General features: G+C 40.6%; 1 protein-coding gene and 2 long non-coding RNA genes across 6 annotated transcripts; 1 reads left to right on the top strand and 2 right to left on the bottom strand.

Annotated features, from left to right (window-relative positions):
- Positions 1–831: 831 nt before the first annotated feature.
- On the bottom strand, positions 832–59,397 carry LOC134207147 (fragile X messenger ribonucleoprotein 1 homolog). Of its 4 annotated transcripts, none has more exons than XM_062682866.1 (14): positions 59,242–59,397; positions 36,044–36,096; positions 35,825–35,972; positions 35,590–35,753; positions 35,343–35,523; positions 35,212–35,282; positions 34,830–34,886; positions 19,556–19,703; positions 19,328–19,477; positions 19,131–19,262; positions 18,853–19,066; positions 18,427–18,786; positions 4,824–4,898; positions 832–4,755 (listed from the first exon to the last, which is right to left on the bottom strand). In XM_062682866.1, exons 1-14 carry the CDS (start codon positions 59,290–59,292, stop codon positions 4,313–4,315), a joined length of 2,247 nt encoding a protein of 748 aa, XP_062538850.1. In that variant the 5' UTR covers positions 59,293–59,397; the 3' UTR covers positions 832–4,312. The 4 variants fall into 4 exon arrangements, with proteins under 4 accessions (XP_062538850.1, XP_062538849.1, XP_062538852.1 ...); XM_062682865.1 differs by having other exon boundaries at positions 19,131–19,277; XM_062682868.1 differs by lacking the exon at positions 34,830–34,886.
- On the top strand, positions 30,307–31,474 carry LOC134213361 (uncharacterized). Its single transcript, XR_009979443.1, has 2 exons — positions 30,307–31,002; positions 31,069–31,474. It is a non-coding gene; the product is annotated as an uncharacterized LOC134213361 (long non-coding RNA).
- A 3,480-nt stretch (positions 59,398–62,877) lies between the features above and the next one.
- Positions 62,878–63,704, bottom strand: LOC134213362 (uncharacterized). The gene is made up of 3 exons (XR_009979444.1): positions 63,388–63,704; positions 63,178–63,321; positions 62,878–63,006 (listed from the first exon to the last, which is right to left on the bottom strand). It is a non-coding gene; the product is annotated as an uncharacterized LOC134213362 (long non-coding RNA).
- Between the last annotated feature and the right edge of the window lie 8,385 nt (positions 63,705–72,089).

The following is a 72,089-nucleotide window of genomic DNA, read 5'->3' on the forward strand; positions in this document are numbered from 1 at the left end:
AGCATGACGACTGACAGGGAATAGGACACACAACCTCTACTTGATCAGTGCATTTGCTGATGAAGAATGTGTTTAGCCACCAGACAATATAAATACTTACGCTCACTCTATGGTGGATGTGTACTACACAGACACACGTGGAAGCGTTGGTGTGGAAACTAGATTGAGAGTGCTTCGATTATGCGTCCGATTTGGGAATCTCGGGCTCATTCAGTAGCCGCTAAGTTGCGAAGGCCGACGGAGATCCTTCGTAGTTTAGTTGGATCAAAGCACCAGTCTAGCATTCTGAGGATCATGTGTTCGAGTCCCATCGGAGGAAAGTGGTTATTTCCAAAACATTTTTTCAAATGAAAATCTTCCATGTGCATATTCACATCGGAGTTTTTCAGAACATTGCAGTAAATAAAAAGTTGCATTACAGAGTAATAAGGGGCCGTACACTAATTACGTAAGCAATTTTTCTAGGGTTTTCAAAGCATCCTCTCCCCCACCCCCCAGGCAAAAATTTTCCCATACAAAATCATTTTTCACTTATATGGAACGTAAGAAAATGTCAAACCCCCCTCCTCTAAGTGCTTACGTAATTAGTGTACGACCCCTAAGAAGAATTCAACGAGGAGGACTAGCACTCTTTGCCGTGTACCTGTTATCATTATTCTAGCAAGACTTCGAAATGATTGTGAAACTAAATCCTTCAAATAAATGGGTTCATGTTGGCATACATACAAACTATAAAATAAGTAAACAACAAGGCTAGGTTAAGAATAAGAAGGATAAATAAACAAGAAATTTCTTTTAAGTTCGCAACAAAAAGGAAAACTCAATGATAAATTACGCTTTTTCAACTAAAGTACAATATACTCACAGAAATAGGTTGACCTATATTAATAATAAATAAAAAATATCAGTGAAAAGCCTAAAAACGATAATTGTTTGGCAGAAATAACTCAAGGGGTGTTTCAAACTGACAAAAGAAAAACAGTTATCTCCGTTTTCCGTTATTGTGTAGAATTCATTTTGATCGTATTTACGTTTGTTTCAGCTAATTCCAGTAATGTCTGCTCAACTTCGCTGGCAACAACGTTTGATTTGATTTGTAATTGTTTCACCATCGATTCAATGGATTGCTTTCTCGTTTCTTTATGTTTTGCTTTTAACGTGCAGGAAGAAAAATAGATTAGAGGGGCTCTAGATGTAAGATTTTAGCGGTAGAAATTCAACACGATGCGAGTAAAATTTTAACATAACAATGAAGGGCTACACGGGTTGGTTTTGATCAAACACAAATAAGAGCTTCGTAATTGAAAACCAGACTAAATAAAATATACATTGAGTGTAATTTGTTTATATTCCAGTCCTAGTAAAGTATACCTGTTCGTACAGCAATCTCTTTGATTAGTAACCCTTTTCTCTGCATTTAGTTTTATTCGTTTATCCTACTTCTTGTGTGTTTTCCAACTTCTACTTTTACGCACGTTCTAAAACTACAACTTGAATTCAGCATATTTACGACGACACGGATTTCTGCGCTCTAGAATACAGTTTGTATCTTTTTATTGTTTGTTGCTTCTTTTTTTATATTCAATTGCAAAATGATGATGACTCACATTAAGCTTCAATAGTTTCTGTTGATTCACATTGTTGCGTGTGGCGACACAAGTTGTTTGATAAGTGTCCGTGAGTGTACTAATTACGATAGACGTTTGAAAGTCGAGCTTTGAGAAAAGAGAGGGAACGAATTTTAACAAAAAATAATCGCCAGATTACAATACGTTAATTGGTTTAAAAAAACAAATAGAAAGGATGCGAGCAAAAAACTAAAATCTATTTATCGATCCTCACTGCGTGAATTTTTATTAAAGTTTTTGTATGTTCCAAAATCGGATAAATTAACGTTTGGTTATGGTGCTACCCATGAAGGCTAATTTTATCGGCTGTGAAAATCACGAGAAAAGAATAAAAAAATACTCAGTTCAGTGTGTCAGTCACATTTGGCGCCCAACACTGTTGAACCTGTGAGCTAAGGTTCTCGGAATTTCTGTTCGCTGGTCAGATCATTATGTTTTGTTGGTTTGACCAAAAACTAGATCTTTTATTGTAAATGCCGCCGATTTGATATGGTAGATCACTAATGTTGATCATGAGCTCAATCTTGTCTTTCCTTACAGACAATAGATTTGGGGATGTTCCAGCCAGAATCCCCTTTGTATTCTATTCAGAATCGTTGGAAGTCCAACAAAAAAACCCTCATTGACTTCCAGCAGAAATTCTTAGAAGTCCAGTCGAAATCCTTCTGGAGTACCCTTGAAGTTTAGTTGAAATCCATTTGGAATCACCTTAGAGTCATCTCAAAATCCCCTCTGTATTGCATTTCTGAGTCTCCTGTGGATGACAGTTGGAAATTCCTTTCCGTAATCTTTCTGTAAAATCGAAATCACCGTTTATCCTGGAGTTCTCTCTTTTGGATTTTTTTTTATGGCCAGTTTATATCCATCTGAGCTCTCATCGGAATCTCCTTGGGAGTCAAGTCAAAGTCTCCTCACTAGATTCTAGTTGGAATTCTCTTGAAAATCAGCTTTTGTTTTCAGATATGAATATCAGTTGAAAACCCTTTCGAATCACCGAAGCGCCTAAGCAGAATTGTCTCTGGATTCCAGTCGAAAGGAAAAACCATGGAATCCCAATCAGAATCTCCTCCTTATTTCAGTCGGAATCTTCTATGGATTTGAGTTGGAATCCACCGGAAGTTTAGTCAAAATCCATCTGGAATCCTGTTGGATGATTTTTCTAATCAAATCCAAATCCATATTGATCCTCTTATGATTCGGAAACCCCTCTAGATTCTTCTTGAAATGCGTACGGAATCCCTCTGGATTACAGTCGAAATCCTCTCTGGATCGAGAATCCGCTCTAGGATCACTCGTTGGACCCCATATGAATTTCAATCGGATTATTTTTTCCGGGTTCCATTTGGATCGCATTGCAATCTGGTCGATACCCACCTGGAATCCCCTCCCCTCAGATGGAAGGTTGTTGGACACCTTTTCCGCAGAAGCTCTGAGATCAACAATATCGCATCATCAACAGCAATTTCCACTGTTTTCGTCTTCAATCTTATACTTCGTGCTCTTTCGATTTGATCATCTTTAACGGTTATTCTTCTACAAATTAGTTTTACCCTCGATCATTTGCAACATCGAGGATAGCGGCGTAACTTTTCGCCACAAACCACTAGTGATTGCCTGAAACGTGAGCATATTGTTTCAATTCACAATCATATTTTTATTGAAAAATAACTTAAGAAATACGACGAAACATGAAAGCCAACTAAGAAACGGAGTCCGCCGCACGATTAAGAATGATCAATTTCCCAGTCCTACCACTCCCAAATGTATTTCGAAAAATAAGAACAATTCAATACTCAGGAAAAAACAAAACATCTGGCGACAAAAATGTAAAGCTTTTTACAAAGTTTATTCAAACGAGATGAAATGAAGGAACATAGGGGGGGAAACGACAAAAAATACTGCCTTCTAATATATGTAGTAGTAGTAGTAGCTCAACAAACGCCATTCGTTATAAATTATTCCTACTCAGTGCTCTCGTTTTCGTATCATTCCAGATTGTTATTTGTGTTCGCATTCATCGTCACTCGGTTCCATGATACCATGCTCTCGTTCCTGCCGCGTTTGTGCGCGTAGGAGGAAGAAGAGGTTATTGTTTGATGAGCAAACCTCCGATCCGATAGTAGTTAATGTCTGCTGTTTGCTGCTGCTTTCTGCGGCACCTCCTACCAGTACAACACTGCGCGTGTGTAGTAATTGCGTTGCCTAAATATTTCGCATTTCTGCTCCCTTCTCTTTCTTCTATTGTTTCTTTGTTTTTTCCTAGTTCTTGGTTTGCCTGTTGATTTAGTATTGTAATTCGTACTGTGTTTTGTGTGTTGCAATTATTTTCATATTTTTGAACACACGCAAAAATATTCGTAGTAGCAATGGAGATAGTACTTTACTCAGTCCGCGGGAAAACATCCACCCGGCTTCGAGCGGTGTAGTAAGTTGCGAATTTTGTTTGTGTGTGATTTTTTTTTGTTTGTGTATTGTTTTATGCATTTCTCATTATTTAGGTAATTAACTTGATAGTTTTGAATAGATTTCATGTTATGTTTTGTAGTGGGTTTTGAGTGTGTTCTACTCCAGATGTTTTACACTCCCACTAACAGGTGCGACAAAGCCTCTGAGGCAGCCCGGACCACCTGTTGTTGCTGACGCGGCTGCTGCTGGTGCTGCAATTGTAATTCATTCTGCTTCTTCTAAGAGGAGCCATTGACCAGCGTTTCCTTGCCACTGGCAACACTGCCACCGTGGTGGAGATGGTTATCAGCGGTGTTGTTCAGAACAGTGGCGCCGCCAGCGGCTACCGCCTGGTTCTGATTTTGCTGCTGATTTTGCTTATGCTTACCACCTCCTCCTCCACCGGCTCCACCGCCTCGGCCGCCCCGGTTCCGAATGTTCTCCCGCTGACCCTTTGGAGGCGGTGCCTGATGCTGTTGCTGGCTATTGCTGTTACTGTTCGGCACAACGCCTACGCTGCTGGTGCTGTTGACTCCAGCGGAAATGTGATTCTGTTGCGGTTTACTGTTCGGTACACTGCTGCCGTTGTTGTCATGATGGTCTGTCGTACTGGTTGTGGCGCTGTTGGCGGTTGCAATGCTTCCGGACGACTTGACGTTCATCGAATGGATATTTCCGTTTGCTGTTGATGAGGGATTGCGAAAACGGTTAGCAAAGTTGTGTTTTACGGGTTTTGGCGGAAATATTTACATTTGTTCGAGTGGCCCGGATTCTTCGATCTTCGGCGACTTCGGGCCGGAATTCCTTCATTCGATGAGTGACTATCTGTTGTCAAGGAGAAATAAAAAACAATGAAGCATATTAGAGAAAAAAGTTTCGTGTAGAGTTTTTAATGTACATAGGAAACACAAACCTTAGAACGTAATCTATTGGATGGCACGAGCAGTGGCTTTTGTGCCTCACACGAGAAAGATGAGTGATCATAAGCGGTTATCCTTAATAAGGAACTGAGATGTTTGCAAACGAGCGTTGTAATTGGGGCATGTCAAAATGATCAGCTATTCCTTAGCTGATTGATCGCCGTTATAAACGCTGATTTAATAATTAGGCCGGAATAGATATCGTAAGGTACCGTCGAGGGTGACAACGGTTTTGGGGGTGAGAATGGGTCAGCGTCAGTCTGAATGTCGAATAACAAAATCGTTCAAAAAGGTCTCTTATAATTCAGTTTTCTTGCCCTCCGAAACTTTATATTTATTCGGTTACATACCAAATCCATGAGCTTGCGGACCAAGTCCACGGCAAATTGTGGACTAATACCACGATAACTTGTAAACTAAGTCCCCATGGGACATACAGCTAAATTCCACGGAGACTTACGAACCAAGCCCAGAAGTATTTGCAGACCTTGCAAACCAAGTCCACAGGGGCTTGCAATGCATTATCACGGGGACTTGAGGACCATGTACATGGAGATTTGCGGATCTATTCTACGAAAACGTACGAATTAGGTTCACTAGTGCTCAGGACAAGCCTAGGTAGACTTGCGGATCAAGTCCACAGGATATACAAGCTAAGTGCACTGACACTCGTGATCCAAGTCCACACAGACTTGCGGGCCAAGTTCACATAAATTTACAGACTAACTTCACGGTGACTTGTCTTGTGGAACAAATCCACGGGGACTTTCGGAATAAGTTTAAGGGAACTTGCGGGAACGGCCAATCCCATAAGATTTGTAACCCAAATCAACGGGGATTTGTAGACAACGTTCAAAGGAAATTGCAAACCTACACTGGTTTTTGCTTAACAAATCAAGTGACCTGCGGATTAAGTGTCCACGGCAACTTGCAGAACAAGTTACGAAGACTTGCAGACAGCTACAGAGCAAGTCCACTCAGACTTGCACTGCCCCCACTCGCATAACAGTCCCATTTGAATTTTCGTCACTTTTGAGTTAAACCACTGAATAGGGTTCATTTATAATGTACTTCCATAAATCATAATAAAAATTGCGATTTTGTATGCCCATCAGTGAAAAAAATACCAAGTCATATGCGTCCCATATTGAAAGTACCCGCATAACAGTCCCACCAAGAATTTACATGACCTGATTGCACAAAACTAAACCATGTTTCGATCAAACTAAATCGCTTTACGGTAATCTATCGAATGATGAACAACTCTGCAAAATTTGAGCAAGATACGATGATGTTTCAATTTATTAGATTTTTGTGAAGTTTCATATGGAAGATGCGATTTGGAACTTCAATGGCTATTATCTCAGAATGCGAATAAACGGTATGGGACAGATAAGTGAGTGGGGGCAGTGCAGTCCAAGGATATGCGAACGAAGTCTCCGGGAACTTGTGAACCAAAACCACGTAAAATTGGGGACTAGTTTTACGACAACTTGTGTACTGAATCCATGGAGACTTATGGACCAAATCCAGGAATAGGAACCTCGTGGCGCTCCTGTTTCAGGCGCTGGCATTCAATCTTGGGTTGCTTGGTCACTCCTCAAGCGGCAACAATTCAAAAAGCCAAGCAAAATGGATACGATTGCGTGCGTTTTGATCCTTTTTTCGGCAGTGGGGCAGTAGAGGATCTTGATGTTTGTTCTGACCCAAACAGGGTGGGCCAACAATGCAGTGGACTGTATGGAGAAAAATTGTCGCACTTCGGAAAACACTTGGTGGAACACTCTGTCTTTTGGTTCTTTCAAGGAGGTAAACTTTCTTCGTCTTTCGTGTAGGGAAAGAGATATATACACTACAAACTATTTATTCTCTTCTTCGACACTAAATTATAATACTGCTTTTGCTGCTGCTTGCGCGAACTTGTCGGGGATAAACTTCGACGTGTCTTGTCGCGGGCGTGGTTAGGTTGACTCTCCTCTGCTCTTGTCGTTGCTGAAAGCTGCGACTTGAAGAGGTGACAACCACATTTTTATCTGTACCATGACCTTAAAAATCTTTTTTATCTGTGCCAAAATCTTCGAAAATCTGTAATAAAATCTGTATCAGACAGTATGATAAATTACCCATAAGTAACCAACAATTATCACCCCCCTGAAATGAGATGTAGTTCTTGAAGCCGTCTACCGATTGGGTGGCGCTAGTGTTGCTTTTCCTATTTTAAGCTCCGTTCATACCGCCGTGAGAGCATTGGCGATTGGCGCTTTGATATTGCATGAGAAAGAAGAAGCAGAAAGATGATAATCAAACATATTCGCACGGGAAAACATACGAAGAAATTTTTGAAACTCTTCTTTAAAATTCTAGAAGCAATTTAATTAAAAACGGTAAGTAGTACGGGGTAAGACTTGTTTTCTACTGCACAATAAACACAATATTCCAATCTCAATTTTTATTCTATGATATCATACTTAATATATACTGGGTATTAAGTAAGAAAAGTCCAACCCCGTACTGTTTACCGTTTTTAATTAAATTGCCTCCAGAATTTAAGAGAAGAGTGTCAAAATTATTCTCGTATGTTTTCCCGTGCGAAATTTTTTAAATATCATCTTTCTGCTTCTTCTTCTTCTTCATGCAACATCAAAGCGCCAATTAATAACGTCGAAAATCACGCAACAATGCAATACATCTCATCTCGTTGAATATAATTTAACAATGCAACACATGCCGCTTACGCCGCTTGCGTATCCGACTGTTCTGACTTCGTGTGTTTATTGCTTAACCGGTAATGTTTACATCCAGCACCATGTTGCAGCACCATGTTTTTGGCTTCAGGCGAGTTTTTCGTGGATGACAGCCGTTTCATGGGGGTGACAATTTTAAGTCAATTAAGCGATTTTTCATGAAAACATATCGCAATAAGTTATAATTAACATATTTTTTGATTACCTTTAAAGTAGTAACTCTCAGTACATTTATTTCATATTTTCAACATTAGATACTATTTCACATGTCGTTTGATCTTCATTATTTTTTCCGGCATCCTAAGTAACAATTATGGTTCATAACGCTCTTGGAGACAAGCACTTTTTACTAACGAATGTTTTATACGACGGTAAAACTAAATAGTGTACAAACTCCTCGTTTTGACTTGCCTTTTTAAACATTTGTTTTATAACAGAGCTGAGATGGAAAAAAATGTTTTTTTTATATCTCGAGGCTGTTGAACACTCACACGCGATGTTAGTTTTGAGTTATCAATTATTGAAAACTCGCCAGCGATTAAGAATCGTTCAAGAGTCCTATTTTAGTTTAAAGCAGAGCCATATCGCCAAACAATATTTAACAGTACTGTTGAAATTTAGTTGGTATTAGTAAGGTTTATATTCGATGACAATTTTGCGTTTATTATCGTTTGATGAGAAGTTTTCGCTGGAGGTGCTAGCCTACTGTTCTCATCAGAAAAAAATCTCGACTGAAAATTGAAATATTTATCGTTGGGGAAAAATTATCAGAAGCAAATTTACTTTTATAAGGCTTGGTTTGTTAAAAATCTGCACCAATCTGTACTTTTTGGTAAAAATCTGTAATCTGTATCGTACAGAATCTGTACCAAAATTCGTCAAAAAATCTGTACCTTTCCAGATAAATCTGTACTTGTGGCAACACTGGTGACAACAGAAATAAGGTGAGCGTGGCGCTCGCTGGTTGGCGCGCTTCTTATGGAACGTACACACGGTCAAGCAGATTGACCAACATTGACTCCACCTCCCGTTTATTCAAACATCCATCAAGTTTTGCCAATAGCGGCACGAACAATCAGTTTATTCGACCAACAATATCACACACGAACGACCGAAGCGCCAACTTGAGCACCAACCATCAAAAAATATATGGAGGTTTGTGCAACTTCACTACAAATGCTCAAACATGTTCGGCGAACCTTGACTCCACCCCCGAACACTTAAACCAAAATCAAACCGTTTTAATTTTTTCCAACCGAGCCGCCAACTGGCAAATGGTTGTTCGAACAACTTCACACACGTGCAAACAAAGCAGCAACCGAAGCGTTTTCTTGGGGGCGGAGTCAATGTTCGTCAAACTGCTTGACTGGTGTGTACGTCGCATTATTCTTTGTGGGCTCGCTTCCAACGGGAGACGGAAGGTGGGTCTTTGCGGACTTGACTGCGGCCTCCCAAAGGCCGCCGAATTCCGGTGCATCCGCTGGAATGAAATGCCACTCAATCTCACGGGTGCGGCAAAATTCTTCAATGGCGTCTACATTTTGTTGATCATGGAATTGTTGAAATAGCCTGTTTAGTTCGTGATGTGCTCCTCGGAAATTGGTAGCGTTATCCGAGTGTAGTTGCTGAACCAAACCTCGTCGACCAATAAACCGTTTCAGGGACGCTAGGAAGGCATCAGTACTTAAGTCAGAAACAGCTTCCAGGTGAACGGCTTTAGTTGTCATACACACGTATACGGAGACATATGCTTTAATCAATGCTGGACGCCGTACTCCTTGCTTGATAAGGAATGGACCGGCGTAATCCACACCGGTGACGGAAAATGGAGCGGAAGGTACCACTCTTGCCGCTGGAAGATTGCCCATTAGCTGGCTGGTGTTGGTTGGGTTTGTGCGAAAACATGTCACACACTTCCGAGTGATTAGTCGAACGGTGGATCGAGCATTGAGCAGCCAGTAACGTTGTCGCAAGGCATTTATTAGACCGGTCTGGCCGACGTGTAGTAGTTCGACATGCATCTGCTGAATCAATAATCGCACGACGGGATCTTTATCGGGCAAAATTATGGGATGACGTCCTTCAAATGGTAGTAGGGATTTAGGGAATGATCTAAACGACATCCCACACGAAGTAGTCCAGTAGTAAATAGGACGAAGGTTTGCGTGCCTCTTACATGGTTTGTTGGCAATCACTCGCTTTATTTCATCCGCCAAATGACTGAGTTGGATTACATGTATGATTACTTCAGTTGATCGACGTAACTCGGCGACTGTCAGATGCCGGCTTGTTTCGCATTGGATCGGTGGTTTTCCACAGTTTTTTACAAATCGCAGTATATAGCCCATTATGCGTTGAATCGTCCGAAAGCTACTGTATTTCGAAAAAAATGAAAATGGTTCGATATTTATGGCTGGACTTGCTATGGCTATGTTTCCCTTGAGCTCTGGTAGTTGATCTTCTAGAACGGGTTCCGGCGAATCGGTTTCGTAATCGACCCTATGAAGAAATTCAGGGCCGTCCCACCAGAGACTGTTGTGCTCCAGTGCTTCGGGTAGTTGACCTCGGGAAACGATGTCCGCTGGGTTTCGTTGAGACCGGACATATTTCCATGTGTAGTCACCAGTAAGCTCAGTAAGGATTACAGCGATTCGGTTTCGCACGAATAACTGTAGCTGGTTCAGTGGTTTCCTTATCCAGGCCAGGACAATCGTACTATCGCACCACAGGACAGTCTGCCGGAACTTCATATCTAGGGCTGGTAACACCTTCTCTACTAATCGAGTGAGCAGAAGAGCGGCGCACAACTCTTTCCGAGGAATGGAAAGATCATGCAGAGGAGCCAGCTTCGATTTGCTCGTGAGGAGTCGTAATTTCACCGAACCATCGGCAAACAGGCTTCTCAAGTAGATGCAAGCCCCGTACGCCACGGTTGAAGCATCAGAGAAACCGTGCAGATTATACGCAATCGCTTCGTCGATTATCGCGCATCTTGGAATACCAATGTGGTGCAAATGTAACAGGGATGTTTGGAGTTCTTGCCACTCTTGCGACACCAACCCGAGGGAGTCAAAGAATTTGGCGATCTCCGAATACATCACTCTCTTTGTCACACGTTGCTGGTTGCCTGCTGTTGGGGTCTGGAATGGTTGGCGATAAACAGTGCATCAGCACTCGGATCCCAAAGTAAGCCGAGTACCTTTATGGCTTCGTTCACTCCTCGCTCTTCTATTGGTGCTGTTTTCTCACGATCTTCTTCCGGAATGTGCTCGAGAAATTCTCGAGAATTCGAGCACCACTTATGAATGGGAAATCCTCCTCGCTCTAGGAGTTGCTTCATTTGTCGTTGAGCTTCGATGGCATCCTCCACCGAATCCGCACCGGAAAGTATGTCGTCCATGTATGTTTCTTCCTTTACGATGCGCGAAGCGATTGGGAAAGCTTTGCCGTCTTCTTCAACTAGTTGCACCAAACACCGTGTGGCCAGAAACGTTGCCGATGCTGTACCGTATGTAACGGTACACAATTCCAAGACCCGCAGCGGTTGCGACGGGTGAGGTCTCCAAAAGATGCGTAGGAATCGTTGATCTTTCTTCGCATGTAGTACCTGGCGGTACATTTTAGATATGTCTCCGGAAAATGCTATTTTAAACTTTCGAAAACGTAGAACGATGAAGTGTAGCTCATTCTGTACCACAGGTCCGACTTGCAGCACATCATTCAGGGATAGCTCCGCTAAAGTCGATTTGGCACTACACACACACAACACAACTCGGCATTTCATTGTGGCACTTGATGGTCGCAGGACAGCATGGTGCGGCATGTAGTACGCTAGTTGGTTTGATGGATCGTCGTCTTCATTTACTTCATGGCAGTGTCCAAGAGCTTCGTACTCCCGGAGAAATTCCACATACTGCGATTGTAGATCGGGGTTGCGAATCTCCAACATTAAAAACCGCTTCAGTGCGACAATCGTCTAGCTGGTCAGAATTTTCTTTGAATGGAAATCTCACGATAAACCTTCCACTCTCATCTCGTTGATATGAGGACAGAAAGTGGGCTTCGCATGCCAATTCTTCGATAGAGAGCTTGGGAACGTCCGGAACTTTCTCTATTTGCCAGAACTGCTGCATCTTTCGCTCGATGTCGTCCACTGTGGCGTGATGGGATTGTTGGACGGAAACGTTGATCTTTTGGGGATCGATGATAACACCCGCTACGATCCACCCAAAGTGAGTGTCTCGCAGCATCGGTAGGTTGTCTGATAGATTCAGTTGGCTGGGCTTCAAAATTTCGAAGAATAACTCCGCTCCTATCAGCATGTCCACTTTATCTGGCGTGTGGAACTCGGGGTCAGCTAGCACCACGCCATCGGTAATGTCCCAATGAGAGACATTTATTTTGGATGATGGGATTGTGCCTGTCACTTTCGGTGTAACTAGACACTCGAGGCTTGCGTGGAAACTGGATACGCGGGATTGAATTTTTAGCGTCACCTTAACACGGGCAAGGGTACGCAAGGCGTTGATACCAGTGATCGGTACGTTCGCTGGTTTCTTCGGCAGACCCAGGCGATTGATCAACTCCTCCGTCACGAAATTTACCTGCGAGCCACTGTCCAATAGGACGCGGCATGAACACGGCTGGCTCTTCTTATCAAACACCTGTACAACCGCGGTAAGCAGCAGTACTGTCTTGGTAGACTGCGCGAAATTCGATGAACAGGTGGTAGACACAGGCGGGTCCGCCGGGAGCGGCTTCTTCTGCACCGTCATACTGGGTTGGGACGGATCTAATGGGCTTGGTGGTGGACTTGTCAAGTGCTGTAATGATCAGATACACAATAATATGCTCCGAAACACCAGTCATTTCTTGTTCGAGGTAGCGAAGACTTTCTACGTGGCGAGTAGCTTCGTTGAGCAGGGCTCGTAGCTCTTTGTGGGACTCCGACGTCATCTTTTTGAGGGACAACAACCCACGGATGTGAGTTTCTACGATGACACGGTTGTTCTCGAAGCGGTCCGTCAGAAGTTCCCATGCATGATCATAATCACCTTCACTAAGAACTTTCGTGTCGAGCACACCAGCAGCCTCACCGATGAGCGCCTTATCGAGGTGATAGAGCTTGATGGCATCGCTATCTCCCGAATTGGCCATCAAATCCAGAAAAATTGCCTTAAACTTGGGCCAGGCTGCGTAGCTTCCGTCGAATGTTGGAATCGGAACTTTTAACGGCTGTTGCTGAACCACTATTTGAGGCGCTGTTGGACTTTGCGTTCGAGGAAGCGGAACGGCGGCGGCAGCTTTTGCTGCTAGTGACAGTTCTTCGACCATACTAGCAACTTCGAAGTAGAGGTCTTCAAACGATTCATACTCTGCTTCTTGCTCCGGAAGAGCTTCGTTGGGAATGATGGCTACTACCTTGCTATGAAACTGGAAATAGGCGTTGTAGGCAGTTGAAAGGGTTTGAGAAAGCACATTAAGTTGTGCCAGCCCAAGCGATTGATTATTGATCAACGTGCGTTGGAATCGCACTACTTTCAGTTTTGTTTGCGACCGCTGACGGATGACATTCTCCAAATCCTTTCGTGAAGCGTCATCCATTGCAGTTTCCCACTCGTCAAATCCGTGGAATGATTCTGGAGTACTCGCACTGGATAACACAGCTGCTTCTTCTTGCTGAGGCAGTTTTTTCTTCGCGCTTTTCTTAATCGACATTTTGCACGAAATTACTTTCGGAAGTGTTCTATGACTAAGTTCAACTTTCTTTTTTCGAATTCGCACAAACTTTTTCGATTCACTCGCAATAATGTTCACACAATGTACCAAACTTTCGAAGTTTTTGCTCGAGCACACACAGCAGCGGGGGAAGTTTTCTCGCTTAACTTTTCAAAAGGTCCTAAGTAACATTTTTTTCATGATTTAATTTGAATATTGCATTCAACAAATTAACATGAAATATGTTGATTGCAATATTTAAATTAAATCATGAAAAAAATGTTACTTAGGACCTTTTGAAAAGTTAAGCGAGTTTTCAATTTTTTTTTGTTTCACTTTCCGATTCGTTCAACGCTTCTTGTTTGTTCAGCGCTCGGTCGTCGTACGGCCGGCGGTCGTCGTTCGACAGAAACAGAATCGTGGATTGAAAATTCACTTTTCCGGATGCACCAGGTGGTGGCTCGATCTAAGGCAGATCGTCAAGGGAAAACACTATCGGTTCACTAGAGATCCGGTTTGCTACGGACCATATGTTCTGACCCAAACAGGGTGGGCCAACAATGCAGTGGACTGTATAGAGAAAAATTGTCGCACTTCGGAAAACACTTCGTGGAACTCTTCGTTCAAATCCGATCGCCCACATATAGATGATTTTGACCAAGTCCCCGTACCTCATCGTAATCGATACCCTATTGTTGGCTCAATCCTTGGGCGACAAGTCCTGTCTTGCCATTGGGTAACTTTTCATTGGCACAACTTCCCAAGTTTTGTTCTCCAGCAATGACTGCATCTCTTCTTCCAAAGCGCGCTTCCACATGTCGCGATCTTGACTCTTTATCGTTTCTGTAGAAAAAACGAGGCTTACAGTAGTCTTGGACGGATAAACTCATCGCGTCAGGGAATCTCTGCAAGTTTATTGACCGAAATTAGAGTTGCGTTCGACCTCCGGAACATACCAGATAAGCTTATAGGATTCAATACCTTCCGAGGTTATTTTATTGCCGTCCGCTAGGTACTCCTACTGCTTTACGCTTTAGTCCGGGTCGTATGTCGCGCCGAAGTCGACGATCAACGTATCACGACAACTCATCTGCTGCAACGCTAAGAATTAATGTTTATATGATAAATGACACTTACTATCTCGATGTTTTCGCCCTTGAATGGTAGCGACCGTCTTGCCGTTCGGACGATTTGGTTTCGCCACCGTACTTATTTTCTTCCACAATCGGCACTTCTTCTGTTTCTATCCCGATTTTTGACAAAAATGGCAAACCAATATCTTCTTCTTATCTGACCCGGTCTCCAATGTCATCATGAGCGTGTTGAAGGATTCTGGAAAGCTTCTCAATACCACTGCCACTTCCAAGCTCCGATCTAAGACAACCGCTCGATGAGTTCTTCCATCTCGAACACGCCATCATTACAAAGAAGTCATTACCATCAGCATATTACCGTTTTTTCGCAGATTTGCTTCAGCAACGATATGTTGGATGTCAGCGTCGTCTTTCTTGTAGTGTAGATCATCTAAGGTTTACTTAGTCGAACTCCTCCGGAAGTTCCTTCACGAACTCTCCCGGAAGTTTCTCCAAAATCTCCTCCAGAAGTTACTCCGGGAATTCCTCCGAAAGTTCCTCCACGAATTCCTTCGGAAGTTACTCTGCGTATATCTCCGGAAGTTTCACCAGGTCTTGTTCTGAAAGTTCCGTCAGAACTTACACCAAGAATACGTCCGTAAGTTCGATAGGAATTGCTCTGAAAGTTCTGCCAGAATTTCTTCCGGAAGATCCACTAAGAATTTTCTTCCGAAAGTTCCGCCACGAATTCCTCCGCCAAGAATTCCTCCGAAAGTTGCTCCAGGAAGTCCTCCGAAAGTTTCAAAGCATAACAAGAGAACAAGGAATTCTTTCCAAAGCTCCCACAAGAATTCCTCCGGTAGTTCCGTCAGGAATTCCTCCGAAAATTCCTCTGGAAGTTCCGCCAAGAATTGATCTGGAGATTACGCCAGAACTTTCTCTGGAAGATCCGCAAGGAATTCCTCTGCAAGTTCCTCCAGGAATTTCTTCGGAAGTTGCTCCAGGAATTCCTCCGGAAGTACCGCCAAGAATTAATCTGTAAGTTCCACCAGGAATTTCTCCGAAAGTTTCTCCAGGAATTTTTCCGGAAGTTCCTACGATCGTTTCTCTTGGAATATCTTCCAAAGGCTACTCCAGGAATTCATCAGAAGTTGCTCCAGGAATTCCTCCGGAGGTTCCTTCTGGAATTCCTTTGAAAGTTCCTCCAGGAATTCCTCCAGAAGTTGCTTCAAAACTTCCTCCAGTAGTTCCGCCAGGATTTTCTCCGGAAGATCAGCCAAAAATTGTTTTGAAAGTTCCTCCGGGAATTCCCTCGAGAATTGCTCAGTAAGTTCCGCCAGGAATTTCTATTGAAGTTCCTACGAAAGTTCCTCCAGGAATTCCTCTGAAAGTTTTCACAAGAATGGATCTGGATATTCTCCCAGAATTTCCTCTGGAAGCTCCGCAAGAAATTCCTCCAAAAGTTCCTCCAGGAATTCGTCCGGAAGTGGCTCCAAAAATTCCTCCAGAAGTTCCACCGTGGTTTCAACCGGATGTTCCACCAGGTATTCCTCCGGAAGTTCCGCCAAGAATTGATCTGAAAGTTCCGACAGGAATTTCTCCGGAAGTTTCTCCAGGAATTCCTTTGGAAGTCACTCCAGAAATTCCTCCGGAGGTTCCGACAGGAATTCTTCCCAAAAGTTCCTACAGGAATTCCTCCGAAAGTTCCTACAGGAATTCCTCAGAAAGTTCTTCTACGAAACCCTCCAGAAGTTGTTTCTAGGAAGTTCCGCCAGAAATAACTCTAGAAGTTCCACCAGGATTTCCTCCGAAAGTTCGATAGGAATTGCTTTGGAAGTTACACCAGGATTTCCTCCGAAGCTTCCTCCGGCAATTCTTCCGGAAATTCCTCCAGAAATTCCTTCGTAAGTTTCTCCAGGTATTCTTTCCAAAGTTCCAACAGGATTTCCTGTGGAAGTTTCGCCAGGAATTGTTCTGGAAGTTCCTCCGAAAGTTTCTCCAGGAGTTCCTCCAAAAGTACTTACAGGAATTCCTTTGGAAGTTGCTCTAAAAAAATTTTCAGAGGTTCCTCCAGGAAATCCTCCGGAATTTGCTCCAGAGGTTCCTCAATGGATACCTCCGGAAATCCCTTCCATAATTAGATACTCTTCCAGAAATTCCTTCAGTTATTCATTCAGAAATTTGCTTGGGAATTCTTTCAGAATCAGCATTTACCATTAAAATCAGAATTCGATCATTACTCCATAAATTGTTCCAGAAACTAAACAAATTTCTCGGGAAATTCATCCAGGTAATTCATTCATAAAAAAGTGTGGAAATTTCTGTAAGAACTCCTTTGAAAAATCCTCCAAAATCCAACCGCCCCGTAAATTCCTATGGAAATAGTCAAGAAATTTTCCAGACACCAATCTTCAGTCTTCGCTGGCACTACATCCCCCACAGCAACATTGCCGTCGTGCAGTTTAGTCTTTATTAAACACTAGCAGACCCGACGAACTTCGTTTCGCCTAAAATTGATTTATTTTCTGATTAGATCTCGAGTTATGAAGAAATTGGTGTTTCATTTGTATGGGAGCCCCCCTTTCCAAAGCGGGGAGGGGTCTCGAACCATCTTAAGAACCTTCATGGCCCCAAAAACCTATACATACAAATTTTCACGTCGATCGGTTCAGTAGTTTCCGAGTCTATAAGGCACAGACAGACAGAAATTCATTTTTATGTATATAGATGTATATAGATTTCCACAGTTATTAAACAGTGAGATTTCGTATCCAAGTTACCAATTTCCACATCCCTATATCAAGAGGCAAACACGATAATACTCCTACGCCCAGAGATGCCGAGAACCCATAAATGATATTCGAAATTTTGAACCCAAATTCCCTAGACCGTACCGGGAACCGGGACTCGAACCCTGCCACTTTTAGCATGGTATTGCTTTGTATCTAAAGGCTAGACTTAGGTAGGCTCATCGTCATACATGGAGCATTCCAACCCGCTGACGAAAATGATGCAGTAGTCCAACGTGAGGTATATGGAACTTAAAATCTTCACAGGTTTGATTCGCGCTTCAACCGTAGTTGATATTGTCTTCAGATTAATTCTAAACTAGTTGCAGGCACTGAAACCACGAAAGTAGATGTTTGATAATATCGAAGATTTTTCCAAGGATATTGGTTTCTTCAGACATAATATTCGGAAGCTTAAGTGCAAATGGTCCGCATTAATATCAATGTAATGCACTGAAAAGTTGTGAAACAGAATATGCTTACATTCTGAACTGAAATTAACATCATCTGTTCATAGTTTCAGAAAATATTAGTAAAAAAAACATGGTGGTGCTATTTTTATTTCGCAACCAAGAGATAGGATTCCCATCTGCATAAATAATTATATAAATAGGTGTCTAATGGGCGATTTTCCAATAATTATCTGTCGGCCAGGCATGTTATGAACGTTCTTACGTTTATAATGCATTAATGCATTTTGTAAACTACGTTATCGTTTACCTCATTATGCTACCTTAGTAACCTGTTGTAACACTTAAGAAAAAGATCTAAAAGTCGATTCCAAAAACACTAATAGAATCTTTTAGCGAAGATACCAAAATAGAATTTAGTTCAGTTGCATACTGGGAAATTTTCTGCAGGTATCCGAAGAAGAAGCGAAGACCATAATTTTAACATCCAAGAAACAAGTTTTATTGGGGAAAAATAGATTACAAATTCAACCTAGTGGTTTAATAACTGCGAACTTTTTGAAGAAATGCGAAAAATGGTACTTCAGATCAAATTTGTATCCGTTTTGACACAACATTAAAACTAAGAAAATTTAACAAACCTTGCCCTCCTACCACACTTCAATTAAATCTCCGATGAAAATCATTTACGGTACCTACCCCTATCAACACTGTTCAGCTCCCGATTGTTCTCCCGCTGACTGTTCTCAACCTGAACCGCCCACTGGTCCTCCTGTAACGATTGCGGCTGGGACGACGAAGACGGCGGTTGCTGTTGCGTTGATTGCTGCTGTTGACTACCGCCACCACCGGGCTGACCTTGTGATTTGTTCCGATCGGACCGTTTGCTACTGGTGCCTCGTTTTTCACTGTAGCCCCTCCGGTTGCCCCGACCACCGCCACCTTCCGAGTAGTTATTGCGCTGGTCACGGTCTCGGTCTCGGTCACGATCGCGGTCCCGATCGCCGCCGCCTCCACCACCACGCGGCGCGTACTCATCATCGCCGGTGTCCCGACGGCCTGTACGGAATTACACGTCCCGATTGCAACATTTAATCTCCTAAGTGTTCGATTATCTGAACTTACCCGAATACCGAGGATTATTACCCCGGCCGCCACGGCCTCCTCGACCACGCATGCCGCCTCGACCGGACCGTCCTCCGCCATCGATGTCACTACTGTACGCACGATCGGATCGTCGGTTCATGGAGAAGTTTTGCATCGAACCCATCGTTGCACCCTGAATCGCTCGCAACTGTTGATCGATTTCCAGTTTTTCCTGCCTTAGCTGTTCTACTTCCTGCGGCACAAATTTAAAACGAAAATTTAAAGAAAATCCCAAATCAGACAGTCCGCAAACTCACCTTTAAATGCACTAAATGATATTCGAGCAGCACTTTGGCGTTGGCGATGCTCTCGACCGTACCGACAAACACGAACGGTACCTGGCCTTCCTCCCTCGGGATGCTCGGCTCCGGCTCGTTGTCCCCCTCGATCTGCAATGAGACAGACTTTGCGAAAAGTTCAAAACAACAACAGCCGAAAATGTTCATCGACAGACCTTGACGCGCACGACGCCGCTCTTGTCCACTATTTCCTGGATGATGCGTCCGTTCTTGCCGATCACCTTGCCGACGAGATTCCGCGGAACCTGCAGCGATTCCTCGCTGTACTCGAGCATGGCGCGGGCTTTCTTGACCGCTTCGTCAGTCTGGAAAAGAAAATAGGACCGGTTCGATCGAATCAGCCTCGTTGCCTAGCGAATGGATATCCTGTACGGGATTATTACCTCTCCAGAAATTTTGAACGTGCAGGTGTTTTCCTCGAGTTCGATGTTCAGCACACCGTCCAGTTTGCGAGCGGTCTGGATGTTGGCACCATGTGCACCGATAGCCAGCCCCATCAGATCCTCTCGTACCTTGAACTCGTCTGTGAATCTGCGGGAGGAAGGATTGTGTAGAATGGCCTTTAGTTATGAAAGCATTGGAGAATGTACCAGGTGAAGATCGATAATGAATGGACATGCAGTGAAAAATGGTTTGTAATGAAAGACGAGAGAGCCTTCAGGACGAGCACTGCTACATCTACAAATTAAATGAAAAGCTACTAATTATAACTTCAAATGATAAATAAGCACTAGTGTTATAAGCACCATAAACATGTATGCAAGGAAAATCTTCTATATACATAAAAATGAATTTCTGTCTGTCTGACCCTTATAGACTCGGAAACTACTGAACCGATCGGCGTGAAAATTTACATGCAGAGATTTTTGGGATCGGGGAAGGTTCTTAAGATGGTTTGAGACCACTCCCCCTTTTGGAAAGGGGGGCTCCCATACAAATGGAACACACTTTTCTGCTTAACTCGAGAACTAATCAGAGAATAAATCAATTTAGGCGAAACAAAGTTCGTCGGGTCTGCTAGTATGAAATAAGTTTGAGTCATTTGCATTTTGCATTAACGATCGAAGGAGGTAGGGCACATAGTCGCACCAACTAACCGTTACCAACAGTGGACGGCGATTCGAAACGACAGAAGAAGAATATTGAATTTTCGCATAATTCGTAGTTTTGCGGAAACTGTGGTATTTAAAACAAAACTGCAAAATGCTGCAATATTTTGATGAAAGGTGGGAGCAAACTTTATTATCTTCTTTTTTATTATTTTCAAGTTTTAAAGTTTAAAATTTTATAATTTTATCAGAAAAATAATAAAATTTTGAATTTTCATGGAAAATTCTTTAGAAAAACTGGAAGATATTCGATTTTATCGATTTCAATATTTATTATTTTTATCTCCCATCCCCTTTATTATCCATAGACCAATATGACAAAAGAAAAAAAAATAACATTTGTTCCGTCCTAAATTATTTATAATTCTGTGATGATTAATTCGGCGAAATGTTTTGGGAACTTGATGCGAAATATTCTAATTTATATAAGCATTAGGCAATTCGCGAGAAACAATACCATTTGGATAATTGCGGTGACATGCTGACGCGTCGAGTGTATAAATGCGCGATAGCAAGAACAACAACAATATTCTGCCATTAGTGTTGTCTAATGACTCAGCTCGAACTTACTTGAAGTAGCATAAGCATTACCATTGTTACGGTGTAATTCGTAGATGAGACACTATAGTGATACTCATGTTTTACTTTTGAGATCCTTATCTAGAATGCTATCAGAAATCAAGAAGTTCTTGATTCCAGTCTTAGACAAAAAATAACAAAAGCATGAGGATTACTACTCCAGGCCACGTCCATCTTCACCGTAACGAGGGAGAGGAAGGAAGTGTTGATGAGGTACTTGCTTAACGAGAGGCCATCGACTTAGCGACACCCTCATAAGTACCACGGAGTTGGATAATGAGGAAGGTATTCGTTGGGTCAGGATTTGCCTGTAGCTGGCAAAGTAACCGTTACACACCACTTAAAGGTATCTACCCAGCGTCACAGGTACAGCTCGAACTTACTTGAAGTAGCTCGGAGTTACTCGAGTTACAACAAAAGGGCAGTCAAGCTACTTCCAGTTAGGTTCTCAATGGACGCTCACCAAGCACAAGAAAAATGAATTTGTTTCGTTTTTTTTTTGTTTCTTGGGGTCAATGCACGAAAACCTAACTTTTCTCCCTTTGCAGAATTGCGGCTTCTGGTTTGAATTGGAATGAAAAAATACTCCGTAGGGGAACCGTTCGGCACTTCATCTCATAGCTCTCATTTCCATCCCATCAAAAACAAAGCAATGAAAAGGAATTTGATTTGTTTTTAATTTTTGTGATTTTTTTCAGCAGTGAGCACGCATGTTAGCAAAAAGAAGTGTCGAGATTGGTGCCGTATTTCTCTGTTTTGCGATGAGATGAATATATGTTCAATGAGATGGAAATCGGAACAGTCCCCCTAGTTAAATATTAGTTGGTATAATCCAATGTGCTAGATTTTACTAAGATGGCGCAGATCAGCGCAGCGTGCCACTAGTTGTCTCTTTCTCTATCCCGTTGTTCTTATGCAACGCAAATAGTGACGTCACTATTTGCGTTGCATAAGATCAGCGGGAGAGTAAACCTCCTTTTGCTTTGTACGCCTTGGGGTACTTCCATGTAGAGAACCACCTTCAGCACACCATGGAGGAAAGCCATCTTTACATCCATCTGAAGTACATGAAAACCCTGATTGATGGCGACAGCTAACACCACACGAACCGTTGACAGCTTGGCTACTGGGGCAAACGTATCTTCAAAATCGATTCCAGGACGTTGGAGAAACCCTTTTACTACCAGTCGCGCTTTATATCGAATTGGTCGGCCAGCCTCGTCCTCTTTGAGTCGGAAGACCCATTTCGTCTTGAAAGGCTTCACACCGCCAGGACTTACTTATGTGACCGAGACGGCGATGCCACAGTTTAGCAAACTCCACTTCATCCAAACTCGCATTGGCCCGGTGTACCACTATTTCCAGAACGTAAAGGTTTCCTCTTGGGGCCCTCCTTAGCCCTGCGGTTATGACGCGCGGCTACAAAGCAAGACCATGCTGAGGGTGGCTGGGTTCGATTCCTGGTGCCGGTCTAGGCAATTTTCGGATTGGAAATTGTCTCGACTTCCCTGGGCATAAAAGTATCATCGTGCTAGCCTCATGATATACGAATGCAAAAATGGTAACCTGGCTTAGAAACCTCGCAGTTAATAACTGTGGAAGTGCTCAATGAACACTAAGCTGCGAGGCGGCTCTGTCCCAGTGTGGGGATGTAATGCCAACGAGAAGAAGAAGAAAGGTTTCCTCGTAGATACGCCGTTGCAATAGTCTTACCGTTCAACTTTAGCATCACGATCCTAAAAAATTTTAAACTTCTATTTTAACCTTGTAAAATTTTCCCCTAAGACGCTCAATATTAATTATTTCATCACGATCCTGTTGTTAAAGACAACTTCCAAAACCAGCCTTAGTTAATTTCTTCACCGACATGAGGTTTTCCCTAAGAGTCGGAACGTATAGTAAATCCTTAGCGTGCATCAGTACGCCGCAATAGCTCATTCCACGGATGACACCTGCTTCCTTAGCCACTATGGATTCGCCATTCTTGGCTATGTCGATGTACATTGGTTGTTTCAAGGTTTCTACGATTGAAAGGTGGTGCTTTGCATTAACCATCCAGTCCAGCAGAAACTCGAGCTTTTCACCGCAGTGAAAGTGTTTCCATCACGGAAGAGGCGAATCATTTCAAAATTTCAGAAGCCGACATATCTTTGCCTCGCGGTGATACTCCTGATAACCAGATAGGAGCCGGCAACTTCGTGGAAGACCACGAACACGCTGGCTGTACGTGGTGGAATCGGGACCCTAAACGTTCGAGGAAACTGGAGGAGCATCGCAAAACGGATACTGTTCCAGTGCGAAGAAGCTCAAGTCTCCAAAAAAGCGGCTCTCGTCCAAGAAAGCGGCAACACGAAGCGTGCAGTTGAAGAACGTCCAGAAGCGAAGACAATTCATGAAAGCGGAGGTAAACGGCAAACAGGTGAGCCTGCAGATCGATACTGCGTCGGATATCAGCATCATTTCCGAGCAGACATGACAGAGAATCAAGAAACCTGCAGGATGTTTGGTTATATGGCAATCCGCTACAGCGTCCGGCAAGCCCTTGAAGATGAAGTTACGGCGTAGCTGCGAAATAGTCTTCAAGGAGAAAAAGCGCTTCGTTCGATTTTTTATAGCCAAGCAACCAGCTCGGGCTCGATCTCATCGACACTTTCGATCTCGGATCGGTGCCCATGGACCAATTTTGCTACCAGGTTCGCAGTTATGCAACGACCCTCAGCTCCTTTAAAGCAGCCTTCCCGGAAGTCTTCAACGATACACAAGGGATGTGTACGGAGGTGAAAATGAAGTTTTTCAGAGTAGGCCCCATCGTCGTTGTGCGGATAGCAAGTGCCGCAATCCGCATATGCAGTGACTACTCCATCGGCTTCAACGACGCTTTTCAGCCGCACCAATATTCGCTGTAACAGTAGGACTCTACAGTTACAATTGGCTTCCACCAGGAGTTAAAGCAGCACCCGGAGCATTTCGGCAGCTCGTAGACACGATGCTTGCTTGCTTTTAGACAAATTACGGCAGTACAATCCACAGCTCCCATAGTAGTAGCAGCGGATGCATCGTCAGTGGGCATTGGCACATTGGCAAAAATTTACAGATGGGTCGCTGAAAGTAGTGCAGCATGCGTCCAGAGCGTGACACCAGGGACTCGCAATCATCTTCGCTGTGATCATGTTTCATAAAATGCTGTTCGGTCGCCTTTTCACTCTGCAGACCCATCACGCTCCACTACTTCGAATCTTCGGTTCAAAGAGAGGCGTTTCAGTTTAATTCCTATCTACGACTTCGATATCCGCTACATCAGTACCGACAAGTTCTGGAGAACCAGCACGTCAAGCCGGAGGAAAATTTCGTCGCAACCATTATCACCACGGAGAATGATGTAACATAGATCGCATTAGATGTAGTTGAAACACTACCTCATCATTTTAGGGCGATTCCGACTGGCCACAATCAATCCCACATCAAAAGGTTAAGCGGTTCTTCGACTTGTTATCAACGGTTCAAGGATGCATCATGTCCAGCGCAAAAAGGCGATTGCGTGAAGCTAAGTCTATTTGCCGTCGATTGTCGCGGACATCATTGCGCACGTCAAAGCATGCAACAGTTGCGCAGCTGCGGGCAAAAGTCCGCCTAAATCGGCGCCGCTGTCGTGACCACGCTGGGCCGATCGAGGGCGAATACTTCCTGCTAAGCATCGACTTGCATTCCAAGTGGGTGGAGATCATGCGAACCAAGTCGATCATTACCTCAGCTCGGCATGCCCGAGATGCTAGTCAGTGATAACGGTCGGTACGCAACTCACCAGTGCCGAGTTCGCTCCGTTTTGTTTGGAAAATGGTGTCAATCACGTGACCACCGCGCTGTGTCATCCCACGACACACGACACCTTCCATCCACTCCTGCGGCAAAACTTCCTCCTCCCGAATCTTGGTAATGACCCAGTGCAGCGCTCCAGCCAGTGCCTCTCCACCGTGTTTAAATAGCTCTCCTGGTAGTTGGTCAACCCCAGGGGCTTTGTTGTTCTTCAGCCGGCCTATCTCCTCCTGGATTTCTTGGAGATCCGGAGCCGGTAGAATTATGTCCTGCGCGCGTTCCCCCAGGTCCATCACCATACCGCCATCTTCGTCTGCCACATCGCCATTCAGGTGATCTTCGTAGTGCTGCCGCCACCTTTGGATCACCTCACGCTCGTTCGTAAGAAGGTTCCCGTTTATGTCCTTACACATATCAGGCTCTGGCACGTGGCCCTTACGTGAACGGTTCAACTTCTCATTGAACTTTCGTGTGTTATTAGCGGGATACAGATGCTTCGTCTCTTCACGGTCTTGATCTTCCTGCTGACGCTTTTTCCTCCGGAAAATCGAGTTTTGTCTGTTCCGCGCCTGTTTATATCGTGCCTCGTTCGCCCTCGTGCGGTGTTGCAGCAATCTCACCCATGCTGCATTCTTCTCTTCTACTAACTGCTCACATTCGCCGTCATACCAGTCGTTTCTCTGATCCGTGGGCACCGTGCCAAGTGCAGCGGTTGCGGTGGTTCCAATCGCGGATCGAATATCTCTCTAGTCATCTTTAAGAGACGCTGTGTCTAGTTGCTCTTCCGTTAGGAGTGCCCTTTCCATCTGCTGCGCGTATCCTTGAGCTATTCAACCGTCTTGTAGCAACCCAATGTTAAGCCGCGGCGTTCGACTCCGACGCGTGTTGTACACCGTCGAGAGTTTTGAGCGCATTCATACTGCAACGAGGTAGTGGTCGGATTCAATATTCGCATTGCGGTAAGAGCGGACGTTCGTTATGACGGAGAAGAATTTACCGTCGATTAGAACGTGGTCGATTTGGTTTTCCGTTTCTTGGTTAGGTGATTTCCATGTGGCCTTGTGGATATTTTTGCGGGGAAAGAAGGTGCTTCGGACTACCATTCCGCGGGAGGCTGCGAAGTTTTTGCATCGTTGGCCGTTGTCATTCGATACGGTGTGCAGACTATCCACATCCGCCACATCCCAACTGCTTATCAATGGGCACTAGGGTGGCTCAAATTAGTATGGGAAAAACTTTTTTCAATTTTTTGATGGGCCGCCCTCTTATTCGGTTCTATTTGATGCCCTGATGCTCTTGACAAAATTTCAGCCAAATCGGTCAACGTTTGGGCGGTGCTAAACTCGTTGGAAGTTTATATGCAAAAATGTACGCAGAATCATCCAAAAACAGTAAATAGCAGTTGGACCACAACTTATGTTGAAGAACTATGATACTCATTCAGATCTTAAAGAATTTAATACAGAATGCTATGCAGAAAAACGCGAGAAGATTAGAGTTTGCCCGTCAAAGTTATTAGCATTTCTCTGAAGCGGGGGGGTTTGAGCAAATTTCGTTTCTTTTAACTTTGGAAAGAAATAAGTTCACCCCAACAACACTCCAGTAAAATGCTAATATCTTTGCGTAATAAACTCTAATCTTCTCGCGGTTTTCAGCATAACATTCTGTAATTAATTCTACAAGAAGTGAATGAGTATCAAGGTTCTTGATCGTAAATTGTGCCGTCCAACTACAAATCACTGTTTTTGGATGTTTTGCATACATTTTCCCATATGAACTTCCAACGAGTTTAGCACCACCCAAACGTTGACCGATTTGGCTGATATTTTGTCCAGAGCATCAGGGCATCAAATAGTACCGAATAAAAGGGCGGCTCATCAAAAAATTTGAAAGTGTTTTTTAGAGCCACCCTAATGGGCATTGGCGTAAATAAGGGGGGGGGGCTGGCCCTCCCCAGACACACTTGTGGCCCCCCCAGAAAATTTGAAAATCGATTTCCAAAATAGTCAATTTTTATATACCACAAACATATTTTCTCATTCATCATTGCATCATACGTCTTCTTCGATCAATTGTTTGGCACAGTATCGAACTGTGCAAAATGATAAGTCCAAGTAGATTTTTCAGATTTTAATGCCAATCACTTTCATTGCCATTAATTAATCAAGTAATTGCAAAGCGTGCTAACATTCTGGATTATTGATTATTGTTCTGACATCCAACGACGGTTAGATTCAAACGAAGCGGGAACATTTTTGGACCATAATTTAATAATTAATAGTCGTGACTGTCTACTATGGTGGCTTAAATTAGTATTAAAAAAAACTTTTTTCAATTTTATTGATGGGCCGCTATCTTATTCGGTACTATTTATTCCCTGATCTGCCCCTAACCGCAAGTCGAGCACATCTGTATATGGGATCCATATACATATGTGCTCGACTTGCAATTAGCGGCAGTGATGCTCTGAACAAAATTTCAGCCAAATCGATCAACATGAAAAAACATCCAAACACAGTGATTTGCAGTTAGACGGCACATTTTACGATGAATAACTATGATACTCATTTAGATCTAAAAGGATTTTATGCAGAATGTTATGCTGAAAACCGCAAGAAGATTAGACTTTATTAAGCAACGATATTAACATCAAATAGAATAAAAGATATTTTAGTTACCAGATAAAGATTGTCACCTCTGTTCCCTTTATTCTGCTGTCCGAAACATGTGTGGTACCTAACTGTCAAATCGTATGTGTTTTCCTTCATTGACATTTAGATCCCGTATCCTCGCCAGCAAAAGATGTTCCGGACAGCGACGACAGCGACAATCTTTATCTGGTAACTAAAATATCTTTTAATAGAATTGAATAAGAGGGCGGCCCATCAAAACATTTGAAAAAGTGTTTTTGGGTCACTTTACTGTATACACATATTATTGGCCTTCATACTTGTATGCTCCAAAATCCAGCCGTTGCGAGTTAAAACCATATTTTTTTTGTCTTTATTAAAGAGACTTTCAGCCCGAGGCTGGCTTGTCTCCGAAAACCATAATTCTTTTTTAAACCTTTTGTAAATAGATATTAGAGATTATCAAAAATAGTTGAATGATTCTGAAAATGGGAGAAAATTCGATTGTCACCATTTGTTATTCACGAAATCCCATTAAAATCCGGTTTTCAGGTGCCCTTCATTCAATACTTCTACAACACCTTCTCAATATATTTTTTTTTAAATCCTTAAAATATTTCCATAATTATAAAACAAAGGAAAAATTTAGAATAATCTAACAACATCTAAAAAAATTGTTCAAATATCAGGATCTGTTTAACTAGCTTTTTTATTTGGTACTAGCAGACCCGACGAACTTTGTTTCGCCTAAAATTGATTCATTCTCTGATTAGTTCTCGAGTTAAGCAGAAATGTGTGTTCCATTTGTATGGGAGCCCCCCTTTCCAAAGTGGGGAGGGGTCTCGAACCATCAATCACCAAGAATCTTCCCCGGCTCCAAAACCTCTGCCTAAAAATTTTCACGCCGATCGGATCAGTAGTTTCCGAATCTATAAGGGTTAGACAGACAGAAATTCATTTTTATGTATATAGAAGAAGAAGAAGATGGTTTATTTATGAAAATATTAGGATTATTATACTTTCACAATATGATGGAGATTGCATTTTTTTTTTTATGGACCCCACAATAACAACAAATCATCTTCGTTTTTACCTTTATTAAGTGAGGGATTTTCCTGAGCTTTTCAACTCACCGTTTTTCATTCAAAATATGTTTTTTTTTTAATTATATGGAGCGTGAGAAAATAATCTACCCCATCTTTTTCCCGTTAGCCCTTACGTAATTAGTGCACGGGCCTCGCAACCTTATGCTCTTGAAAATTCGGAACATCTCCATTATTAAAAATTGTAAAATTGTGAAGAAAGTACGGTCCCTCGAAGCTTTCCGCATATCATACAAACAGTAATGAAGAGATCCAAAAACTGCAAATCAGATTTAGACAAACTTGTGCATAATTCATGAAAATACAATGAAATACGCTCAAACCAGATACGATTGATGTTAACAACAAGACAAATAAACGGCAAAGTTTAACCCTTGGCAGTCTATGCATGCAGTGTTCTATACCCTCTTAAAATATTGTCCCCCACCAGCTGGGGCCATGGCCACCCCTAGATTGGGACTCTAGTTACGCCTATGCTAATGGGTACCGATTACGATCATTGGAGATTGCACGGTCGGTGCGGCAAGGAGACCCGTTCTCAATGCACCTTTTTGTACTGTATCTCCATCCACTGTTAAGTCCCCGTAATGCTGGGTAGACACTTCCTTCCCCTCCCAATTTACGGTGAAGATGAGCGTGGGCAGGAGTAGTAATCCTCATGCTTTTGTGATTTTTATCCAAGATTGAAATCAAGGACCACACAGCCACCTTGATTTCTTATAGCAATCTGAACAAGGACTTCAAAAGAAAAACATGAGTATCACTAGTGTCCAAACCGTTACAATTGATGTTGGCTACTGCGAAGGGAATACCATCGATATCCAGTGGCTCCAAACGGTAAATATTGTTAAAATTCTGGGTATCACCTTCTCGATACAATTGATGACGAAACTGAATTGGAATGTGGTTGTAGTCGCTTCGCACGTTAACGTTGCAGCACCAGAAGGCTGAATACATTCGGCACATCCAAATCATGGTACCCCTCCTCGGTGTTGCCTCATCTGGGAATTAATACATACATCGAAGATAACTTCTACGTTGAATACGTTCCTGTGGAAGGGAAAAGTCAATCGTGTGCCGATAATGCAATTGGTCCGGAAAAGGGAGCATGGCGGTCTGAACCTGCACATTCCGGCCCTCAAAAGCCGCAGTCTGGCATCAAACAGACATTTAAAAGAGATTCCCTTCCCTACTATACTGCCGTGAATCGCATATCTGTCCCATCTTTGCTGGGTTTCCTATTCATATGGGACAAATATGCGATTCCCGGCAGTATAGATCCCTTCTCTTTCACAATAATCCTCGTATGTAATCTCAATAGATCATCCCGACATCAAAATAATCCTAACATGCTTATCCCAAATCCCTTATCAAATCCAACAAAACTCCTTCGCCGATCAAATCCACCAATATTTTGTGCAGCAAACGGAACGACCCAAGGTGGAATCAAACAGTCCGGCGATCGACTGGCCACGCGTGTGGCAAAACATTGCATTTAAACAGCTGTCTTCACTCCATCGTTCGCAGCTCTACTTGTTTGTGAATGGAAAGACCAAGCATCGGAAGCTACTTCATACAGTGCTGCCAGTAGCAGATGACAACTGCACCCATTGCGGGAACCATCTACAAGAAACGCTCCAGCACAAATTCTGGTCTTGTGCTCGTGTCGGCTCGGCTTGGACGGTCCTACAGCAGAGAATAACAGGGCTAATGAATGGATGGAGGACTCTATCGTTCGAAGTCCTAGCGGAACCTGCGCTAGCAGGGTTGTACAAACAACGAGTGGTGATTCTACGAACCATAATTGATTAGGGGAGGACGGTGCTAGATTGCCACCCGGGGCAAGAAGAGCACCCCTTAATTTTACCTTGCTGAGAAGATATTAATTATCATTCTAAGGGCCGATGTCCACGTAGCGGTTTTGAACTTGCGTGCACGCGGCGTCCACGCATTTGCGGTAGGAAGTACCCAACATCACATAGAATCATGCACACGCACTTGCGTTAACGCGGCGTCGACTCGCGTCTCATTTGCGGCGAAAGCTACCGCAAAGTCACCGCTTTTCCCCACAGGAACGCAGCGTGCACGCGAGTATTTTTTTTGACATTTCTCTATTCTTTTTCTTTCCAACAAGATTTCTAATGGGAAAATCTGCAGAAAGAATCTGTCAGAGCGAAATCAAAACAAACAAAAATACTTCGCAAATCAGTTCATTTTGGTTTCGCAAATTAGTTTGCAAATAACAAAACGTTTCAAATCTAACTTCTTTAAATAATAGTGCTAGTAATAGTTCGGAGCAGCAAGTGTTTCTTTCGCTCCTATGTTAATACCAGCCATGATCAACACACCTTTGGAAAGAAGTGACAAGCAAACATCCCAGGCTGGCGAATAGTGTTAAAGTCAACCGAAATATGTGCGCGATAGTGACGTTGATTGTACCAACTTTATCAGAATAAATTGATTTCCGAACAGACGGCGATGTGACAGTTTTGGACTGAATGACGGAGCAGGCAAAATTCAACCAACAAAGTGTATTCCGCGGGACCCTGTATACACCAAAGCAGGCGATACCAGTTCCATGGGAAAAATAATAAATGTAAGTTCGATACCGTGATTCCTATATGTTAGCTTTTCTATTGCTGATAGATAAACATGTTTTTAGGAATGTTGACGGAAGGATGTCGTCAAACAATGTGGATTGCAATTGCAAAAAGAAACGGGACCACATGATGAGATGGGAGCGAGCCACAGTAAGACTCCGGGATCAGTGCGACTCTTCTAGTGTTGTGGGCAACGCTATTGCGATCGATCCGTGTTTGCAGTGGAGTGAACATCGGCTGCAGTATCTGACCAAAATGTTTAATGAATTTTTATTCAAGAACAAAATAATTCGTCCCTATTTAGCCGATAAATTAAATTAATAAAGAATCGTACCCCAAAGACAATATATGATAGATTCAAGATAAGAACAATTAAATGTCTGGATCCACAATTATTCAAGATTAATCTACCCCTATATGGGTATATGAAGTAATAAATTTAAGTTGTAAATAAAGAATAAAGAACATTATGAAATTATAACAATATTTATTATAATTGTAGAAAATATATTGGGATGAAGCAAAGCAATGCCAAATTTTTGCCTCTCTGTATTGAAAACGTGTTTTCGGATTGTGTGGCATGATTTCAATTTCACAGCTCTACAATTAATTTCAAAAGTTTGAACTTTTCATTTTAGAAGTAGATAATGGGTGACTTTAAAATCGACAGTGAATTGATTTTTCTACTCTCTCCTAGATAGTTTTTCTTTTGGAATAATACTGAGTTACTTGCTCTAGTCTGCCATCATATAGGTATGTAAAAGCTAATGACATGTTTTTAATAGCATTACCCATTGATTCTTGTTCGGGGGCAATGAGCTTCATACAAATCAAAATCAAACTTTTATATTTGTAATACTTTAAATATTTCACGTTTGATGTCTTTATGTGAATCGATAACGATTCATATTGGAAGAGAATGGAAAATGACAAACTGACAACAGCTGGCAGGCGGATGACATTTGGCGTGACAGATTGGTTTGACGTTAGAAGTTTTGCGGCAAATTACCGCTTGTCGTGTGCATTCATAGCCTGATTCAACGCCGAGTAACGCTGCGTCAACGCAGCTTGAAAAACCGCTACGTGGACATCGGCCCTAAGGGTGCTCATTTTGCCCCGTCATACGCTACATCATAAGACTCGTCATAAGACAAGTTTAGTACTTTCCATTTAACTCCACCACGTTTTGTTATCTTTGTAGATACGTATTTGCAGATGTAACTGTAAGGCCGTCTTCAGTGTCTCGTACTTGACTCGACGAGCTTTTGAAACTATAAAATATTTTAACTGTTAATATTCGGACAAATAAACTAAATTTTAAACGACAACAAAAGCCTGCTTTTTTAGCAAGGTTTTGTTACCATACACTGCCGTTATACGCATAACTGTCCCATGTACATAGGAAATCCCAGCAAACATGGGACAAATATGCGTACGACAGCAGTACAGGAGATGAACAAAAGGTTGAGATAGGTAAAATTATGTCAAAATTCAAGTTATGTTGAATTTTGACATAATTTTACCTATCTCAACCTTTTTGTCTTACCCCTGTATGGTAACAAAACCTTGCTAAAAAAGCAGACTTTTGTTGTGGTTTAAAATTTAGTTTATTTGTCCGAATATTAACAGTTAAAATATTTTATAGTTTCAAAAGCAACATAACTTCGCGTAGAATAATCCGATTTTGATAAAACCAGGACCATCAGAAGCGGACACTCTTCTAGTATTCTGTCCCTTTACAAAACCTGAGATTGGTCCTTGGCCACCGGAGATGTTCCGGGTTTTCCGACGGTATGTTCAAAATGCATTTTTTCCACTGCTTGTCATTTTATGTGTCGTTTACTGTTACACTGTTTTATGCTCTCTCCAAAAACTAGAACTAATATGCCGACCAATGGTGGCTGTAGATCGAGAATCCATCAAAACTACGCAGAGATATGGCCATTTCCGTAAAAACGGTTCCGGGAACATGATGAAATGATAACAGATTGGAATAATGCAAATATGAGTATCTAACTTCATGGCTTTGCGAGACAATGATTACAGAAACATTTACAGAATGATAGAGTCCACTGCCACCCTTATAGCAGGTTCCAAGGGCCTTCCAGGAGGTGCCGGTTTTGGCACCATCTAGAACCATGCATATATGGGTGTCAAAATTCATGTTTTCCTAAGACAATGAATATGGGATCATTATTAAGAATACATTTTGAGGACTGTAAGACTCTCTGGTCAATTTGTAACGGGTTCCGGGTGTTCTGCGAAAGTGACATTTGTTCAGAGTGTATGGCCCATCCCGTACCGTTTTCACGAAACGGGCCATATCTCTGCTTATACCTAATGGATTTTCAATCTGCAGCCAGCATTGGTCAGCATATTAGTTCTAGTTTCTGGGGCAAGCATAAAACATGATGCGAGTAAACGACACATAAAATGACAAGCAGAAGAAAAAATGCATTTTTAACATACCCTCGGAAAACCCGGAACATCTCCGGTGGCCAATGGCCAATCAGATGTTTTGCATAAGGACAGTATACTAGAAGAGTTTCCGCGTCCGATGGTACCGGTTTCATAAAAATCGGACTATTCTACGCAAAGTTATGCTGATTTGAACTTCGACAAAATTTTGCCTATCTTAACCTTTTTGTCTAACCCCTGTAGTACATAGCTTAAGAATACAAAACCATAATAAACATGTTGAATGATGACATTACCAGGAATTCGTTCTGTATAATATATTATATCTACGTTTCGTTGATTGAAATAGCGCCCTACGACTTGAGCAAGCCGTCTCGCAACTCAGCACTTCCCCACTTACAAACTTGAAATTCAAAATGTGATGTTTGTCGAGAATCTAACAGCTGAGAACTCGGCAATGATTTCGATTAAACTCTGATATGCATTCCTATATCATGTTAGCCTTATGATATAGAATTGCGAAAAAGAGAATTGGCTTAGAAACCTCGCAGTTAGTCCCCTTCATGGGGAACGTAATGCCAACAGAGAAATAAGAAGAATACTCATAGCTCTACGGGTATACACCCTTATTCTTGTTTACATACGAACGCGCTTTTGAACGAAAGCTTATGCACATTCTCGTTTACGCCAGCAAAATCAAATGGGGAAACTATTCGAACGAACTGCATTCGATCGAAAGTTTCGTTCGTTTGTAAACAAGAATAGGGCAAAAAAAATCTGCGTGACCTGGGTAGGATGAAATGCATCAACGCCAACAGTAAAAGAAACACTGCTCGTCAAAATTTAGATAAGCAAAAAGGACTACCTGGCTTTATGACTTTTGCGAAAGGTTGTCTTTTTGCATGGGCCAATTAGCATCTTGTACCTAGATCATCTGAATGTAATTGACGGGTGACAACCGTTCCATCGCTTCGGTCATCTGCTTCAAAATTTTTCTTCATTATGCAGTAGATATATCCTATGGCATTTGTTCACTTGTTAAATCATGTTTTTCTTATTCCAGCTGATTCCGTTAATATTTGATTAACTTTGAATCGGATAAATGAGACATTTGTCAGACAAATTCCACCATAAGTAAACGAGAAATGGGAGTAAAATGTTTTAAACTCAATATTTTTAGAACTAATGGGACAACTGAAAACCTACATATGAACAAAATAAACTACCACTAAGCGCTTAACTACTACTACTAAACGCGTTCAAAAAAATTAGTATATGATCATCGACACTACTAAATGGTATGGTGCTCGGATTTTCTCTGTTCTGTTCGTTATGTTAGGAATGGGTTTAATTTATGGAAACATATTTTTAGGGAGCTAGTTGGAGATGTCTGTTGGATGATTACCTCTCGTTCATTGATTGTCCAATAAAAGCGGAAATTCTCTGATTGTTAGTAAAATTTCTGGAAATGAAACAAGACGAGAAGAGAGAAGAAAAAAACAAAGAGCTTCGGTATTTGGGTTGAATGCTTTAAAGATTTTTTTTTAATTGATTGAGTTAAAAAAATGAGAAGAACCTGTGTCTAATCTGTGATCTTGTTTGGCAAAATGCGGGCTCACTAGCATTAATGCTGCTGCTAATTTGCTGGGATCAACTGTTAGCAAGCAGAATGGATGATGGTGGTTTGGAAATGATTGTCGATTTTGGAAATTTCGTGTTTTTGGAAGATGAAAAAGGTTCTGTTTTGAGGGCAAAAGAAACAAAAATAGGTTTGGATCACAACTTACCCTCCAGCATTCTGTAGTTTCGTCGATTCTAGTTGTCTGGCAGCTTCTTCGGTTCGTTTCAGTAACATAACCTGAAGGCAAAAAATAATATTGATTGAAAACATCGAATTATTAAACTCAATCGCGCCTACCTTCTGGCTCAAATTTCGGAAACACATCTCCTGGATCATGTTTGCTCTCCGCTGGGTTGCTTCGCTTCGCGATATCACAAACAGTGTGCCCCGCTCCGGGAGGTACCTACACTCGGCAGCACCGATCGCCTTCTGGAACTCTCGATGCACGCCGTCGATTTTGGCACTGCTCAGCAAAGCACTAACGAAGAATAAGTTAATTATTGAAAATGAATGGAATAACTACCAAATGCGAGGAAATACTCACTACTCCCGGATGTCCTCTGGTACCTCGATCTCGAACCGGAAAAAGGTTTTCTCGTTGATCGGCGGGTTGGTGTTCTTCGCTCGCAGCCGGTCAGCCGGCACAATCTCCGTGTAACTGTTGTCCCAGCCGAGGTATTCCACCACGAAGAATTCACCCTTCATCATCTAAAATCAGAAATGTCATTTTATTTAGTACTTGAACAAGGTAGGTATCGAAAACTAGATTTGCCACGAACCTTGATGACCGCCCGCCACCAGCCACAGGCTTCATTGTCGTTGGACCGGGAGTACACCTCGACCTCCATGTGCTCGCAGAAAATAGTCGGGGTATCGATCGGAGGTAGTCGAACTTGACTGAACAAAAACTTTGATTCTTCCTGCCAGCTGTAGATTGAGACCAGAAATTAGAAAAGCTGTTGAATTCAGTCTGTAGGTTTGATGATAATGGTACTTACTCATTTTCAAATGCAACGAGGACACCATCTTCGAACACATCTGTGATTACTCCCTGCAAATAAAATATTAGAAAAAAAGAGATGAGTTTACAAAATCAGAAACGCTTGAAACGGGTTAGATCGACGAACAGCCATTTTTCAGGAATAGGGGTAGTAGGGGCAATATGAACATACGGGGCAATATGAGCCACCCTCATTTTGAGCTTATTGACAAGTTTTATCATGTAAAAGTTATATGATCTTTAAAAGGATGCTACACATATGCATCAACGTGAAAACCGCATTAAAATTCAATTCAAACATGAAAATACACTTGAAAATGTAAATTTTCGCTGCATAGGCAAAATTATTATAAGATTTGAAGTTTATAAATAAGGTTTTGACACAAAATTGATTAAAATACAGGTCAAAAATACACCACAATCAAAAGATATATTAAAATTGAGTATTGTACACACATGTTTGTATTGATACAAATCTGAATTTATCATAAAACTTTTTTTTCCCAAAACCAGTCTCTATGGGGCAATATGGGCATACCTGCACAGAGCAAGATATCAGGCCTTAAAATACAAACAAGTTCAAATTTCAGTAGTCAAATACAAGAATATTATTCATATATGTAAGATTCATTACGGAAAAATTACAACAGCGCATTACTGCGATTGAAACAGAAAAAAATGACCATTGGCTAATTGAAATGTGGCTGTTCAAACGGTGAAGAGTGGCAAATCGGTTCAGTCCGCTGTTGTGCGGTTTTTTTATTTTATTTGGTATGGAATACTCACAACGGTTGTAGGAATATCATATTCTTCCATATTACGATACTTTTTTCGCCTAAATAAACGTTTTGGATGGGTGGCCCATACTGCCCCAAATGGTGGCTCATATTGCCCCGTATAGTCGGGAACACACTTTGATATCAATACATTTTCAAAAGTGCATTCCAACAATTTCCAAACGCATTTTTCGTCATTCATCGACGTTATATGAAAGGTAACATTCTCTAGTATAAGTCAACTACATTTGAACGATGTTTTTTTGAGCTTTTCAGCGCTTTTCGGAACGATTTCCTTAGGTGGCCCATATTGCCCCGATCACCCCTATATGTGCAAATAACCCTCACTTATGAGCATTATATACAGTATCAATGCTCATTACTGTCGTACGAAAAACGAAAAACATGATGTAGCCCTCGTATTTCCGAATACTATGCTAAATTTTTGCTGAAATTTCGGGTTGGCGCACTGCCGATCATAATTTTGCCATGCCGATGGCTAATCGCAATAAAAAAAATCAATTAACTTGAGTCGAGTCGGGTGAAGTATTAGACACTGAAGATGGCCTTACAGTTCAGGACGAAATACGTATTTGTGAAGCAATACAACGTGGTGGAATAAATCGGAATACACTGGATTCTGTTTTTCACGATTTACATTTTCTCAATTTGCCACTCATCCCAAATGTTTAACGTATATAAATTATCATGTGATTTTTCTTTGATTTATTCTGGATTTTTTCAAACATGTTGCGAAGAGTTTGGTGGCAAATTGAAGTCACACGATCAAAAATACGAGCGAAAAAAAAAACCGCGTAAAAACAAAATCCTGTGTAGTACTAACTAAACGCGATTTATGATAGTTCATAAATGTTGTTAAACTGGAACTCGTCAAAACTCAATTTCTTATCTACCTCAAGTGATGGTGTCTCTAAGTCAGCGTGGTGACGTTGTCTTGTTTTTTTTTGTTCAGTTTGGGTGTGCCACTGCGACCAGTTATTAGATCTAATGTAGCGTTACTCGTATCCTTAGTGTATAAGTGCATGTCGAATTACTTCATTACTATTTGATTAGTTTGTGAGTTTGAATGAGGCTCTATCTACTAGATTTAATCTAATAAGTAGAATAATACATGAAATGTTTAACTGATCTTTGGAATTCGTCTAAGCCATGGCATCATTTAGTCGGCCACCAGGCGACTTATTTTTTCTTTGTTTTTTTTTTTATTTGTGGTTTTAGGACAGTTGATATATTTGACAAACCAATTTAGCAAAATAATTGCTTGTGAATGCATTTCCAGTTTGTCCAGTGCAACTATTTTTTATTTATAAATCAAGTTTTGAATATGATTAACAAAACCACTTGGTATATTATTTGCTTGAAAATTCCTCCGAAAAGTTACCTTTAAAAAAATCTTAGAAAATTGCTTTAGGAATTCTTCCGGAAATTCCTTCAGAATTTCCATTACGGATTTCTTCAGAAAATCCTTTACGAATTTCTTTCGGAAATTCCTTATGGAATGCATACGAAAAAAATGTTTCAGAAATTCCTACGAAAATTTCGTTAGGAATTCCTTCGGAGACTCCTTAAGGAATTCCTTCGTAAGCTTCTTTAGCAATTCCTCCGGAAATGTTTAAAGGATTCCTAAAGGAATTCCATTAGTTCCTTCGAAAATTGTTTTGCAAGTCTTTGATAAATGCCTTCGAAAATTTCTTTAAGAATTCCTTCCGAAATTCTTCCTTATCAAATTTCTTCGGCAATTATTGCATGAATACCTTTAGTAAATTCATCCGGATATTGCATAAGGGATTTCTTCGAAGTTTCCCTAAGGAATTTCTTCAGAACTCCTTCCAGCAATTCCTTTGAAACATTCTCCGGGAATTCTTCCAGAGTTTTCGGCAAGAATTCCTTTGCAAATACCTTCATTTTTTCTTGTTTATTTTTTTATTTTATTCTTCAAAATATGCCATGCCAATTAAAGTAACTCCATCGGAAACTATTCCATTCTCTAATAAATTTTCAAAGGATTTCCTGAAAGAAAAGAAAATGTTTTAGGAGTTTCCTCAGAAATTGTTTCAGAATTCCTCCAAAAATTCTCTGAAAAATTCCTCAGAAATTCATTTACGGATTATTCCGGAAATTTCTTTAAACTCTAATTCCCTCAGGAATTCCTTCACAACATGGTCCATTTGTTTTGATTTTTTTTATGTCTCCAAATATTCATTCAGAACTCCTTTAGAAATTTCTCCGGAAAATAATTCCTTCTAAAGTTGCTTATGGGATGTATTCGGAAAATCTGTTTAGGAATTCCTTGGAAAATGTCTGTGGGGATTTCTTCGAAATGTTGTTAAAAGAATATTGATGATTTTTCTTCGGGAATTCTTTCAGCTCACAAAGTTCTTCCGGAAATACCCCCAACAATTTGGCCAAAAATGCCTTCATAAAAATTTCCGACAATACTTCAGGAATTCCATCTATAAGTCCTTTAAATTTTTTTAGGAATTCCATCGGAAACTAGCTTATTAGAAATTACCAATTTCTCACAACGACCCATCCGCTTCTGCAAGTGAAAATTCACGTCACTCGGACGAATCTAACAGCAGTTCCACGCAGACCAACACTATCAACAGGTAACAGAAGCATTCTACTGCGGATTGGTGACTCAATCATCAGACTCAACAAGTCGAGTTTCGTATCCCTGCCTAAAAAAATTGAGTCGCTCTGAAAATTTGGTATTAAGTTAATCATCATTCACAAGAGTCAGTTTTATTACTAGTTGATGATGAATTAGAAAACTAATGGAAACGTATTTTGAACAATAACTTCGCATTAGATTTTGATGAATATCAAACGCCTAATATTTTGAAGATTATTTGGTGAAAGCTTCTGAAACTGAATCAAAAGGCCAAAGCGGGCCAAAGTTAATGGTTCTCATCAAGCAATTATCAAAAAATTTCAACTTACTATTTTAACCACTACATATTCTGAAGCTCATTTCAAGAAAACGCCGAATACTACCTTTATGGGTCGGAATCGCCTCCAAACAAGATTCAACAAGTAATGAGTTTCCAAACATTACATGAGCTTCATTTGATGATGGGCTTAGGAAGTCTTATGGTCGATCTTCCCGTCTCTGATAGAACCTCTTTGATGATACCGTTGCATAATTTCTTTTGAAGCAGTTTGCCAGCCTACACGAAACATGTCGTCCAAGAAGACGCTGTTGCATTGCAACTGAATCGGAGGGAATTACGAGGTCAAATGCTAACTAACTTCGAAATATCTTTTTTTTTAACTAATTTTATTTGCTAATTATCTAATACATGCATTCATCTCTTAGATTAGGTGTTCCGTGTTTTCTTAACACTATCATCCTTATTTGCTATGTTACGCTTTTAGTTATTATTAATACATTTCAATTGCCTCTGGCAGTTAGGATATTTCCTCTGGTTTATTTGAACCATATAGGAACTACAGTGTTTTCAACTTAAACTAAACTTAACCTAATTTATACTAAGGGTACAAGGAGCTAATTGTTGAGAAGATTGCAACGATTTTTGTCTGAAATTGGCAATTATTTTGTTGTACATTTGTTGCAATGTCTCAATATTAAAAATTATATGAATTTCATTGGTACTATACCACGGAGGCAACTTCAGAATCATTTCAAAATTTTATTTTGAATTCTCTGAAGTGCCTTCTTTTTGGTATTGCAGCAACTAGTCCATATTGGCACAGCATACAACATGGCAGGTATAAACATTTGTTTGTAAATCAAAAGTTTGTTCTTAAGACAAAGTTTTGATTTTCTGTTTATAAGTATAGACACTTAATATATTTGTTACATTTGGCTTGAAGGCCTTCAATGTGATTTTTAAAAGTTAATTTTTGATCTAGCAGAAGTCCTAAATATTTAGCTTCGCTAGACCAATTAATTGGAACCCCATTCATAGTGACAATATGTCTGCTAGAAGGTTTCAAATAAGAAGCTCTCGGCTTATGTGGGAAAATTATAAGCTGAGTTTTGGAAGCATTCGGGGAAATTTTCCATTTTTGCAAGTAAGTGGAGAAAATATCCAAACTTTTGCAATCTACTACAAATGACACGAAGGCTACGCCCTTTGGCTGAGAGACCTGTGTCATCTGCAAACAAAGATTTTTGACACCCTGGTGGTAAATCAGGTAAGTCAGAAGTAAAAATGTTATACAATATGGGCCCCAGTATGCTGCCTTGGGGGACACCAGCCCTTACAGGTAATCTATCAGATTTAGAATTCAGATAGTTTACCTGCAGTGAGCGATCTGATAAATAATTTTGGATCAATTTAATGATGTACAGAGGAAAATTAAAATTCATCAATTTTACAATCAAACCTTCATGCCAAACACTGTCAAATGCTTTCTCTATATCAAGAAGAGCAACTCCAGTCGAATATCCTTCAGATTTGTTGAGCCGAATTAAATTCGTTACTCTTAATAACTGATGGGTGGTTGAATGCCCATGGCGAAAACCAAATTGCTCATCAGCAAAAATAGAATTGTCATTAATATGAACCATCATTCTATTTAAAATAATATTTTCAAACAGTTTGCTTATTGAAGAAAGCAAACTGATTGGGTGATAACTAGAAGCCTCAGCTGGATTTTTGTCCGGCTTCAAAATAGGAACAATTTTGGCGTTTTTCCATTTATCTGGGAAGTATGCCAATTGAAAACATTTGTTAAATAAATTAACCAAAAAGGATAAAGAGCTCTCAGGAAGTTTTTTGATAAGTATGTAGAAAATACCATCATCACCCGGGGCTTTCATATTTTTAAATTTTCTAGTAATATATCTCACTTCATCCAAATTAGTCCCCAACGAAGGGTCAAAAACATTATCTTGATTGAGAATGTCTTCGAAGCTCCGTGTAACCTGATCCTCAATTGGACTAGTGAGACCTAGACTAAAATTATGGGCACTCTCGAACTGCTGAACAAGTTTTTGAGCCTTTTCGCAATTTGTTATTAAATTTTAATTCCTTCTTTAAGCTTTAAGCGCTAATTTCACATTTAGGAATTGCAATGCCTCTGGCTTCGACAATTAAATTTGTCAAAGATACGAGAGCATTATCAATATCACGTTTGGTATCGAGAGGAATATCAACATCAAAATTCCTATCGATATACGTTTTATATAAATCCCAATCAGCTCTATGATAATTAAAAGTAGAGCTGATTGGATTATAAATGGCTTCTTGTGAGATTTCAAATGTCACAGGAAGGTGATCAGAGTCAAAGTCAGCATGAGTTACCAATTGGCCACATAGCTGACTTGAATCCGTTAAAACTAAATCAATTGTAGAAGGATTTCGACTAGAAGAAAAACAAGTTGGTACATTGGGATATTGAATAGTATAATATCCCGCAGAACAATCTTCAAATAAAATTTTACCATTGGAATTGGTTTGAGCATTATTCCATGAACGGTGTTTGGCATTGAAGTCACCAATTACGAAGAATTTTGATTTGTTGCGAGTCAGAATTTGAAGATCAGCTTTCAACAAATTCTTTTGCTGCCCATTGCATTGAAAAGGCAAGTAGGCTGCAATGAAGGAAAATTGTCCAAAATTTGTTTCAACAGAAACTCCCAAGGTTTCAAAAACTTTGGTTTCGAACGAAGAAAATAATTTATGTTTGATACGTCTATTGATGAAAATGGCGACCCCACCACAGGCGCTGTCAAGACGATCATTTCTGTAGATAAAATAATTTGGATCTCTTTTAATGGAGAGTCCTGGTTTTAAATAAGTTTCTGTTATAATGGCAATATGCACATTATGAACTGTTAGGAAAATGAATAATTCATCTTCCTTACCCTTTAGAGAGCGGGCATTCCAATTTAGAACTTTCACACAATTATTTGGATCCATTGAAACGGAGTCCGATAACAATTTTTTGTGTGTACTTTATACCAACCTGAACAGCTTCTGGTATGGTATTTGCTTTGAACATTGCATCAATCATGTGATGCAATTGTTCAGTTAAAAAATCAAAATCGGAAGCAGTCATGCTACCTGAATTGGCAACATGACCATTATTTTCTGTTGGGACATGGGTATAAACCTCATTTTGAGAAGAGAAATTTTGTCTACCAGCAGCGATGTTTGCATACGTAGGTACATTGGAAAAATGGGAATTTACTGAAGTGCTTGCTACGTTGACGAGCGGCAAAATTTGTTTGTGAATTGTGGTGGGTATGAATTGCTCGACCGGTAACTGGTTTCGAAATTTGAGCGTTTGAAAAATTTCTACCCGTCGAATCTGGGATCCGATTGGAATTTCCCGTCATCAATTTTGCACGGGAATTCAAAACTTTTTTGCGTGAAGGGCATTCCCAGAAATTGGATTTATGATTGCCCACAATTTGCGCACTTAAATTTATTGGAATCTTCTCTCACAGGACATGCGTCCTTGGCGTGAGAGGTTCCACTACAAATCATGCATTTAACATCCATGTGACAATGTTTGGTTCCATGACCCCACTTTTGGCACTTACGGCACTGGGTGGGGTTTTGGAAATTTCCCCCAGGCCTGCGGAAATGTTCCCATGTAACACGGACATGAGACATAATACAGGCCTTTTCCAAACTTTTCATATTATTTAGTTCACTTTTGTTAAAATGAACTAAATAAAATTCTTGAGAAATGCCCCTCTGGGAAGTACCAGAGTGGGATTTCTTTTTCATCTTAATTGCTTGGACTGGTGAAAATCCAAGTAATTGAGAAATTTCAATTTTAATCTCATCCAGTGATTTATCATCACTGGGGAGACCTTTCAAGACGACTTTGAATAATCGCTCAGTTTTGTCGTCGTATGTGAAGAATTTATGGCGCTTTTCATTTAAATACTGAAGAAGACGTTTGCGATCGTCAAAGGATCCAGGCAAAACGCGGCAGTCACCCTTCCTAGCAATCTGAAATGAAACCTTGATCCCCTGAAGGTTACTCAAAATCTCATTCCGGAAGCCAGAAAACTCGACAACAGATACCATAATTGGCGGAATCCTTTGCTTTTTCGCATGAATCGAATCACCTGGGCTAGAGGTATATTCGATTTGCTCAATTTCATCATTAATCAAATCGAACTGATTGCTCAGTTCGATTGGAGAAGAATTATTTCCGATATTAGAGTTAGAAGGAATATCTGAATTCTTCAGCTTCCTTCTATTTTTTCCGCGCTTTAGCAGGACGGTCTTGAAACCTTGTTTCTTTGAAGGAAGTGGAGAATCCAGAGACTCCCCCTTCCTCTTGTTTTTATTAATGCTCATGGCTGAGCGTGGAGACGTGACCTTCTAAGAGGTTTTTTCCCAGAACGGTGTCCCTGCAGGATTACCACCGCTTGTCGGAATTTTACTTCCGCAAACGGGTCCAACGTAAAACGAAGGCACGGGTCCTTGCAAAGATCGTAACGGGATCAGTGGGTACAAATAGCGCTAAGAAGCACCGTTGAAATTAAAATAGCTTCGGGTATGTAGTATTAAAAACTTCCTTCCGCAAAGAGAGAAAGAACCGCACAGCACGAAAGCACGATGCGGTCTGAAATATTTTAAAGTAATTTTTGTCATTTCATGGTGTCAGAGTCAAATCATTGTGTCAGTTTTTTGATGTCTGTTGCCATTATGGACGATGTATAAGAAAGTATTCAATAAATCGGTTCATAAAATGACAAGTTAATATATTTTGAAGCAGTTCTCCAGCCGTACAAGTATCCTTCAAGACACTGTTGAACTGGCTCAAAAAACAAAGACAAAGGCAAAAAATTCTGTTCTTTGATTTTACTCCATTTAAACGATTTTATAGTCTCAACTAAGTAAATGCAGCTAATAGAAGGATATTTGAATTTTCTAAATGTCATGTAAAACTATCGAAAAAAATGCACGCCAGAGCCACAGGAGCGCGCGCGCTGAAAATACACTCCCGTGGAAACACTACAGGTATTAAGTATGCGTTGAATAACTTTGTTTGTTGGTTCTTCATGGTTTTTGTTCTGTGCCAATACTATCAAACTCAATGTTATGTCTTGCAAGTGGAAACTATTCGTACATTTAGTCTGTTTTATTTTCATTTCTTTGTTAAGGTAGTCTAAGGCTATTATTATGTTCTAACAAGTAGCTTAATCGTTTCCAAATCAACTGTTATTACCTATCTATAATGAACAATTCCCTACGAATATCGATAAACGTGAACACATTTTTAATTAGCCTATCTAGTATTAAGCGTAGCTACGACTTATCGCAATCAGGAAACGCATCAGAAAAGTATTGCCGAAAAGAAGGGAACTTACATCATTATCAATGATGAAAAAAGCCTATGCTTTACTAGCACTACCATTCAAGGCTCCAAGACACGATGTCGCAATGATAATTCTACCAAAGTATAGTATATTAACAATATAGTCCACTTCGCAAATCCCCATATATTAGGCAAAAGACAGCACATTAACACCATCTTGCGTCACAAAAGGCAACTAACGCCTAAAACCGATAGCCAAGGGGTGCGTTAATTGCGAAAATTACACTAATTTTACAATTTTTGAAAATTTGAATTACATTTTTTTTTATTTTACTTTTAAACTCATATCAAAATGGGGTCATGGGATGATTTCTAGCATATCATTTTGAAATGTTATGTTGCATATTGAATTATGAATGTCTCTTCACTACATTGCTTGCCTTTTAGCCAGAGTGGACTATATTGGTAATAGAGTATATTTGATTCTACATTGGACGCTATGTACTCGGTGGTAAAGACTGCCGAGATAGCGATCCAACAGAAAACCAGAAACCCGGGATATCCTTATCCCAAGGATGTGCCATGCGGTGGAGAAGTAGAACGCAATTTCGATTGCAACCCTTCAGATTGCCTGCGGCTTGCAGAGAATCTGGCGTGCTGAGCAGCAGTCGACAAGCATGACTAACTTGTGATTGGTTAGTTAGAGCAAAAAGAGTTGGCATATTCTGAGGTAAGTGTGACGTAGCAGGTGGCAACCGCAATCGTCACCTCTAGGCATGGTAGAAGAGTGAGCGCATAGGTGTAAGTACGGACGGATCATGGCGAGGTATGAGGGTCGTAATGTAGAACTGTTGGTACCTATCGTTATCGATACCTCGAGGCATGGCAGAGGAGTGTAGCGTGAGCATCCAAGTCAGCCTCAGCCATGGCATGTTAGAAATGAGAACCTAACTAAGCTCCACACGGTGTGTCATAGCAAGTGTTAGGAAGAGCGACAGGGTTTGCCAGAGTGAGCACCAAAAAAAGTCTCAAATTGGTGTGCTAGAGCGTGAATCAGGTTGCAAGGTGAGCATCTAAGTTAGTCTCCCATGGCGCGTAAAGAGTGAGCACCCAAGTTAGACTCACGTGGAGCGTCAGAGTGTGTCAGAGGCAGGACCGGATTTAGTCGGAAGGGGGCCCCGGGGCCGACGGTAAGTGGGGGCCCCAAAATGTACAAAAAAGTTTGGTTTTGGTACATAAGATTTGTGGTACTGCATAAAACGAGTTTACCTCAAATCCAGATAAAACCTTGTTGTTGTCCAGGCAAGGATGTTATCGATCATTTAGTAGTTTGTTAATAACTCATTCCAGAAGCTGAATTTCAAAATGTGTTGTATGGTGGACTTCTACCTTATGGTCCGTTGTTAGAATTCAATTAATAATGGAATTATAGCTATAGTTTTAGTAACTCGAACTAAATGATTGGAATTGTGTTATCATTTAGTCGTATTAATTAGAATTATTAACAAACTACTAAATTATCGAACGTAAATTACTAAATGATCGATAATTTCCTTGGTTCCAGGAATCAGTTATAAATGTAGAACAACTTTTGGTAGACTTGAAATTCGGTATACCAATGGATTACGCAATGTCGAGGGAATCTACTAAGGCTTTGGTCCGATTCGCGAATTAAAATCAAATTAAACTTAAAAATGACGGTTCAAAATTTTTCAAATAACCCTGCTCGCAGAGCAAGATTACTTTTGACAGATATTGAATCATTTTTGATAGATGTTTTGTTGGTCTTGCTGGGTAGCACCAGCCATTCTTATGAGCGGGGGATTTCATAATTTTCGAACTGTCACTTTTAATTTTAATTCAATTTTAATTCGCGAATCGGACCAAAGCCTAAGGTATGTCTCATTTGGAGAATTAAGCTAAAATTAAACTTAAAAGTGACATTTCAATAATTATTGAATGATCTGACAGATCAAGCTCTATCTGTTAAAATGGCGAATGTCACAAGAGAGAATTCTCTTCGTCGACTTCCCCTCTTTTGAATAAAAGTGACAAGCAGGGGATTTCTTTGCATTTTAACACCTCAGAATGCAAGTTCGCATTGTTTTCATTCGTTCTTAGGTAAAAAACCACAAATAAATCCGCTGCTTGTCACTTTTATTTAAAAGGGGAGAAGCCGACGGAGAGAATCCTATCTTGCGACATTCGCCCTTATTCCAGATATAGCTTGAGATAACGAACCATTTTTCATCGATTTCCTATTGGAATTGCTGGGTAGCAGCAACCATTCTTATGACTGTTGAGCACCGTGAAAAAGGAAGCTAAATTTCCAACACTACACTGCCCATGATCGCATAAATGTAACACTCGTATTTTTGTTTATTTTGTAAAAAGCCTGTGAATTGTTCAGAAAGCTTAAATTTACTGCATCTTATCCCACAATAATAAATAGGCTTTACTATCTTGCTTATCGGTGGTAAGCGTGAAATGATTGAATTTGTGAAAAGGATTGACAAACGATTTAGAAAATCAACCAAAATGCAAATGTTACATTTATGCGATCATGGGCAGTACAGTAAAACATTATGGTTGTGAAAGTCTCTTGGAGATAGGAAAATCGACCAAAAATAAGATCATTTCTCGCTTAACTTTTCATTAATTTAAATAGCGTAATCAATAGAAAAACATGAAAGCTTTCGATTGCAGTAGTCAAATTAATTCATAAAAAAATGTTACTCAGATCCTTTTGAAAAGTTAAGCGAGATTTCATTTGACATGGTGATGTAAAAATGAAGATATTATATGCTTTGCTTAATTACTTAAAAATAGCTTTATGCTTCACAGTCATTTCATTAATTAAAAACCCGCAGGTAACTAATTGAAATGTTCCATTCTCATTGAATCCTTGATGATATAATATTTAAACGCCCTCATAAAAAAAAAATCCAATTCATTCCAGAGCAATCAGCTGCCTATTCCAACGGTAAAATAATTGATTGGTTGTGTATTTGGGCTCCGAAATGGCGAGTTGACATCCGGGAAGTAGCGGCTAACATAGCTCTGGTCCTCACAAGTTCCAATACTCACGCTTCCACGGGTCTTCCGATGACAATTGACCGCCAGTTAAGGGTTGCGTACTTATATGGTAGTGTAGCCTGGGCACTGTTGTCCTTCTGACATCAGCTAGTGTGAGAGGGTGCGTCCTGTGCGGTCTGCCTAGGATGTGGTGGGGTTCGACAGTGGGCTCTGTTGAACTTTTATAAAAAGCTGCATGTGTCCGCAAGCAGGCCCTATCAAAGCGACCGTGTGCCGCTCAAAGCGCACTAGCCTAGTCCTGGTGTTGGGTGGGACTTTAAACAAATATGACCCGACTGATCGAGCGTCTGTTTACAAAGGAGGTGCGGCTCCAACAGCGTCTGTTCTGGCATCCAGCCGCTGAGTATGAAATGCTATTCCCCGCAAGTTATACCTAAGCCCCATACCAGTGGATAGGGAACCTTGGGCCAACAACCTACTGTTCCCGAAACATCAAGTTGTCCGAGAATCCGATAATGAAAGAATACGGCCAGATTTTACGGCAAAGACTCTTTGTACGAAACAACGAGCACGAATAGGAACATGGAACGTTTTAACCCTAGCCCAGCAGGGTAAATTGGCACAACTTGCCAATGAGGCACGCAGCATGAAACTTGAGATCCTGGGACTGAGTGAAGTCCGTGGGCCAAACTTTAGAGAACACAGAACGCCGTCGGGAGAAGTTCTTCTATACTCTGGTTTACGAGGTGAACACGCTCCCCGGCATCGAGGAGTTGGCTTCCTACTAAGCGCTCAGGCACACTCTGCGCTCATGAAGTGGGAACCTATAAGTGGAAGGATAATCGTTGCCAGATTTAGAACACGGGTCCGAAACCTTACTACCGTGAAGTACCCTAATTTCGCGCACTTAAGATCTGACAAAGTTAAAACGTTCATTAAAAACATGTAGTGGCCATTTGGAAACATTTGCTACTGCATCACGTATCTAGGTTCTCAAAAAAATGTTACTTGCAAATTTTGCTGCTATTTAAAAAAATTAGAGTATGAATCCGAGACCGTTGTATGCTCCTAATTTCGCGCAAAAGTGTTCCTAACTTCGCTCATGTTTGGAATTGAATATCGTTATTGGTTTGATGAAATATAATCAATTAACCAATAGAAGCATGCATCCATTGGTCAAAATATGCAGATAACGGTATCAGACAGCCGTCAGTGACCCATTCTTTAGTCGAAATGGTATGTGCCTATATTTCGACCCTGGAGCTTTGCTTAGATTTTACTTCATCCATTTTAGTTGACACAAGTCATAATTCCTAAAATATCGTTTGCTTCTGAAATATAAACCATATTTAAAAAAAAAAGGCATTGTATGAGCAATGTTTAGCTGGTGTATAAAAACAGTTTAAATTTTCGAGACGTCATGAGAGAAAGTCTTAAATACCGCTATCTCTTACATAGGACAGCTTCAAATATGTGTTTTATTCAAGACATCTTCAATATTATATACATTATCGAAAAAGCTGCTGTAGTTTTATCTTAAGTTTAGCATCATTTTACACATCGCACATTTTAGCATCATTTTACAAATCAGATTTGGTAGCTATTGCATGCACTGATCTATAAGATTTTTCAAGTCAACATTAGTCGATGTCGGTGGTTATCCGCCTGAAAATTAGATAAAAAGCGTATGGGAATGAACTTTTCGGGTTCTATTCAGTGTAAAACTGTCCTGTGTATTATATTGCTTTTGTTTCATTAGAATGTTGCAAATGAAACTACGCAACAACAATAAACGAAATTAGGCACCATAATTACTCTCATATACCTAACTTCGCTCACAAAGCGAAAGTCTAAATAAACACAAAATACATAAAATTTTACACTTTTCAATAGTAATGACGAATAAACATATCCAACAGAGCATAATAGATACAAATATTTCCAAAAAGTAGCCAGTTTTGTACAGTAAAATCATTTGTTTACTCGGGTCATGTTCTTCGTCGCTGTGCTAAGCACAAGCAAATATGGCGGTAGAAGGGAGGATCAAATTGAAATATTTTTATTTGGTGTACTAAACCAAGTTTGTTTTAAATTTTTTTCGTGAAAAACATTCAACAACAATGATATTTTGTAATCCTCCAGATTTTTCAATTTTAACTGGTACCTAAAAATTGAAAAAAAAAATGATTTTATAATGCGCGAAGTTAGGGCGCGCGCGAAATTAGGGCACATCACGGTATAATCCAATGTTATGCGCCAACCGATGCTGCCGATCTGCAAGACAAAGAGAACTTCTACAGTCAAGTCAATGCCGATAGAATTCCGAAGAGTGATAACAAGATCTGTTCGGGCGACTTCATTGCGAAGATCGGATTATGGGACGCCATGGTCTCGGAGAAATGAGCGAAAACGGAGAGCTGTTCGCAGATTTTTTTTCGACCACATCTGCATCAGCCGAAAATGGAAATGGAGCGTTCTTGATGTACGGAATAAACGTAGTGCCAATCTCGCGTCTGCTCATCACCTCCTCATTGGCGAAAAATGCCACGGTGAAACGGTCCTTCGTTGTAGAACTGGAAACGCGTGCTGCAGATATTCCGGAAGGTGGCAGCGTGGAAGACCAGTGGACCGCCATCAAGAATGCGTTCATCGCCACCAGCGAGAATAATCTGGGCGAACTGCGCAACCAGAAAAAACAACGGATCACCGATGAGACCTGGAGGAAGACAGAGGAGCGAAAAGAAGACAAATCCGCAATAGAGCGATCAAAAACCAGAGAAGCCAAAGTCTAAGCCCGTCAACGATAATTGGCTCTGGAGAAAGAAGTAAAACGTAAATGTCGACAGGACAAGCGAGCGTCGGCAGACTCTCTGGCCGACGAAAGAGAGACAGCCACAGCTACCATGGACATTCGCATCCTCTACGATATCTCCCAACTAACCACCTGAAACGCTGGTTCGAGCACTTCGAACAACTTTTTCAAGCGCCAGCCAGGCCACCACCACCTCGGCATGATCTGCCTAGGATCTGACGTATAACACGCGTTAATACCGAAGCTCCATCACTGCTAGAGATTCAAACAGCCATCCAAAGCATGAAATCGAATAAAGCCCCAGGGGTCGATCGCATATCAGCCGAGATGCTCAAAGCTGACCCCATGACATCCGCTCAACTACTGCATCGTTTACATATTTCGTAATATCTGGGACAACGCAACTTTCCCGGTCGACTGGATGCAAGGTATCTTAGTGGAGGTGCCCAAAAAGGGTGACCTGACTGTATGCGATAATTGGCGAGGCGTAATGTTGCTGTGTACCGTTCCCAAAGTTCTATGCAAAGTTATCCTAGTCCGGATTCAGGAGAAAATCGATGCGACTCTCCGGTGGCAGCAGGCCGGATTCCGTGCCGGAAGATCCTGTGTGGACCACATTGTCACACTTCGTATCATTCTGGAGCAGGTCAACTAATTCCAACAGTCCCTTTACTTGGTATTCATTGACTACGACAAAGCTTTCGACCGTTCCAATCACGAGAATATGTGGATGCCCTGAGACGCATGAGGTTTCCTGAGAAAATCACCGGCCTCATCGAGGCACAGTACGAGCCCTTCTCGTGTAGAGTGCTGCACAACGGGGTTGTCCGACCCTATCCGGGTCGTAGCTGGTGTGAGGCAAGAATGTATTCTATCACCGTTACTGTAATCGACGAGATTCTGGTAGGTGCGTTTGACCGTGAACCAAACCGCGGGCTGTTATGGCAGCCTATAACCATGGAGCACCTAATCGACTTCGAATTGGCTGATGGCGTTTCACTCCTCGCTCAACGGCGCTCTAATATGCAGAGTAAGCTCAACGATAACAATACCGCACAGAAGGCAATACAAAAATCTCAAATAGGGGATGCTGGTCATAAAAGCTTCATGCCGGTATTAATATAACTTTTAATACATCACTATTATATTTTAACATCCATCTGACTTTACCTTTAGTTTGCTTTGACACTTGCTTATTTATTTAAGCCTGTTTTTTTTGGTTTTATTTTTATAGTTTATTATTTACTTATTGTAATTTTGTCATATAATTTATTTTTATTTATATACTTATTTATTTGTTTATTTTTATATATTTTATTATATTGTGGTGTATTCAATGTTATATAATAATAAAATTTTTGGGAATGAATCAGCTATAAAATTGGTAGTGGAAGACCAGAGTATAGGGCTAACCGTGATTAAGCAAAACATTTAAAGATACTGGTGATGATGTAATGATTCGTAAATCAGAACAAAAATATCCCAGGACTTTGAAGAGTACGCAATTACGGGGAAAACCCCAATATCTCTGGCCATACTACAAATTATGCTAGTTTTATATCCAAATAACAAAAAATGCAAAATAGCAAAATCAAGTTCATTCAAGTGAATCTACATCATGCAAAGGGAGCAACAGCTGTACTTTTGCAAGAGATTTGCTGAGAGCAAACTGGATATCGCGTTAATTCAGGAGCCATGGACGAACAATAGTAGAATATTGGGAATTCCTACAAATACTTCTAAAGTATTTTACAAAACAGGACAGCAACCTCCCAGGGCTGCAATTTTGGTGAATGGAAGAACAAAAGTGCTTCCAATTACAGAGTTTATTGAACGAGATATTGTTGCGGTTATGATGGAGGTACCGACAATTCGTGGAAAAACGGAAATATTTGTCGCCTCAGCATACTTTCCTGGAGATGCTGACGATGTGCCTCCACCAGAAGTAGCTGCTTTTATTTCATATTGCAGGAAGCAAAATAAAGCTTTCATTATCGGTTGTGACGCAAACGCTCATCACACTATTTGGGCTAGTTCGGATATCAACAAAAGAGGTGAAAACCTGTTCGACTATATTGCAAAAAATGATGTAGATATATGTAACAGGGGGAACAAACCCACTTTCTCAAATGCCATCAGGCAAGAAGTTCTTGATTTAACCTTGTGTAGTCATACACTTTCGGAAAAAATCAAAAATTGGCATGTATCAGAAGAAATATCTCTATCTGATCACATGCACATATTATTTGAATATGAGGCTGGAAATCAACTCATAGAAACCAAAAGAGATCCCAGGAAAACTAACTGGGAATATTATATCTCAAACTTGGCTAGTGAGGCGGAAAACTTAAGCACCTCATTAAATACTAGTCATGGACTTGAAAAAAGTTCTAAGCAACTTTCTTGCTTGATACTGAAAGCTTTTCAAGTCAGCTGCGCTGCTAAGAAACGTTCTTCAAATAGAGACGTATCTTGGTGGAATACCAATTTACAAAAGATGCGGAAAAAAAAACGGAAACTCTTTAACCGGGCTAAACGTACACAACAGTGGGAACAATACAAAGAATCCCTAACTGCTTACAATAGAGAAATTCGAAGATCTAAAAGGATAAATTGGATACACACTTGTGAAAACATTGAAAGTACTCCAGTAGCTGCTAGATTGCAGAAAGTCCTTGCTAAAGATCACACAAATGGTCTTGGGACTATTAAAAAAGATGACGGGTCCTTTACCAAGACAACTTATGAAACATTAGAAGTAATGATGCAAACACACTTCCCGTGTTCTGTCATCAATTCACATGAGGACCAGAATGCATCTGTTATGCAAACTGGTGTTAATGAAGCCAGGCGAGATATTCAACAAACGAATAAAGTCACTGGGATGAATTGCACCAGGAGCAATACTGGCATTCTGGCCAATGAAATATTCACTGAACAGAAAGTTGAATGGGCGATTGATTCACTTGAACCCTTCAAATCTCCAGGTAGGGATGGAATTTTTCCTGTACTACTACAGAAGGGAAAAGCAATCTTAACACCCGTTCTGACTAAGATGTTCCAATCGAGCTTAATATTAGGCTATATTCCGACTGCATGGCGGGGAGTGCGTGTCACATTTATCCCAAAAGCTAATAAGAAGGATAAATCATCTCCAAAATCCTTCAGACCAATTAGCTTATCGTCCATTATACTAAAAATAATGGAAAAACTAATAGATGAGCACATAAAATCATCTTATTTAACGAATACTCCTCTGAGCAAAAATCAGTTTGCATATCAGGAGGGTAAATCTTCAGTAACAGCGCTTCACAAGTTAGTTACAAAGTTGGAAAGATCTTTTGCAGCAAAAGAAATTTCACTTGCAGCGTTCCTCGACATTGAAGGAGCATTCGATAACACATCTCACAGTTCAATGAAGAATGCTATGTTGAAACGAGGTTTCGATGTATGCATTGTTGACCGGATTGGCGAGATGTTATCAAAACGAGAAATATCGGCAAACCTTGGAAGCTCATCAATTAGTGTGAGAGCAGTAAAAGGGTGCCCTCAAGGAGGCGTACTATCACCTCTATTGTGGTCTTTAATCGTTGACGATCTTCTCAAACAACTGGAGGCTCGAGGCTTCGAGATAATTGGCTTCGCAGATGATATAGTTATATTGGTGAGAGGAAAATATGACTGTGTTATTTCTAATAGAATGCAAATTGCCCTAAATTTCATCACATTATGGTGTGAAAACGAAGGATTAAACATAAACCCTTCAAAGGCCACACTAGTGGCGTTTACAAGGAGAAGAAATTATTCTTTACCTACATTAAAACTGAAAGGAGCAGATTTGAAACTTTCAAACTCAGTCAAGCATCTTGGCGTTCGACTTGACAGTAAGCTGAATTGGAACTTACATCTTGAAGAAGCATTAAGCAAAGCTACAAATGCTTTATGGATAAGTAAGGCGACGTTCGGTAAAAGTGGGGACTTAAGCCAAAAATGATTCAATGGATTTATACGGCGATTGTGAAACCCAGAATATCATATGCCGCATTAGTATGGTGGCCAAAAACAAAAGAAAGGGTGGTACAGAAGAAGTTGGGAAAACTTCAAAGATTAGCTACTCTTTCAATAACTGGTGCGATAAGAAGCACGCCGAACACAGCACTAGACGCTTTGCTCCACGTGCTACCATTGGATCAATTTATTCAATTAGAAGCAGAGAAGAGTGCTTTGAAGATCAAAAGAGATTCAAACCTCTTCGAAGGTGACCTAACAGGACATCTTAGTATTCTAAACAAAATAAGTATCAACTCACTGATCACAAACAACGATGATTGGATGAGAAGAAGATACAACTTTTATCGATGTTTTGAAGTAATTAATCTTGAGCGAAGCACATGGACAAATGGTGGACCAAATCTTCGTTCAGGATCGATTGTGTTTACACCGATGGTTCAAAACTGAACAATCAAGTTGGAGCAGGCGTGACTGGCCCAGGAACGAATATTTCGATTCCCATGGGAAAGTGGCCATCTGTTTTCCAAGCTGAAGTTCAGGCTATTCTTGAATGCTCTAATTTATGCATACGTCGAAATTACAGGCATTCAAATATTTGCATAATGTCTGATAGTCAAGCAGCATTGAATGCTTTGAAATCAGCAAGATGCATATCTAAACTCATTTTGGAATGTGTTCAGTCACTCCAAACCTTGAGTAGTCGTAACAAAGTGAACCTATATTGGGTTCCTGGTCATTGTGGCATTGAAGGCAATGAACAAGCTGATATGCTGGCAAGACTTGGTTCATCTCGACAATTCATAGGTCCAGAACCTTTTTGTGGTGTATCTGCGTGTTCTCTTAGAATGGAACTGAAATCTTGGGAACATTCAAAAATAGAGGACATTTGGAAGAACACCTTGATTGCGAGGCAGTCTAAACGTTTCATCACACCAAACGTATTTATCACTCGCAAAATTTTAGATCTTTCAAAAAAAGATCTTAACACATATACAGGTCTTGTAACAGACCATTGCCCGAGCCGTTATCACTTGAAGCTGCTAGGAAAACTTCAAGATGATGTATGTCGCTTCTGCGGTATACATGTGGAAGACTCGGAACATCTGTTATGCCATTGTCCGGCAATTTTTAGAAAAAGATTACAGTTCTTCAACAGGGGGCTGATAGAACCCTCTGAAGTTTGGAGAACAAGTCCCAATTTGGTAGTGCGATTCATCAGAACCATAATACCGTATTGGGAAGACGCTGGTAGTCAAGGTGATGCAATTGCTCTACATAGCAATGATGCGTCAACTTGACAAAGCTATATGAAATGGGGCATATATCACAATAGATCTAACAAATGGTCGCAGTGATTAAAATACCCAACAGGGAAAAAAAAAAAAGCTCAACGACCTTGCCGAGCGCTCCTCTTCGGCAGGTTTAGTCATCAACGTCAACAAAACCAAATCGTTGGATGTAAACACGGTGACCCCTTCCACTCTTCCAGTTTCACAGTAGCCGGGCAATCAATGGAGAATGTTGGTTGAAAGCTTCCAATATCTTGGTAGTCAAATGGCGTCAGACGGCGGTACCAAAATCAACATAGACGCATGGATCAAGAAAGTGCTGCCTTTGCGAGTTTAAGAAATATGGGCATAAAAGTATCATCGTGTTAGCCTCATGATATACGAATGCAGAAATGGTAACTTGGCTTAGAAACCTCGCAGTCGATAACTGTGGAAGTGCTACATGAACACCAAGCTCACGGGACTCACGGGATTACGGAACGAAATTGAAAAACAAAATCAGTCTCCATTTAGAATCCGAATGAAAGTTTCCGCGAGGCGTTAGGCTGCCCTCAATTCATACAGATAAGGACGGCAACTCACCGTTTAGTACCGAAAAGTGAAACATTTTCTCCAGATCTTGTCCTTGTCCAATATCTACGAAAATGTGGACATTCCCAAAACGATCACCAGTTTGATTTTTTTTACACCAATCAATCTGTCTGATTTGGTCTAAATCGCTTCATAATATAATTCACTACTTCGATTAATCACTCATATTTATTCTGCTTTCACACATTATTTAAAACAAAATTTACCTTTTAGTCATTCGATTTAGTCGATTTTTGTAATTTTTAATCTGTTTATTTATCTTTAACGTAAACCAGTAAGTCAGTATGTATTTTACCGATTTCTTTTGGCACCGCATCGATAGCCCCCCTTTAAAAGTTTTGGTAAAACAATTAAATTTTAATTAAATTTTATCGATTCGTTAGATCTAAAATCGGTATAGATTTGAATTTTATGATTGTTGAGGTATTTTTGACGTAAACTACGTCTAAGGGGAAGACTCGGATTCAGGGTGTAACATGAAAATTTCAAAATTGGGGACCGTCACGAAATCATGTAAGATTTGTAACGTTAATAGGTCCTTAATCTTTCAATGGATTTTAAAGATTTATATATCAATCGATTCGCAAACTCTCCACCAATTTGCCAGTAGTATTGAAACTTTTGATCATCAACGCTAAACTATTGAAAATTTTAATTCTTTCATGCATCATGCATCCCCTATACAGCGCGTTCCAATCCTTCGTAATTGCCTACTTTTAGGGTATTATCAATTATTGAACTGGGTGTATGAATGGGGTGGCCCAGCTGCTAGACAGTTTGATCACTACTCCCTCACAGAGTGGGAGATGCTGCTAAAGATGGGTAGTAGTGAAGGTGGGATGGTTCCTTCTTTTCTATATAGAGCGGAATAATTGGTTCAGTGTACTATATATGGTTTTACGCAGTTTACGTCGAGCGGTCGTGTCTTGTATACAACCCCAACATTTTTTTTGGGAATGTCAATCTTATGGATATAATAGTCCTGAAGTCAATTTGGGGAATATAATTCAGTAAAATGTCATTCTGAGGAATGTATTCTGGGGATTGTACTTGTGATAAATCCGAGCAAAACCTACCAACACAGTCCTTCTTTACCATTGAAGCCCTCATATTATTTGTTAGGCATTCTGGCACATTATTGCAATCCATACACACTCGAGACCAAGCCGCTTTTCTGAACATCTGACATTGAGATGATTTATAAATTTGTATTATAGGAAAAGGGAACTAAAAAAATAATAATTACAAACAATTATTGTAGTTTGCGAAAATAAGCTCTTACTTCAAAATGTACTGTAGAGGTCAAACTTTGTGTCTAGGAAGTCATTACTTGAATTGCCTGCCAAAGATTTCAACGATAAGAAAGTTACCAGATTACATTTTCTATAATTTCAGGAACACGCCCATTAATCACCTGAAGTCGTTGGACGGTTGGCCACCTCCATTAAATGAATTAAATAACCATATGGACTCCACAATCAGAAAATGTGTAGGCTGGCATGAAAGACACCCTTGACATTTCAACCCCTATTAAATTACTAGAAATAGAATTCACTGCTGGCCACAAACGCATCTCGAGACAAACCTTTCCGCTACACTGTATCGTGTTGCACAATTCGCCAGTAAATCCAAACAAACCCAATGCAGGTCAATGCTCCTTAACAAATAGATCCAACCAGACTTCCGCCTGTCAGCGGACGGCCTGCGACGAACACCCACAACTCGTCCAGCGCTTCCCCTGGAAACCAACCCAACCTCCCGTGATCGGCACACCAACAAACACTCTTGACAACGTCTTGACGACGATCGAAAAATTATTGACAGCTCCCAGCCATAGAGGAAGCAGCGAACGCAAAAAAAGGATGGGCCGCGACGACACCACTAAGAACCGATCAACGCAAGAATCAATCGGCCAGCACCACCACCATCACCACTACTATAATCATACGATTGTTGCTGCGGCCAGTCAATGTCCGGCACGAGGTCCCAAAAATCGTTCCGCATCGGCACACTCAACACACTCAATTATCCCCCGACATCATCCCGTTCCCCGTCACAGTAAGTCCCATTTTTTTTTCAATTCAAAGTTGTCCGACAGCCGGTGCCATCCTACACTTTTCTTCAGACGGGGCGCTGCTTCTCCATGCCACAGTCCATCTGTCCAACTGTCCGAATCTGAAGAAGGAACTGCAGCAGCACTTTTTCTTGCCCTCTTCTTTTTTCCTCCTTGGATGGCGTCCGACGGGCGCTCCACGAACTCGCGAAAAAAAATTTTCACCACCCCACAAATCGTCACTTTTTTCGGCCGGTACGGGCCCGCCGCGGTCGCACTCGATAACTCCCGGCACGGGCACAGCCCAGCGCACCGGAAATCGCACAAATCGACGGTACTTTTTGCAATATTCACCTTATAATTGGCTCCGTTTTCGCCGCATACTTCCACAAAGAGTTCGTCCATTTTGGATTTGGGAATATTTCTTTCTCTTCTCCCCTGCACTGACACTGCTGTCTGCTCAGCACTCGGATCTTCTACACACCCAGGAAAAAAAAACCTCACAAGCTGCTGCTTCACGGTTTCGCGGATGACAGTGGGCAACTAATTCTCTTCGGTTGGCTAGAAATAGTTCACCACTATGATTTGAAAAAAATATTCCTGAAAGTTACGACGATTACATTGGCTGGATTCAAAACTTGCTAGGAAATTAAAAACATCTAATTTAAAACTTATATTAAATTATACACCAGCTTTTTTTCTCTTGAAGCTCTATTCTGACCGCACGCTTGTAACATCCACTACGATAGTTTTTAAACTATCCATAATTCGTTAAAAGTTCTCTGCATGCATTTTGTCCAAAAAGAGAGCATTCGACGTGATTCAACTATTTATATGTGCAAAATAATCATCATTATCCAAATTGCTGATGTATATACTTAGTTTTTGAATAGGAATAACATTTTTTTGAATCTAATAGCTGATTCTCTGTTTGTTCAAAATGTTACATATGCCGATTTGAAAAAGAACCAGATATTTCAAGAAATTGTGTTGCAACCATGGTATTCGGTTCCCGAAAATTCTGAATGTTTTTTTTGCCATTTTATTTCGTGTTTGTCACACTGTTCAGTAGCCGCCTGCATGTTCTGACTTTCGTCTCGAATCGGCTGCTGTCTTTTTGCTTTTCTTTTTCTCCCAGAACGAGAACCGCGCACTGCGAATGACAGTTCAAAACGGAACCACCGATAACATGAAGTGCGAAGTGTCAAAGAAAAGAAGAAAAGGCGATGACAGCAGCACCCGTCACTGAAACTTGATGCGTGTGTGTTCCCACACTCACTGTGCCAACAAACTACTCTTTAATGGGTGAAAAAGTACCCATTATGAACTTAAATAGTTCAACTCATTAAAAGAGTAAACAGCGTTTACTCATTAATGAGTAAAAGGCCTGTACGTCAAATTCAGGGGTACTTTTTACCCACTATCAAAAAAATATTTTCAGGAAAATGAGTATTTTTTACTCTTGATTATTTTTGAAAAGACATTTATTAATTTTAGTGATATTTATCGCAAATCGGAAAAGTGGAACCACTACAAGGAAATCTTGAAATAAATCTTTATTTAAACATCCAAATATCATGATTGCAATACAAGCGATTTAAAAAGAGAAATTCAAAAATGTTTTTTGTTCGCCGGGGCAAAATAAAAAGTCTACGGTGGCTGCCTTTGGAACGAGTCTGCGTATTGACGGATTTCCGAATATGTGCTATCCGTATCTGACTGTATGTTTTCCCACTCGCCGGAACAACGGTTCTATTTGCCGTGAGGAATTTGGATAAGTAGCTGAAATCCTGCAGACGTAGACTGTGCACCGGAAATAGCAATTCCACCCGAGCACGATTCGATCCTTACTGACATAGGAAGACCAATCCAGTGCGTCTTTCGCCAATACGCTATTCTTGCTGGTAATGTCCTGCGGGTGAGAAAATTATTTATTTAATGAAGGTTGGGCGGATTATAGGGAACTTACATCGTAATCACGATTGAACTCCGTAATCATTTTCAGAAAGTCCAACTTCCATGTGTGTTGTCGGGAGAGTCCAATTGGCTTAAAAAACATCAAATATTCACCGTTATTCGATTCCTTCGGTATTCTGTTCGGAAAGGAAAAAATCAAATTAAAGTTGAAGCGTTCCAGGTTTCTAGCATAAAACTCACAATCTCTATGAAAGTTCCCTCGGAATCCTGGCCAACAGTAAAGCACCCACGCGGTTAACGCGAGTATACATATTTTATTATTTTAGGTTGATATTTATTTACCAAACCACAAAAAAGCGACAATGCACCATTCGTTTTGTTCACAATTCGTTTTTCACCCATTAAAGGGTATAAACAAGGAACATGAAATTGGGCATAAAATACTCATTATGCAGAAAAAATATTTACCCATTATTTTGACATTTCCATATACCGCCAAAAAATGGGTGATTTTTATTCTTTAAAGAGTATTGTCAGGTTTACAGTGTGTAAAAAAATGCCTAACTTTGAATCGATAGTACACTACACTGTTCGAAAAAGTACCTTATTTATTATTTTTTCGATTTGCGACTAAAATTAAGGCGCCGTCAAACATTGGGGTTAATTCACAAATTACATAACGCAAAAATGACCATTTCAGCAATCACACAACCCCATGTGACGTTTTTTGTATGAAAGGGTGCTGAAATTTGTATGGGCCATAACGCTCTGACAGGTACCCTCCCCCCTAAAGCGTTAAGCAAGCAGCGAGTATTTTGCTCACAGAATGTCAAAACATATGACAAAAATTTGCATGTCTGACTATACCTGAAAGTGATTGTATGCAAACAAATGACAACTGGCAAGCATAACGCTCGTTTGCATTCCCGCATAATAAAAAACAAATTGTATCCAGTTTGCCGCGAGCGATAATGGCCGCCAGCTTTCCTGCGAGTTAGTCTCTGATTTGACGTTTGTGGAAGTAAACTGCACTCAACGCTCCGAGCATTCTGACCAATGTGGCATAAAAGAAGGTGCTGATCAAGTGAATTCAAGCCTTTTTGTATACCACATGGATCAAAATGCTCGAACGGTAGGTGCAGTTGACCTATACACAAACGTCAAATCAGAGACTAACCCGCAGGCATGCTGGTGGCCATTACCGTTCGCGTAAACCTAGATCTCGACCTAGATATAAGCCGTTTGGAAGCGCAGTATCATTACATTACACTTTACCGGTCGCTACAAAACGCGCTGCTAAAACAGTAGCTCAGCTACGCTATAAGATAGCGCGATAACAGCGCTGCTATTTAGTGAACTATTGAACGTCGAACGTCACCGGTACGAAATATAACCAACAAAATTATAACCGAAAATAGTGACCGATGCGAAAATAGTAACTAAACTAAAATGATAGCGCTGCGAGGGTGATCAGAATACTCGCGCCTAGTAATGATGCCCTAAGAGAGTCTTTTTCATAAACAGTTTTTTTCTATTTATCGCTTAATCGAGAATCGAACCCGATGAACTGATGCTGTTTTATTTGCACACATCAAACTTAACCACTAGACCTGAATATAGTTCTAGTTGCGAGTAGCTAAATTGCATTAGCATTCTACGCCAGGGGGCATCAGGGACTATGTCCAATGGCTTGACGATCTCTCCCCAGGCCATCTGCGAGTTCTGGTGCCTGCATGCCTACACTGAGCTGAATTGGCATCTAAATTGTATGTGCAATGCACATATATTTTTGCAATCAAGCTTTGCAAATAAACTTTATTAATTCTGCACATAAAACTGGGGATTATTTGACCTTTTAATTATATGTGCAATGTTCATAAAAAATAAATGGCCCTTCCAATATAATTTATGTGCGGCTGCAGATATTATTCAAATGCATTTCTTTTATTATCTAGATGGATTCTGTTTATGGCTTTTCGTTTTAACCGCAAAGAAGAAAACAGAAAAACTTGCTACTAATTATATATTTTGCATTTATTAAGGAATAAAACATAATTTTAGACAGAATGTCGTAGAAATAATAATTCCCTGGGTTTGATGCCAGCTTGATGCCTTGCTGCAGCACTATTCACAACATCGACCGTATCGTCTGTATGCTGTCAGGAACTGCCTTGGGCATCTGAACTGGTTGTACTCCGAGACCTGGAAAATGATTTCCAGATAAGGCGGAAGAATGTAGAATGGTTCCGGACCAAAAATACGGCATAACTCGTGCTGGTGTTGTCGTCGCAAAAAAGCGGGGTGTACCGTCTTATTCTGTATTTTTCGGCTTGAAAAACTCGAGGTATTCCTCTTGACATCAGATGTACTTACGAAGCGGGTAAAAATGTTCGGTTCTCCGTTTTATCGGCGCTTGCTCGTGTATCGCTCAAGCGGTCCGCATTTCCATTCGACACTTTCTAAATTGTGTCCATTGCATCAGTCCTTCTTGTATACGTCGGATGAAGAAATTATATGCTGAAAAATGAAGGAGAAAGACCATGATCAGATGTTATAGATAAATGATGAAATGAACCAGCTTACCTTGTTTTGTGTATGGATCCACAGTTTTTCTGAGCCGTCGCCAAGTAGCCATTTTGATATAAGCATAAATAGGCTTTTCATTGTGCGCATTTGTATTTTATGTGCCGGTAATAATATTTATCAGCTATATGTCGCTGCATATAAAATTTACTGTCAGATCAAATAAAGTTTAAATATATCACCATTATATTGTAAGAATTCAGTTTTTGAAAATCAATGTCCACAAATAAAATTCAAATGCTTCAAATAGAATGGAGCTGAAGCCAGTCGAGCCAATTTTATATGATTACCGCACATAAAACATAATGGTGATTTGATTTCAGTGTAGGATGTGGTGGGATTTGACAGTAGGCTCTGTTTTTCTTCTTCTTCTTATTGGCATTACATTCCCACACTGGGACCGCCTCGCAGCTTAGTGTTCATTAAGCACTTCCACAGTTATTAACTGCGAGGTTTATAAGCCAGGTTACCATTTTTGCATTCGTATATCATGAGGATAGGACAATGATACTTTTATGCCCTAGGACGTCGAGACAATTTCCAATCCGGAAATTGCCTAAACCGGCACCGGGAATCGAACCCAGCCACCCTCAGCATGGTTTTGCTTTGTAGTTGCGCGTCTTATCGCACGGCTAAGGAGGGCCCCTGTTAAGGAGGCTCTTTTAGCTTCTATAAAAAGCTGCGTGTGACCTCAAGCAGGCCCCGCCAAAGCGACCGTGTGTGCCGCTCAAATTGCACAAGCCACAGTCTTGGTGTTAGGTGGGACGCTAAACAGACCTGACACGACAGCCCTCCGACGAGACAATTACCGACGAGCGGCTACCTTCTATCAAAGCTGTGGCACCACCAACGAGCTGGAAACCGGCTTTACAGTGCTGGGCAAGATGCACCAACGCGTGATTGGGTGGCAGCCAATCAACGCAAGGAAGTGCAAACTGAGGATAAAAGACCGTTTCTTCAACTATAGCATCTTAAACGCTCAGGTAGGAAGGGAGGAAATGTATAGACCGGTCATCGGACTGGATTGTCAGCATACCGTATCGAATGACAACGGCCACCGATGCATAACCTTTGTTGCGGTTGAAACTACCATTCCGAGGGTTGATTTAAGAATACGCACCGACGATTTTCAGCAGACAACAAACCCGTTTGATTTTACCATGAGCGCAGTAAAAATCAACTGTGGTCGTGGTAGAATCAGGAACTAATAACCGGGATATGACACTCGGAATTTTTCGGTGTTGCGCTTGAAGTCTCCATCGGTGTGTAGAGTTCTAGGTATACACTTGAAAAGACACTAAGCCAGTTGTCAGTTTCGACGTATTTCTCCATGTTTTTTTCTCCGTGCAGCTTTGTGTTTTTGTTTTTTTTTTTGCACTTCACCATAGTCACCTGCCAGGAAAGCCGAGAGAAAACCCTTCTTATCCAGTTGTGATTTCATAGTGCAATTTTGAACCAAAAATGAATAAATTCGGTTACTTGTCGGAGAACTGATTCTCCCATCACGTGGGAAAGCCGAGGAGAAAGCTTCCACTGGATATAGCAAACAAGAAAAACAGTCAGATCTGGACTTCCATCGCTGCGTTTTCCCATCGAATGTACATCGGCTGACGAGACGAGTCGTCCCTAAGAAATTGCATTGGCGCTTTGCTAACGAACTGGCACTTGTCTTCCAAAGCCTGCATCAGATTTATATGGTATTGGAACAACCGGAAGTCAAACGATAACTTAAAGGGCACAATCAAGATCTACATTACGGCTGCACTGCGCGCCAAGAAACACTACCTCCGCTTCTGCCGATACTACCAGGAATGTTTGCGTAGGCCTTCACGTCGTACGGTATTCGCTTATTTACAAATCCAGAATCTACAAGAGTGCTCCAGCCCGGGCTTCAGGTTACCGAAACACGCTGCTAAGCTGCTGCCATCTTGTCGTAACCCTCTGTGCAATTCAAAGGGACTCGAGAATATTCCTGAAACTCGAACTACGCACATCACCCGATACATCGAAGTGTTTTTGTTTTTCAGCCGTCCAATCTACTGGATTTCCTTATAGTACGTTCAGATTATGAGCTATATCACTTGATATAGCGAATCTTGACATGAGATGCCATATGCATTATTTCCAGTGAAAACTAGATGTACAAACACTGATGTCAAGATGCTCTATATCAAGTGATATAGCTCATAATCTGAACGTACTATTACACTGCCATAGCCGGTTTCGATCGATTTGTATCATATGCGGCTTTGAAGTTAAGGAATGGATGGTTTTTCTCTTTTTTTTTAATTTCGAGGAATATATGAAGTGTGGGCACGTTGTTTTCGCGGCATTTCTGCAATACATTGGGAGAGTACCTTGTAGTACCTCATCCTCCCAAACCTTGGTAAATACCCAGTGGCTCACCTGTTTTAATAGCATTCCTGGTAGTCGGAAACCTCAGGGGATTTGTTGTTTTTCATCCGGATAATCTCCTGGAGATCCGGAAAACGTATGTCCTACGTGTCCCTAGGCTCGTCACCATACCGCCAACGGTTTTGCCATCGCCGTGCTTTTCGTAATGATGCCGCCACCTGCCGGATTACCTCACACTTGATCTTAAGTAGATTCCCTAGTAATGGAATACTAGTTGCGAAAACGCAATTATTTTTAGAAAATTAACTATCTTCGATTGTACAACATTTCGCGGTAAAACATTCCGCAATTAACCATTTTGCGGTGTGTTAGTTTGCGGTCTACCGCTTCGCGTTCAGTATCATATCACGGTTTAACATTTCGCGGTTTATATTATTTAGCGGTATAGCATTCTGCGGTTAGTACTAAATATTTCGCGATGAAATTTTTCGCGGCCAATATCAATTTGCAGGTTTAATTTTACTAATGTTACAAGTAGTTCAATAATGTGTTTTTTAGCTTTGTAAAGCCTCAAAATTCATTTAATTGTTATGTAATACTAATGACACACTGGTGGTACAAGTACCATGGTACAAGAATCTTAATCTTAATCTTAAATGAGTACCATACAAATTATTGTCCTTATCAAAGATAGTCTTGGAATAATTGTTTTGTCCTCTTGTGCCATGGTACAAGTACCACAGATCTGTCCTTAGTATAAAGCGAATAATCATTGAGTTTACACCAGACTTGTATAAATTCAAATCCAAACAAAAAATAAATATTTTAAAGCAAAACATATTTGCAAATGCGACTATGTAAAGAAGGCGAAACAACATAACAGTTTGCTTGTCATAAGACGAGTTTGTATCATCCCATTTAATTCCACCACTTGATTGTAGCTTGACAGATACGTATTTCGACCTCATCAGTAAGGTCGTCTTCAGTGTCTCTTGTTTGACTCGACTCAAAAGTCGGTAAGGTCAATGAAAATAAAAAAATAAAAAGATTTTTTATAATTGAATATGGTGCACACATGTTTGTACTGATACAAATCTGAATTTATCATAAAACTTGTTTTTTCAAAAAACCACTCCATGGGGCAATATGGCCATACCTACACAAAGCAAGATATTAGGCTTTAATTTGCTAACAACTAACAAAATAACCTGTGTGGGCTCATTTTTCGTCCGATTGCCATGAAATTTTCAGGGAAGAAACGTCATCATTTCTTTTTTTTTGGTAAAGGACATGATTTGACTATGTTGCCAATTTGGCCGGATTTATAAAGGGTCATTTTTTTAAACCTTTGATAAATGAACAAAAGTGCCCAAAATCAAGCCCAAAATGTTGATGCAAACGTGGTCAATCATCATTGACCAGCATCAGAAGTTAGTTTTGATACACTTGAATCACCAGGACATGGTTCCGGATGTTCCGGGAACCTGGTTCCCTGGGGTAGTGGGCACTTTTCAAGTGGTGTAAAACCCAGTCTTGCGACATATCATACTTCATGGTTTTGGAAGACAATCTCAATCCAGTATTTTGCGCTCGATAATGGCGGCCGAGTGAGTGCCCTTTGGACATTCAAGAGGTAGAAAATATTTACATATTTCAATTACAGTAGGCCTTGATTCATTGAAAAACATTGGCACTCACCCGGTATCAACAAATAAACAAATGTCAAGTATTTCTTCTATGTTGTTCAAGGATTTGGTACTTTTTTCATCCTTTTTTATAATATTCTCTTTTCTAGGAATGAAACCACAAGAAATTGACAAATCAATGGTGATTATAATATGTTTTTCTAAGGGAAAAGAAATTTAAAACCCGACACCTGCGTGAGGCGATAGCCAGGTAGTCACAACGCTGGATGCATTAAAATAACCTCCGTTTTCCTATCCAATCGCCTCCGGCCCCAATCAAGCAATACTTTAAGGGGACTTTTAAGCATTACGCTCAATGATCTGCGTGCACACTGCACATCTACACATCTTGTACTCTCCCCTTTCCCACTGACTGTGCGCAATAACATTCCGACAGATACTGCCACAATACTCCTCAAGCAGAGCGGCGGAAGTATCCTTACAGCTGCTGACTGACACTTACTGATCCTTAGACCTGTTACAATTGACATGCTACGAACCATTAATAACTGCATAAAGTCATTGTGCTGATATTTGTCAGGGGATTCATTAAAGGGTTTCTATCACTAATTACCTACATAAGGTCAAATTTGGCCTTTTTCAATCTTACGGTGAGGTCCTTAAGCCTTAAGTCAGTCAGGATTCTTTCGCCGCTATGCTTGTGGAGTATTAGGGCACAGATGCTGCCAGAACGTTATTGTGCACGGTCAGTGGGAAAGGTGAGAGTATAAGAGATGTCGATGTTCACGTAAAGCATTGAGCGCAAGTGTAAGTATTGCTTGATTGGGGGCCGGCGCCGCGGCTTGTCTTGTTGATTGACTTGTTGCTTCATTCCTAGAAAATAATGAAATTTACCAAAAAAAATTACCAAATGGTGGAATAACGTAAAATAAATACCTGAACCTGACATTTGTTTGTTTGTTGATACCGGATGAGTGCCAATGATTTTCAATGAATCAAGGCCTACTGTGATTGAAATATGTAAATATTTTCTACCTCTTGAATGTCAAAAAGGCACTCACTCGGCCGCCATTATCGAGCGCAAAATACTGGATAGATGAGTTTTTGAATGGTTTTAGATACTTTGGTCACGGCCAGAAGTGTTCCCGGGAGCCGAATTCCCTCAGGGAAGCGGAAAAAATCGATTAGCACCGAAACCCATCTTGCGACATATCAAACTCCATGATTTTGAAAGACAAGCTCAATAGATGAGTTTTTAAGAAGTTTTGGCCACATTGGTTACGTCCGGAAGTGTTCCCGGGAGCCTGGTTCCCTCAGCGAAGCGGACAAATTTCGATTAGCACCAAAACCCATCTTGCGATATATCAAACTCCATGATTTTGAAAGAGAAGCTAAATAGATGTGTTTTTAAGAGGTTTTGGACACATTGGCCACGTCCGGAAGTGTTCCCGGGAACCTGGTTCCCTCAATAAAGTGGACAACAAATCTCGCCTAGCACCAAAACTGACCAAAACTGTGACATATCAAATTCCATGATTTTGAAAGACAAGCTCAATAGATGAGTTTTTGAGAGGTTTTGGACACATTGGTCACGTCCGGATGTGTTCCCGGGAACCTGGTTCCCTCATGGAAGTGGACAAATTTGAGATTAGCACCGAAACCCATCTTGCGACATGTCAAACTCTATTATTTTAAAAGACAAGCACAATACATGAATTTTTGAGAGATTTTGGACGTCCACGTCCACGTCCGAGAGTATTCCCGGGAGCCTGGTTCTCTCAGTGAAGTGATCAAATTTCGTTTGGCTTCGAAACACATCTTGCGACATATCAAACTTCATTATTTTGCTTGGAGTTTGATATGTCACAAGATAGGTTTCGGTGCTAATCGAAATTTGTCCGCTTCGCTGAGGAAACCAGGCTCCCGGGAACACTTCCGGACGTGGCCAATGTGTCCAAAACCTCTTAAAAACTCATCTATTGAGCTTGTCTTTCAAAACCATGGAGTTTGATATGTCGCAAGATGAGTTTTGGTGCTAGGCATTGGCGTAAATAAGGGGGGGCCGGGGGGGGGCTGGCCCCCTCCAGACCTACTTGTGGCCCCCCCCAGAAAATTTTGAAAAGTAATTCCAAATTAGTCAGTTTTTATTTCATTTACATATTTCCTACATATTTCTTAATTTTGATTATGAATTCTATAAACATATTTTTTGTTGCGTTATCACATCTATGACCATTTGTTCAGCAAAGCATCGAAATATTTAAGTTGGACCCCCGGGAACATTTTCTTGATTTTTAAGCTAAAATCAATGCAATTCCTATTGAGCTTTTTGCTCTCGCTATATAATTCTGTCACAGAAAAATATAAAATTATAAAACTTTGTTACAATGACAGAAAAATCAACAACGCATTCCATTGAAAGTATTAGGACAAATCTTAGGCAACCTTTGCACTCACAACAGAGATTGCATTAAAGAAATATTTTTATAATCCTCAAAAGATCTTGTTTCATTTAATTTTTTGGCGATTTCATAAGGATCATCGGAAAACTCTTTTGTGCCTGCTTTAGTTAGAATTTGTTTTTTAGGATACAAACATTAGATTTAGAAACCAGTTCGTATCAGAAAACATTTCTTTTGCAGCACAATTCAGATCGATTTGGTTGCTTCTCAAGTCTCTTTGATTTTTGCAGAGAAATCTCTCACCTATTCAGAAAACCATAATAAAGCCTCTTCCTAACGTCAGTAACTACAAAAACCCTATTTGTGCCTATTTTATTCTGGAATTTGATTTATGACTCAAAATTTTATGACTCATGGAATTTATGACTCATAAAAAACACTTTAGGATTCCAAATTTGTGTTCATCGGTACTTAACTATTTCAGCACATAGCATACATTTTGGAATTGCATGAATACTTATATTGATTATGACAAAATTTCGTGGAATTTATTCCACATCTAAAGAATTTCAAAAATTTCAAGTTTCAAAAAAATCGAGATCTTTATGCATTGAGTAATCATGGAAATGCTTGAAAACTTTTAGAAATATACTCATATCGAATTTCATTTATAGATAATTCGAAGAAGATTCTTGAATCTTAGATTACACACTTATCCACATTTAGTAACATGGAGAAGACAAGTTGACACAGACACAGCGTTTTGAAGCAATCACAGCATCATTGAAAATCAATTGTATTACTCGCGATTTTTTTATGTTAGTTCTAAGACTGCAATCCATGCGCACAGTGCTTTAAATCGCCTTTGAAAATTACATCCCACCAGCTGGGTCCATGGCCCCCCCTAGACCGAGACTCTAGTTACGCCTATGGTGCTAGGCGAGATTTGTCCACTTTCTTGAGGGAATCAAGCTCCCGGGAACACTTCCGGCCGTGTCCAATGTATCCAAAACTTTTCAAAAACTCATCTATCGAGGTTGTCTTCCAAAACCATGAAGTTTGATATGTCGCAAGACTGGGTTTTACATCAAAGTGTCCACTACCCCAGGGAACAAGGTTCTCGGAACATCCGGAACCATGTCCTGGTGATTCAATTGTATCAAAACTAACGTCTGCTGCTGGTCTATGATGATTGACCACGTTTGCATCAACATTCTGGGCGCTGTCGTTCATTTATCAATGGTTTAAATAAAAATGACCCGTTTTTGACTGCGCCTGACCCAGGACCCCCCTTAATAAATCCGGCCGGATTTGCACCATGTTATTTCGATTTTGATTTCTAGGTCAGATCGAAACGGGGTATTTAACCAAAATCGCCTGCTTTGAGCGTGCTTACAGCGGCACACTAGGAGTTAACTTTCTAAAATCAGTATTGCAGATTGCTTTCAAATATAAATTTTCAGTGCACTTCAGGTATCACACTATTTTTCTGTGCATTCCTGGTTGCTGAATTAATTTTGATTAAATCTTCAATAAATAAACTTTTTGTACCACATTTATTTAATTTTCCGTGTAACCGGCAACCTTGCTCAAATTTATGATGTCAATAAGAAGAAGAAACAAAACAACAACAATACCGTTTCTCATCGCCCGCAATAAACAGCAACTGCAGTTTCATTGTTTTGGATCGTTTTGCAGGTAAATTTGAGTAAAATTGAGAAAAAATACTTGATATTTCTTTTATTATTGATGATTCTTCTATCTTTTAGCATGATGGAGGATGGAGAAGGCTACACTGACCGAGACACTGGTAGCAGCTATGAGGAATCAGTGCATCAAGCTGAAAATGGTGTGGCTTTGGAGGATTCCGACAAATATATAATCGAAGCACTTGACGATGATCCTGAGGAATACGTGCATCAAAACGAAAATGGTGTGGATTTGGAGGATTATGAGAAATACACAATTAAAGCGCTTGACGATGATCCCATGGTTAATCCTTTAGATGACGATAACGAGACAGATGGTCCTAGTCTCAGAGACGACGTAAACGATGAGCAGACGAATCATGATGCTAAGCGCAGTCGAAAAAACAACTTGTCCCTATCCGCCTCCTTCTTCAAGCGTCGATTTGTTGGCGAAACATCCGGCAGCCTCATAGCATCGCAAACTATTTCAGGTGATTCAGTCGACGAAATATTGAGGAGCGTATGGACTATTGTCAAACCGATGATATGCCGTGAAGTAATCTTTGTTATGGAGAAAGGAAACCAAATACCAACATGGGGCGAAAGCGACC

Source organism: Armigeres subalbatus, chromosome 1, assembly GCF_024139115.2.
Source record: "Armigeres subalbatus isolate Guangzhou_Male chromosome 1, GZ_Asu_2, whole genome shotgun sequence".
NCBI classification, from domain to species: Eukaryota; Metazoa; Arthropoda; class Insecta; order Diptera; family Culicidae; genus Armigeres; species Armigeres subalbatus.

Bases quoted from the DNA above. Each gene is read 5' to 3' on its own strand.
- LOC134207147 (XM_062682865.1), bottom strand. From the start codon at position 59,292: ATGGACGAACTCTTTGTGGAAGTATGCGGCGAAAACGGAGCCAATTAT. The intron at 36,097-59,241 runs GTGAATATTGCA...TTTTATTTGCAG, and splicing joins AAAACGGAGCCAATTATAAG to GGAGTAATCACAGATGTGTT. The intron at 19,478-19,555 runs GTAATAATCCCG...TTTCTTTTCCAG, and splicing joins CGTTCAAAATTTCTGGAGAG to ACTGACGAAGCGGTCAAGAA.